The 69950-nt window shown below is 42.2% G+C and overlaps 5 protein-coding genes across 9 annotated transcripts; all 5 read right to left on the bottom strand.

Annotated features, from left to right (window-relative positions):
• Positions 1-873: 873 nt before the first annotated feature.
• Positions 874-7847, bottom strand: LOC141786761 (uncharacterized). Of its 2 annotated transcripts, none has more exons than XM_074665274.1 (3): positions 7755-7847; positions 1444-3366; positions 874-1300 (listed from the first exon to the last, which is right to left on the bottom strand). In XM_074665274.1, exons 2-3 carry the CDS (start codon positions 3326-3328, stop codon positions 1188-1190), a joined length of 1998 nt encoding a protein of 665 aa, XP_074521375.1. In that variant the 5' UTR covers positions 3329-3366; positions 7755-7847; the 3' UTR covers positions 874-1187. The 2 variants fall into 2 exon arrangements, with proteins under 2 accessions (XP_074521375.1, XP_074521376.1); XM_074665275.1 differs by lacking the exon at positions 7755-7847 and adding an exon at positions 5188-5265.
• Positions 7848-17379: 9532 nt separating this feature from the next.
• On the bottom strand, positions 17380-24353 carry LOC141786762 (uncharacterized). 2 transcript variants are annotated; one of them, XM_074665276.1, is made up of 3 exons: positions 24261-24353; positions 17950-19872; positions 17380-17806 (listed from the first exon to the last, which is right to left on the bottom strand). In XM_074665276.1, the coding sequence occupies exons 2-3, from the start codon at positions 19832-19834 to the stop codon at positions 17694-17696; spliced, it is 1998 nt and encodes a 665-aa protein (XP_074521377.1). In that variant the 5' UTR covers positions 19835-19872; positions 24261-24353; the 3' UTR covers positions 17380-17693. The 2 variants fall into 2 exon arrangements, with proteins under 2 accessions (XP_074521377.1, XP_074521378.1); XM_074665277.1 differs by lacking the exon at positions 24261-24353 and adding an exon at positions 21694-21771.
• A 9529-nt stretch (positions 24354-33882) lies between these two features.
• Positions 33883-40858, bottom strand: LOC141786759 (uncharacterized). 2 transcript variants are annotated; one of them, XM_074665270.1, is made up of 3 exons: positions 40766-40858; positions 34453-36375; positions 33883-34309 (listed from the first exon to the last, which is right to left on the bottom strand). In XM_074665270.1, exons 2-3 carry the CDS (start codon positions 36335-36337, stop codon positions 34197-34199), a joined length of 1998 nt encoding a protein of 665 aa, XP_074521371.1. In that variant the 5' UTR covers positions 36338-36375; positions 40766-40858; the 3' UTR covers positions 33883-34196. The 2 variants fall into 2 exon arrangements, with proteins under 2 accessions (XP_074521371.1, XP_074521372.1); XM_074665271.1 differs by lacking the exon at positions 40766-40858 and adding an exon at positions 38197-38274.
• A 9761-nt stretch (positions 40859-50619) lies between these two features.
• LOC141786760 (uncharacterized) lies at positions 50620-57604 on the bottom strand. Of its 2 annotated transcripts, none has more exons than XM_074665272.1 (3): positions 57512-57604; positions 51190-53112; positions 50620-51046 (listed from the first exon to the last, which is right to left on the bottom strand). In XM_074665272.1, the coding sequence occupies exons 2-3, from the start codon at positions 53072-53074 to the stop codon at positions 50934-50936; spliced, it is 1998 nt and encodes a 665-aa protein (XP_074521373.1). In that variant the 5' UTR covers positions 53075-53112; positions 57512-57604; the 3' UTR covers positions 50620-50933. The 2 variants fall into 2 exon arrangements, with proteins under 2 accessions (XP_074521373.1, XP_074521374.1); XM_074665273.1 differs by lacking the exon at positions 57512-57604 and adding an exon at positions 54934-55011.
• A 9734-nt stretch (positions 57605-67338) lies between these two features.
• Positions 67339-69365, bottom strand: LOC141786764 (uncharacterized). Its single transcript, XM_074665278.1, has 2 exons — positions 67909-69365; positions 67339-67765 (listed from the first exon to the last, which is right to left on the bottom strand). The coding sequence occupies exons 1-2, from the start codon at positions 69317-69319 to the stop codon at positions 67653-67655; spliced, it is 1524 nt and encodes a 507-aa protein (XP_074521379.1). The 5' UTR covers positions 69320-69365; the 3' UTR covers positions 67339-67652.
• Positions 69366-69950: the final 585 nt, after the last annotated feature.

Below are 69950 nucleotides of genomic sequence, written 5' to 3'. Positions count from 1 at the left end.
AAATTTAACTGCTTAAATGTTAACTTTTACCCTGCCACCACCCCCCCTCATCGGAGGACAAATAACTTTGTTCTACATTAGTTTTACTTTAAAACAAACATTCTAGCATTTGATGTTTGTTTTTGTTTCATTAATATTAAAGTATTATTATTATCATTATCAAATATCATTATTATTATTATTATTATTAATATTATAACTATTATCTTAATTATTTTGTGAAACAATTTTTTATCATCATTATTATTATTATTATTATTATTTTATTGTTACTATTTTAATGATTTTTATGAAACAATGTAACTGCTTAAATGTTTACTTTTACCCTGCCAACACCCCCCCTCACCGGAGGACAAATAACTTTGTTCTAAACTTTGAAACAATTATTCTGGGTTTTTAATGTTTTTATTATCATTATAATTATTATCATTATTATCAAATTATTTTTGTTTTTAATTGTTTTTTTTTTTTTTGTGAAAATTTAAATGATTATGTGAAACAATTTAACTGCTTAAATGTTTACTTTTACCCTGCCACCACCCCCCCTCACCGGAGGACAAATAACTTTGTTCTACATTAGTTTTACTTTAAAACAACTATTCTAGCTTTAAGTGCCGTTTTCTATTTTGTTCTTTTTTTTTTCATCATCATTATTATTAATATTATTATTTTATTGTTACTATTTTAATGATTTTTATGAAACAATGTAACTGCTTAAATGTTTACTTTTACCCTGCCACCACCCCCCCTCACCGGAGGACAAATAACTTTGTTCTAAACTTTGAAACAATTATTCTGGGTTTTTAATGTTTTTATTATCATTATTATTATTATCATTATTATCAAATTATTTTTGTCTTTAATTGTTTTTTTTTTTTTTTTTTTTGTGAAAATTTAAATGATTATGTGAAACAATTTAACTGCTTAAATGTTAACTTTTACCCTGCCACCACCCCCCCTCACAGGAGGACAAATAACTTTGTTCTACATTATATTAATTTGAAATAACTATTCTAGGTTATTTAATCTATTTATGATTTTTTTTTTGATTGATTTTTGTAAATAATTGAAGTGTTTAAATGTTGAGTGTGTTTTTTAATTGTTTGATGAAACGTGTGCGCACTAAATAATCCAAATACTTACCAAATCCTTACCTCTTCTCCTTGGCTGGGTTTCTCCTGGAACCCTTACCTGGTCTTGCCGCTGATCTTCTCCTCCAAGATTTTCTGCTTCTCCTGCAGCTCCCTCCTCTTCCTCTGCTGCCTGCCTGTGTGAAGCTCCTTGATGACAGGATCGTCCTCTGAAAGAAACACAACGTTCGAGGTCACTTTTGAGTGAAGCTGAGAGCTCGTCTGAATTTGGCAGAGTTTTGATCAAATCAAATCTTTTCCTCATCAGAGAAATGTAAAAAAAAACAACAAGGTTTGAAAGTTGCTTTCTTACCCCTGGCCTGGATCTTGGCCTCCTTCTTCTGGCTCCTGGTGATGGCCTTGAGGACCTGGTTCCTCTGGTGCTCCAGGAGGCGCAGTTTCAGTCTTGAAAACAGGCTTCTGTTTTGAGGAGGTTGCTGACTTTCCTCTTCCTCCTGTTCCCCAGAGTGTGCCTGTCCTCCACATTTCTCCTCCTCCTCCTCTTCATCCAGTCTCAGTCTCTCCTTTGCCTCCTCCAGTTTCAGGCTCTTCTTCTCCTCCTCCTCATCAAGTCTCTCCTCTTCCTCCAGTCTCAGTCTCTCCTCCTCCTTCTCCTGTCTCAGTCTTTTCTGTCTTTGTCTTCTCTCCTCCTCCTCCTCCTCCAGTCTGGGTCTGTTTCTTTCATACACCTCCTTCTCCTTTCTTAGCTCCTGTCTTAGCTTCCTGAACTCCTCCTCAGTCCGACTGACCTGTCTCAGTAATTTCTCTCTTTGTTCTCCTCTTTCCAAACTTACCTGTCTCTCTCTCTCCTCCTTCTTCAGCCCCTGTCGCTCCCTCTCCTCCTCTTTCTGTCTCAGTCTCTCCTCCTCCTCTTTCAGTCTCAGTCTCTCCTTTTTCTCCTCCAGTCTAAGTCTCCTCTTCTCCTCTCTCAGTCTCTTCTCCTCCTCTTTCTGTCTCAGTCTCACCTCCTCTTCTTTCAGTCTCAGTCTCTCCTCCTCCTCTTTCAGTCTCAGTCTCTTCTCCTCCTTCTCCAGCCTCAGTCTCTCCTCGTACTCTTTCAGTCTCCGGCTCTCCTCTTCCTTTTCCTGTCTCACTCTCTCCTCCTCCTCCTCCAGTCTCAGCCTCTCCTCCTCCTCCTCCCTCAGTCTCAGTCTGTTTCTTTCATACAGCTCCTTTTCCTTCTTCAGGTCATGTATGGCCTTTCTTAGCTCCTCCTCAGTCAGAATCACCTCCTCCACCCGTCTCAGTAATTTCTCTCTTTGTTCTCTCCCTCTTTCCAAACTTACCTGTGTCTCTCTTTCCTCCTTCTTCAGTCTCAGTCTCTCCTCCTCCTCCTTCTTCAGTCTCAGTCTCTCCTCCTCCTCCTTCTTCAGTCTCAGTCTCTCCTCCTCCTCCTGCAGTCCCAGTATTTCAGCTCTCGGTGTTCTCCTTCTTTCCAAACCTACCCATCTCTCTCTTTCTTCTCTCTTCTTCAGTTTCAACCTCTTCTTCTCCTCCTCCAGTCTCAGTCTCAGCTTCTCCCTCTCCTCTGGCTCCTGGCTCTGTCTCCTCTCCCTCCTCCTCATCCTGGCCGTACCTACCCTTCTGTCTTCCTCCTCCTCCGACTCCCATCTCTCCCTCCTCCTCATCCTGGCCATACCTACCCCTCTGACTTCCTCCTCCTCCCCCGACTCCCATCTCTCCCATCTCTCCTCCTGTCTCCTTCTCCTCTCCCTCCTCCTCATCCTGGCCAGTCTTACCCTTCCGTCTTGCTCCTCTTGTCTCAGTGTCTCCTCCAACTCCCATCTCTCCCTCTCCTCTCGCTCCTGACTCCGTCTCCTCTCCTCCCTCCTCATCCTGGCCAGTCTTACCCTTCTCTCTTCCTCCTCCTGTCTCAGTGTCTCCTCCAACTCCCATCTCTCCCTCTCCTCTCGCTCCTGGCGCTGTCTCATCTCCCTCCTCCTCATCTGGGCTATACTTACCTTTCTCTCTACCTCCATCACCTCCTGTCTCAGCGTCTCCTCCAAATCCCATCTCTCCCTCTCCTCTCGCTCCTGGCTGTGTCTCCTCTCCCTGCTCCTCAGGCCGCTCATACTTACCTTTCTCTCCACCTCCTCCTGCTCCTGTCTCAGGCTCTCCATACTTTTGATCTCTCTCCACAAGCCTCTCCCGCCTCTCTCTTCTCCTCCTCTCCTCTGCTCCTCTCTCCTCCCGGTCATGCTTTGAATCAGTTTGTTTTGCTTCTCGCGTCAGTATTCTGAAACATCAATTTATCAGAATATTTGTTTAGTTACAAAATAAAACCAAAATACCCTTTGTTTTATTTCACATCTTAAAGTCATTTATCTCTTCATGGTCATTTACTGTTTACAACTGATTGTTTGTATTGGATTGAATATTTATGGGGAAGTGACAACATGAAGGACCATGTGATTTTAGTTCTGACTAATAAACTCTGTTCAAATAGTAGTGAGGGCTATAATAACAGCAAAATCTGACATTTTGCTGCTGCTGCTGTGACTCCTGAATTTCCCCTCGGGATAATCGAAACGTGTCCTCTTCTATTCTAGTGACTTTGACACCAGTACAAAGCATGATATTCACATCTCTTTGCAAACAACAGGATCAAGTCTTGTCATATTTGTATCACAGAAACAGTCCCAAAGACACGTCAGCACATTTAAAAAATATGACCTGGACAGACATGTAAAACTGTAGTCAAGTTATCTTTGTGGCCCATAGCTGTACACTCATATGGTCTCCTCGATCAATGTTTAACTGTTTAGCGCTGTGCTGCAGCATGTTATGGCTGAAACATTAGCCGAAAACTGTGAAAACAGATGAAAAACTAGCTTGTGTTGCCATAGCAGCGGCCTTGCGACCACCGAGTTCGCACGGCAGAAATCGTCCTGTTTACACTCACTTAAACCAAATTAATTCATATGAATGCATGAAAAGAAAAATAAACCAATACCGAGGTAACTTTGGTGGTTTACAGACAAAAATCGTCTTTCTTTCAACACACGTCTGAAGCATTACCTTGGTTTTGTTCAACTTCAAAGTATACTTGTAACACAACGATGCGGACAATGTCGCAGCTGAAACTATCAAAGCTAAAAACTGGATTTTAACGTGAAATTCACACTGAGATTTACAATCGGAAAAGTAATTAAGCACCCCTTTTAGACTATTTATGAGCAAAGATCCGTTTCGCCCCAACGGATGATTTAAACTCTGTCAAACCTTTTGAGAGCGTCACAAATCTCAATAAAAGCCAGCAATCGCCATAACCTTTGGTGTTATTCGTTAAATTAGTTCAGATAACTGCTGACAGACATGTGTTCAGTGACAGTAAAGACGCAGAATATTTACGTAAATAAAAGAAAGATAATCCTTCATCCATCGTGTTATGATTAGAGCTAACAGTGTACTGTTTAATGGCTATTTAAATGATCTGTTAAAAGATAAACAGAGCTAGCATGTGCTGCGGTATTTTATGGCTAAAACATTAGCCGAAAACTGTGAAAACAGATGAAAAACTAGCTTGTGTTGCCATAGCAGCGGCCTTGCGACCACCGAGTTCGTGCGGCAGAAATCGTCCTGTTTACACTCACTAATACCAAATCAATTCATATAAATGCATGGACATAAAAGATAAACCAATACCGAGTTAACTTTGGTAGCTTCAAGACAAAAATCGTCTTTCTTTTAACGCATATCTGAAGCATTACCTTGTTTTTGTTCAACTTCCGAGTACACTTTCAACACAACGGTGCGGGCAATGTCGCAGCTGAAACTATCAAAGCTAAAAACTGTATTCTAACTTGAAATTCACACTGAGATTTACAATCGGAAATGAATTGAAGCAGCCCTTTTAGTCTTGTTGTGATCAAAGGTCCGTTTCACCCCAAGGGGTGATTTAAACTCTGTCAAACCTTTCAAAAAGTCACAGATCTCAACAAGAAATACATAAATACATGCATGAAACACACAATATGAAACCTGTTACGATTAAAAATGCATTTTATTGAGTTGTGCTTAAGCTAGCCAAGCTTTAGCAGGAAAAACTGCAACATACCTCTCCAAGTGCCTTGGTGAAAAAGGCGGAAGGAACGTCCAGCTTGATTTTATACCCCGATGAATTCACAGATTCTAGAATTCATCTGCACCAATCAAATTCAGACGCAACCCGTGCGTCCCTGACGTTTTGACAATAAACAAAATAATACAAAATATTAAAACGGGTGATAAAAGTCCAAATTATTAACCCTCCGATGCCTGCTGGAAATTTAAAAAAATTATCCTTTTTTTTTTTTTTTTCCTTGGTAAGAATTGATTATTTTCCCAAAATTTTCACACGTCGACTCCAGTGGTTTACATACGTCGACGCTTTCAGCATAAACACGACTTGATGTAAAAATGAATCAAACTTTTGATAACCATGAAATAAAATACAAACACAATTTTCATTGAGTAGAAATTGAGAGTTTTGATCCGGTAATTCAGAGGTTGAAAGTGGGATAAGCGGCTCTCTTTTATTGAACTCGGGATGAACGAAGCCCATCCCGACCGTAGGAGGGCGGTATGGGGCCGACTTTTCTTATTGGCTGTGAAATAACGCTGGGATGAAGAAGACTACGTGAACCTATCAACACTTGGAGGAGAGGGCTGACACAGGAGGAGAGGTGAGACTGCTGACATCTTTATCATTGTTTAATCAACAATGCACTGGACCAATACTTGAAAGTCTACTGTAAACACGGGTATTCCCAAGCGATAAAGCGAGGTTACGTCCTGAGCTGTTACTGTACACTACTTTGTATTGTTTTAATCTAGTTTAAACCATGTTTCCCGCCCCTAGCAATCACTTATCAAGTTCTCCACCTCAGACAGCTGGAGAGGCAGAAGGTGTGGAGGTAGGGTTAGACTCAAGTGAAAGGAAATCCACAAATTTTAGCCAGATCATTTTTTACTGCTCACATAAAATGAAGGAGCCAGTTAAGTGATGGTAGGGTCGGGAATAAACATTAACAGAGGTTTGCTTTAAAGATTCAGTGTGTATTTACCAGAACAGACTGAAGGCAGCAACTTCAGAAAATATAAACAAGTCATTTTAAAAGAGCGTAATCTCCAAATAATATGGTTCATGTGTAAACTTTGGGTGATTTTTATGTCCCCACAAACAGCAGATCCCCTTCATGTTTCTACAGTAACACAGAGCACACAAACTCCTGACATACCTACACATTTTTCTATTCAGACCAAAATGCACTGATTGAAACATTTTCTAAAGACAGAACTGTCATTTTGCACATTTGAATATCTTTAATTATTTTAACAATTAATTATTATCTATAATTAAGTTTTGACTTCAAAAAATGTCTTCACTTTGCTCAGAATTTGTTACATTTTCACACTGCGGCTGTGATGATCCCATTTCACATCTGTTCACAGGTGTTCTTCTGTCATTCATGGATTGTAGCCGTCATCCGTCCTTTGGTCGTTCTTCCTCTGTGTAGGCAACGTGGAGACCACTGAGGGGGAGAAGTAGCCAGCGTTCAGCACTCAACTGCTTGACTGTTTTGAGTTCACCAGCTGAGAAAGCAAAGTGCTCCACGTATTTCCAAACTGTCAATGTGAACACGCGTACGCTCTCCAGATAGACAGTGGAAGTAAAGAAGTGATTTGAGACGCAGTCTCTCTGCTGTTTCTCAGTGGTTTGCAAAGCACATAGAGCACAACACTGATTTGTTTTTTAGATCAGCAGAAAGTGATCCAGTTCTCTCTGGGAACCAAGCTTTGATTTTTCCAGCTTCTGTGAGAGCCAGGCCAAAGTGAGGCTGTACAGGCTGTACAGGCTGTACAGGCTGTACAGGCTGTGGACACTTTTTTTTCTTTTGACTTCTCAAAAAATGGCTTCGTCCTACCAGGGGCGCGACGTTCTTTTGGGACGAGCTAAGTGGTGTAGTTGGCGGAGGGGGGGGTTAAGTCTGGGTTCCCTGGGACCCAGTGGAGAGCAGGGCGGGGGGGGGGGGGGTTCCCTGGGACTCAGTGGAGAGCAGGGCAGGGGGTTGGGTTCCCCGGGACCTGCCGGAGAGCAAGGCCCCGAGGGAGAGCGGGGGCTAAAGGTGTGGCTGCCAGGGGCGGGAGACTTGGCCCCCGACCCGCCTAGGGTTGGGCCGGGGCCCGCGGGCTGGGGTGCATGGGTTACATTCATTCTCAGTTAGCGCACTTTACAAATCAACCAACAACTTCACACATTTTCTTTCTTCTCCACAAAAACAAGCCGCAAAGTCAAATCACTCCTGGATTAACAACGCCTTCAAATCAGCTTTGCTGCTTTCTTTAAGCTGTCGCATCCTTGTCAATGTCAGTCTGTCTATTTCTCTCAGCCATCTCACACTTGCCATCTTTTCTTAGCTGTGGACTACCCATCGTGCCCCGGAGGACATCCCCAGAGGACATCCCCAGAGGACATCCCCAGAGGACATCCCCAGAGGACATCCCCGTGTGTCTCAGTCACTCTCCAAATCACCTCCAGCTGGACCACCTGGATCTTTACCTCATACATTTCCCTCTCGCTTTAAAGCTACACTGACACATACACACAAGTGGAACAGAGCCAAACTTTCACTTTAATCTCACCTTATTATCTGCATCGACCCATGAGGAGTGCCATTCTGGAGACTGCAGGGATGCCAAACTCCTGCCATGGAGGGCCAAGAGGCTGCAGCTTTTCTTTCCAACCAACAACTCCACCAGCTGATTCCACTCATGACCTCACCTTCAAGCAGAGAGCAGGGACCAATCAGTGGAATCAGCTGCTGGAGTTCTTGCTTGGAAGGAAAAATAGTTGGCACCAGTTTGACATCCCTGCTCTCGAGCTTTCCGTTCTAACAAAAAGATCCCGTCTAGCTGCCTAAACCTTCCAAAGCAAACTAAAAACATGACAGGGGTATGAAAACTCTTTAGGCTGATACGCCCTAAGTCTCCTGATGTGTTTACCTGCAAGTTCAAAGCTTTTCTGTTGGTCTTTACTTTTTTCTCAGCTTATCTTTCAGCCTTTTCCCCTTCATTACAGATCAGGACTCCAGGGCTGGAGTAAGACATGCACCGAGTGATGTCGGGAACAGAAAATCAATTCAAGCGGCTCACATCAAATTAAACAGAGAAGATGGACCAGGACAGGGACTCAGGGGCGCTACTGGCTCAGGTGATCTGCTCTATTTCACAATAAAACAGCACACACAGACTCTGGCTGGTTAGTCAGACCAGGGAACCCTGAACTTTTCCGTCAGTGAACATCATAACAGTTGGTACCAGAGACCAGTGACCCTCTGCTGGGGGAGGACACCAGCAGACCAATCCAAAAACCATTCTGTCTGCACGCACATCAATAAACTCCTGTTCAATTCAGTTTTTACAACAATGAATAGAATCTTCATTTGTAAATAGTTTTGTATGTAGAATTCATTTTTCAGCCTATAAAACACCACTGAACTCAAATCAAACTGTCCTCTCAACTGCGAGCCTCATTTCTGCTTTTCTTTACAGGAAATGGGCCACCAGCTTTTCCCAGAGAAGGATGCAGAGTTACTGACCTGTCACATAGACTATGTAGATGTATGGAGGGTAGGGAAACTCTGTGTGTGTGTGTGTGTGTGTGTGTGTGTGTGTGTGTGTGTGTGTGTGTGTGTGTGTGTGTGTGTGTGTGTGTGTGTGTCCGGTTTCGCACTCTACTGGCAACTTTAGAGGACTGCAACAGTCAGCCTTGAGGTTTCATGTAGAGATGGAACATGGATGCGATATAGACTCCTAATCTGCATCATTTGCATCATTTGCAGCTTCAGTTCTCTGTTTATGTTTAAGCCAAAGTGTTTTAGGACAAACCAGAGTTTTGTACCTTTTTTATTTTCAGGAAGAAAACAATCAAGGCTTTATTTGCACATTTTTCTGTATTTATTCAAATCATCGATCATTTTCTGTTCTACACACACATTTACACAAGTGAGCACACACACGTTTCCTCATATGACTGTCGTGTTATGACTGTGCCTAAAAATCATCATTGAAATTGTTATTGAGTGATGAATAAAAAGTCAACCTTGTACGACTGTTCTCTGACTCTCTACGCAGGTTTTTTTTGAAGCAGCAGAATGAACACTGGGCACATACACAACATCCAAAATGACTGTTCAGACATTTCTTATCAAGGGTCCAAGTGAAAGCCGGGAAAAGCTCGTGTCAGCGCACGTCTGGGTTTTGATCAGGGTGAGTTGAGCAGCTTCCCCAGCAGAGCGGTGAGTGCATTAACGGGAATACTCACACGTGCTCTCTGGCTCTTCTAGCTGCAAACACAAGCTTTGACGCCGCCATGGTAACAGGGTCTCTGCTCGTACTCTTTGCAGGCTTTTCACTTTGCCACCGAACCCACCACCCAATGTCTGCTCATGTTGAGGAACGAGCGCTGGAAGAGAGCGTGGAGCATCCTGTATATTATGTGGACAGCGTGGCTCTGCCATTTACCATAGTTTTTGGTTATGAAGCCAAAATAGCTCAGTCACAGGCGCCTCCATTGCTAGCTGTTGTGCAGCCAGAGTCTGAGCAGTAGAGACTATGAGGGACTCGGTAGGAATCAGAGTGGAGACGGGTAAAAATAGATTTTTTTTTTCTCTTTTGACTTTAGAGTCTTATTTCTTCTTGGCTCTCCCTCCCGACATGTTTTACAATCCCCCAAAAACCCGCAGTAAGGAGCGTTAGAGTTGTTCAATTTTGCATTTTAATTCCCCCTTCTCCAGTTCCAAACTCCTTCTTCCTTCCTCTCTGTGGAGAAGCGCAAAACACAGCCCCAAAAAACAGTGTCTGGCTCCCATAAACATCTGATTTCTGAAATAAGGAACAAGTAGGGCTGTGCTATTTCTGTTACCTAGAATCCCAATTATACAACATGAAAAGTCATCCTAGAAGAGTCAGGACAAATGTTGGCATTCAGCTCAAACTCTCTTAAATGTACAGGAACAGTGGTGAACCTCCACAAACAAGAAGCACCTTATTCTGAGGTGTCTGAGAAAAACTCCATGTGTCCAAGCTTTGATGACGTTTCAATGATAATACCACTACTACTACTACTACTACTACTACTACTACTACTACTACTACTACTACTACGACTACTACTACTACTACTACTAATAATAATAATAATAATAATTGGGTCAACATAGCACTTTTCTTTTTTGTCAATTTTTGTTTGTTTGGAAAGGCACATGTGACATAACATTGCTTTGGGGAAAGGGTACAGTATGCAGTAAACATTCCACACGTTCACTGTGGTTATGAAAACAATCATTGCCAATCCTTAGTTTTAATAGATTTAACAACAAGGAGAAGAGGTGAGCGGAGGAGGGGTCTGGCTCCGTTTCTTAACTTATCTGGAATGAGACACATCAACATTTTGACCTTTGCATCAACCCAAACCCAAACCTAAACCAGGTAGGTGGATTCACAAGAAACAAAACGTGGTCAGATTACAGAGATTAGGGGTTTCACGTACTTTGTCCAAAATGACCAAGTCCTGAAAAAGGATTCCCTTTGACCCTTCAAAGAAAATGACCACCACTCAAGACTGTAAATGTCCTGTACAATAGCAAGTCACTCTTCAATTGTAGGTGCCTGGGGTTTTAACCACTTTCTGGTGATTGTCTTTTTGCTTGCTGCCAAAAGCACAGCCAGCAGCGTTTTGTCTCTCAGAGTCCAGTTTTCAAAAGAAAAATCTCCCATATACAGGGCTTCCAACTTAAGAGGAACGTCCTCAGTAAAGATATGGTTCAAATGCTTCCACAGCTGCTCCCAAAACGCTTTGATCCATTGACAACTCCAAAAAATAGGACAGTGATTTGCATCTTTTTTTTGTCCCACAGAGTCTCCAGCAGGTGTCTCCATTGTTCTGAAGTTTTTCCTGGGCTGGGGTTACCAAAAAACATCTACCAATGTTTTTCCAGCAGAATTCCCTCCATGTGTTGGAGGTTGAGCTCATCCATTGTAACTTCAAATCTTTTCCCAGCTTTCACTTGAAATGGATACGTTTCCCTCCTTCTCCCACTCATTTCCTATATAGTTTGTATCACCCTGTTTAGATAGCAAAATACCGTCATATAGTTTAGAAATGAGCTTTGTACAGTGTGAGCCTGTTTCAACACAGTTAGAAACACACTGAGGGATTCTCAATCAGATTTTCCCACTTTTCTTTCAAGTTTTGATTCAAAGAAGTTCTAACCTGTAAATATCGCTGGAAGTCATCTTTTTCTAAACCATGAGATTTTTCAAGTTCCTCAAAACTCTGAAACATCCCTTTCTGAATAAAAGTGTAACAGGTGCTCAAGCCTTTTGAGACCCAAGCCCTAAATCTGCCATCAATCCTATTTGACTCTAAGGCTCAAGTATTTGAGTCCCATTCCCTAACCCACATGTTTTGGTGATCCTTTTCCAGGAAGATAAAACTGTGAGGAACACAGTTCAATCAGATAGGGCTCCGTTACTCTTTATTTTAGCTCTTGGTTTATTGTACAAAGCAGCAATTACATCAATTAGGGCAGTGTTTCCCAATCCTGGTCCTGGGGGACCCCCCTGCCCTGCACCTTTTAGATGTTACCCCACTCCAGCACACCTGATTCAAATGAATGGCTCGTTATCAGGCTCCAGCAGAGCTCGATGACGAGCTGATCGTTTGAATCAGGTGTGTTGGAGTGGGGAACATAAAAAAAACATGCGGGGCAGGGGGGTCCACAGGACCAGGATTGGGAAACACCGCATTAGGGTCTGGTGGAATCCAAATTTAGGCATTACTTTATAACAAAAGGTCCATGAGACCCAGTCAAATGCCTTCTCTGCATCCAAACTCAGCACAAGGGTTTCTAATCTTTGTTGCATTGAACGGTCCAGAACATGTCAAGTTTTCCTGATGTTGCCCTGAGTCTGTCTCTGTCTGATAAACTCCATTCTAGTCGACTTTTTTTAGCCGCCTAAATTGACCTCTTCATTTTAGGCTACTTAATGCAGCTCTTGACTTGAAGCCTTGAAATAGCTCAAATTGACCTCCTCATTCTGGACTACTTCTGCCACATTCGTAAGATGTGCTCCACAAACAAAGACTCATTCATGTCATTGTCACATTGAGCTGGTGTATTGAGCTATTATTGTGGCAAAATGATTTGTGTGTGGGTCAGTGCATCCACACATATGTGAACTGATCCACAAATGTGTGGACTGATTCACAAATCTGTCAAATATTTACAAATGTGTGCACAAATCCACAAACGTTTGAACTGATTCACAAATAAAAATGTAGCCTGAAATGGCTGAAAAGTCTAATTTTTTTTGTTTGTTTGTTTTACAAGACCTAAAAATCCACACAAATCATCGGCTACAACTGAGGCAGTGTGGATTGCAAAGTGGCTGAGGCGTGGTGCTACAATAATTGCGCCATACCTGGCAGCCTGCGCCTGGGAGCTTGAGCTCAGGGCAAAGTGATCCGCCTCTCACAGACGGATTCCTTCTATTTTTCTCATTTGCAGATCACTGGCCCTGCAGGACTGTAGCAAACATCACGTGCACACAGACAGTCCATCGGGAGGCCCGCCTCAGTCGTAACGATGACAACAATGATAGGATTTTATAAAACACCCAGACTTTTCAGCCATTTAAGAATATCTATCTATTTGCAAAGCAGTTTAAACATTTCTGGATTTGCAAAGACATTTGTGGATATTTGACACATTTGCAAATCTGTTTACACCTTTGTGTAAACAAACATTGGGGATGCATTTACACAGGCTAATCATTTGTTACAACAATAGCTCCATACTGGTGCAAAAACTGATCATTTGATGGGTTTTTGGCAAAGTATGTTTTGGGGGTTTGTAGTGCCACTTTATGTAATAACCCCCCCCCCCCCCCCCCCCCCATTGTAATAATGTGATCAATTTTCAATTCACCATGTAATAACGCTGCATTTTGGTCTACAATTTTTGAGCTCAGTGCATAATAAACTCCTCTGCGTTACGTCGTTCATTCTGACAGCGTGCATCCATCAGTAAATACAATATGCAGGCGTTGCACTTTTCCATGAAGAAAATGTAAGAATTATGTGCATTATGTAACAAACCACCAAAATGGATGTCTTCATTAGAGGAAAAAAAAACAGATCATCAAAAAGATATTAACTTAAAGTAACCAGCATCAAGGGTGGATATAATTTCATTTGAAAAAACTAGTGACGACGCCTCATTGGTCAAATCTAAATCAAACTCCACTGACTGGCACCAAGCCCCAGGAGCGTCAGGGGGGCATCAGGTGTTGGCAGGCCATTTGGGTACCTCTCAGCCAGCCCCCCGGGCAGCCACACTTAGCCCCGGACCGCCTGGACCACCGGGACCACCCGAGGCCCTGCGTGACTTCTGCACCTCTCGGCCCTGTGCACCCACACTTAAGCATCCCCCCTCTGCTGACTACACCAAACGGCCACGGCCCTGAAAGACCTCGCGCCCTTGGTAGGAGAAATTCCTATCATTTTAGTTTTACCCGTTGGTAGGTGCCTTGCCCACCTCTCAGCCCTCCAGGCACCCACACTTACAATATATTTCTGATGGTATAACGTTTTCTTTTCTTTATTTATTTTTTTAAATTAAAATTGAGATATCTATTTGGCTGGTTTGTTGCATAATGCACCTAATTCTTACATTTTCTTGATTTAAAAAAAATAAAACACCTGCATTTTGTAATGACTGATGCAATATGTCTGAATGTGTTACATGATGCAGCAAAGTTGATCACATACATTTAAAACACTATAAAACAGAATGTGTCAGATTATTACAAAATGCTGTTTTTTACATAATGAATTGAAAATGTATGACATCATTACAGCACGGGGCGTTATTACATAATGTGGCACCACAGGTTCATTGGTAAAGAGCTTCATGGGTGTGTGGGAAAATGGGGTGTGCTTGAGGAACTGGGCAGAGTGTGTGTGCTTGAGGAACTGGGCAGTGTGTGTGTGCTTGAGGAACTGGGCAGTGTGTGTGTGCTTGAGGAACAGGGCAGTGTGTGTGTGCTTGAGGAACTGCGCAGTGTGTCTGTGCTTGAGGAACTGGGCAGTGTGTGTGTGCTTGAGGAACTGGGCAGTGTGTGTGTGCTTGAGGAACCGGGCAGTGTGTCTGTGCTTGAGGAACTGGTTCTGAGCTTTTATCCACAGTTTTTAGACTCAGTCAGTTTCTTCTGTTCAAAACTTTTTCCTCGGCCTTGGGAAAACTCTTCCACACGGCACCGAAGAGGCTGGAGTGCACAGAGAGTGTGTATCCACTTTACACAGGTCAGGGTGAACTGTTTCCCAGAGTACCAGCTGCTCAAACTGGGCGTAGCATCCCAATCTTCTGCTGCAGCAGGATCTACAGAGCCCAGACCTCTGGAGCTGAACCCTGGTTCTGTTCGCTGCTCTAGATCTGGATCACCTGAGGAGACCATGTCTCTGGAGTCACATGACACACAATATCTTGTTGACAGCACACCGTGCAAAAGAACACTCACCTATTGGGAGTGAAAGCATACTCACAGGTTTGTCTGTCAGGTGTTTGTCATATGTCACCTCACTTGGTTTCATGTCTTCACTTCCCTCCTTTGTTTCTCTGCAGATGGAAACCTTGTGACAGAAGAAAGAAAACTTTCATGGAGCATCAGCAGCACATGTACACTGATCCGGACTACACGTTGCATGTCATACCTGCATTTACTGCAGCGTTTGCATTCACTGGAACAGTTGTGGCCGTAAGCTCAAGTGGTTTGTGGTAACGCTGCACCGAAGTCTGCTCTGGTCCCAGCTCAGGACCGTACATTTCACCCACTTGATGAGCTTGAAAGAGCTCAACCGTTGCTGCTCAGTGTTTTTGTGCGCCGATGCTCCAGCAGTGTTTTCCACGCTGGCTGACGGCTGTTGGTGCTGATAGTTTGGGCTTTTCCTGAAGCAGGCGGTATCCTGTTGTACTGCAGGTCCATCCCTGTGTTTTTCATCCACTCAGGAGCCTTGGAGGCAGGGGACAGCCAGCGGGAGACAAGATGCCGTACTTTGATGCCTTTCCTCACAACATTTGATTTTCTTCAAATGAGAACTTACCTCAAATAGGCGCTGAACAGTGTTTCCTACATTGCGCTTTGCAGAGCGCCTGTGCTCGGGTTGTTCTTCCGTCTCTGTGTCGGGAACATCTGCTCTCACAAGTTTGACGTCTTCAGGTTGTTTGACTTTGTATCTTTGTCATTTTCAAATTGGCTGTGAATCTATCGCTACACTATGTCATATTGGAGTGTTAAATCACACACTTCTTCTGTTTGATGTGTTTGATGCTTCTTGCTTTTTGTTGCTTTGCCTAATTTTAGCCCGCCACCACCCCCCCTCATCGGAGGACAAATAACTTTATTCCATGCTACGCTTTCAGACCGTCTCTTTTCCTCATTGAATCATTAAGTCCTGTTTTGAATGTATTTGTTTCCAGACTCATATTTGTTAAGATGGAAATTTATCAGGTCAGATCATGACAGACATTATTTATTTAGAACTATTTTTAAGACTAATATCAAAGAGAAAAGTGGTTGAATTAAAACTGTGGAAGACAGAAAGTCATCACAGCTGCACCAGCGTGGAATGTAACAATAATAATAGTAATAAAAAGGACAATCAGCATTTTGTAGTGTAACTCATAAATGAAGGTCAGATCAAACTGGGTTATCAAGTTCAATATGAGCTGAATTCATCTTTCCCTACCTATGATCATGTGTCCTATGATCTTTGATTATTTGATCATTTTTTACATTGTTTTTCAATTTATTGACATGTTATTTGATTGTGTGTGTCTCACAGCACACACTGCAGCTTTCTTCCTTTGTTGTTGTTTTTGTGGTTGTTGTTTTTTTTTTATTTTTGGCCCGCCACCACCCCCCCTCTTCGGAGGACAAATAACTTTATTCTACATTAAAAGAACTATTTAGACTTTATCCTTTTTTTTGTGTTCTAAGATGATTATTGTGATTTTTGGAAAAAAATGTATTCAATAAATTGAACACCTTTTGTGGACAACACATTAGCCACTAACTTATCTAATCAAATAAAGGTTCAAAAAATGCTTTGATTTAAAAGATATACATAAATAATTTTATGTGTTTTGTCCAACGTTTAACTTTTACCCTGCCACCACCCCCCCTCATCGGAGGACAAATAACTTTGTTCTAAACTTTGTAATAACTATTCTAGGTTTTTAATGTTTTTTTTTTAATTATCATAATCAAATTATTTTTTTCTTTAATTGTTTTTTCTTTTTTTTTTTGTGAAAATTTAAATGATTATTTGAAAAAATTTAACTGCTTAAATGTTAACTTTTACCCTGCCACCACCCCCCCTCATCGGAGGACAAATAACTTTGTTCTACATTAGTTTTACTTTAAAACAAACATTCTAGCATTTGATGTTTGTTTTTGTTTCATTAATATTAAAGTATTATTATTATCATTATCAAATATCATTATTATTATTATTATTATTAATATTATAACTATTATCTTAATTATTTTGTGAAACAATTTTTTATCATCATTATTATTATTATTATTATTATTTTATTGTTACTATTTTAATGATTTTTATGAAACAATGTAACTGCTTAAATGTTTACTTTTACCCTGCCAACACCCCCCCTCACCGGAGGACAAATAACTTTGTTCTAAACTTTGAAACAATTATTCTGGGTTTTTAATGTTTTTATTATCATTATAATTATTATCATTATTATCAAATTATTTTTGTTTTTAATTGTTTTTTTTTTTTTTGTGAAAATTTAAATGATTATGTGAAACAATTTAACTGCTTAAATGTTTACTTTTACCCTGCCACCACCCCCCCTCACCGGAGGACAAATAACTTTGTTCTACATTAGTTTTACTTTAAAACAACTATTCTAGCTTTAAGTGCCGTTTTCTATTTTGTTCTTTTTTTTTTCATCATCATTATTATTAATATTATTATTTTATTGTTACTATTTTAATGATTTTTATGAAACAATGTAACTGCTTAAATGTTTACTTTTACCCTGCCACCACCCCCCCTCACCGGAGGACAAATAACTTTGTTCTAAACTTTGAAACAATTATTCTGGGTTTTTAATGTTTTTATTATCATTATTATTATTATCATTATTATCAAATTATTTTTGTCTTTAATTGTTTTTTTTTTTTTTTTTTTTGTGAAAATTTAAATGATTATGTGAAACAATTTAACTGCTTAAATGTTAACTTTTACCCTGCCACCACCCCCCCTCACAGGAGGACAAATAACTTTGTTCTACATTATATTAATTTGAAATAACTATTCTAGGTTATTTAATCTATTTATGATTTTTTTTTTGATTGATTTTTGTAAATAATTGAAGTGTTTAAATGTTGAGTGTGTTTTTTAATTGTTTGATGAAACGTGTGCGCACTAAATAATCCAAATACTTACCAAATCCTTACCTCTTCTCCTTGGCTGGGTTTCTCCTGGAACCCTTACCTGGTCTTGCCGCTGATCTTCTCCTCCAAGATTTTCTGCTTCTCCTGCAGCTCCCTCCTCTTCCTCTGCTGCCTGCCTGTGTGAAGCTCCTTGATGACAGGATCGTCCTCTGAAAGAAACACAACGTTCGAGGTCACTTTTGAGTGAAGCTGAGAGCTCGTCTGAATTTGGCAGAGTTTTGATCAAATCAAATCTTTTCCTCATCAGAGAAATGTAAAAAAAAACAACAAGGTTTGAAAGTTGCTTTCTTACCCCTGGCCTGGATCTTGGCCTCCTTCTTCTGGCTCCTGGTGATGGCCTTGAGGACCTGGTTCCTCTGGTGCTCCAGGAGGCGCAGTTTCAGTCTTGAAAACAGGCTTCTGTTTTGAGGAGGTTGCTGACTTTCCTCTTCCTCCTGTTCCCCAGAGTGTGCCTGTCCTCCACATTTCTCCTCCTCCTCCTCTTCATCCAGTCTCAGTCTCTCCTTTGCCTCCTCCAGTTTCAGGCTCTTCTTCTCCTCCTCCTCATCAAGTCTCTCCTCTTCCTCCAGTCTCAGTCTCTCCTCCTCCTTCTCCTGTCTCAGTCTTTTCTGTCTTTGTCTTCTCTCCTCCTCCTCCTCCTCCAGTCTGGGTCTGTTTCTTTCATACACCTCCTTCTCCTTTCTTAGCTCCTGTCTTAGCTTCCTGAACTCCTCCTCAGTCCGACTGACCTGTCTCAGTAATTTCTCTCTTTGTTCTCCTCTTTCCAAACTTACCTGTCTCTCTCTCTCCTCCTTCTTCAGCCCCTGTCGCTCCCTCTCCTCCTCTTTCTGTCTCAGTCTCTCCTCCTCCTCTTTCAGTCTCAGTCTCTCCTTTTTCTCCTCCAGTCTAAGTCTCCTCTTCTCCTCTCTCAGTCTCTTCTCCTCCTCTTTCTGTCTCAGTCTCACCTCCTCTTCTTTCAGTCTCAGTCTCTCCTCCTCCTCTTTCAGTCTCAGTCTCTTCTCCTCCTTCTCCAGCCTCAGTCTCTCCTCGTACTCTTTCAGTCTCCGGCTCTCCTCTTCCTTTTCCTGTCTCACTCTCTCCTCCTCCTCCTCCAGTCTCAGCCTCTCCTCCTCCTCCTCCCTCAGTCTCAGTCTGTTTCTTTCATACAGCTCCTTTTCCTTCTTCAGGTCATGTATGGCCTTTCTTAGCTCCTCCTCAGTCAGAATCACCTCCTCCACCCGTCTCAGTAATTTCTCTCTTTGTTCTCTCCCTCTTTCCAAACTTACCTGTGTCTCTCTTTCCTCCTTCTTCAGTCTCAGTCTCTCCTCCTCCTCCTTCTTCAGTCTCAGTCTCTCCTCCTCCTCCTTCTTCAGTCTCAGTCTCTCCTCCTCCTCCTGCAGTCCCAGTATTTCAGCTCTCGGTGTTCTCCTTCTTTCCAAACCTACCCATCTCTCTCTTTCTTCTCTCTTCTTCAGTTTCAACCTCTTCTTCTCCTCCTCCAGTCTCAGTCTCAGCTTCTCCCTCTCCTCTGGCTCCTGGCTCTGTCTCCTCTCCCTCCTCCTCATCCTGGCCGTACCTACCCTTCTGTCTTCCTCCTCCTCCGACTCCCATCTCTCCCTCCTCCTCATCCTGGCCATACCTACCCCTCTGACTTCCTCCTCCTCCCCCGACTCCCATCTCTCCCATCTCTCCTCCTGTCTCCTTCTCCTCTCCCTCCTCCTCATCCTGGCCAGTCTTACCCTTCCGTCTTGCTCCTCTTGTCTCAGTGTCTCCTCCAACTCCCATCTCTCCCTCTCCTCTCGCTCCTGACTCCGTCTCCTCTCCTCCCTCCTCATCCTGGCCAGTCTTACCCTTCTCTCTTCCTCCTCCTGTCTCAGTGTCTCCTCCAACTCCCATCTCTCCCTCTCCTCTCGCTCCTGGCGCTGTCTCATCTCCCTCCTCCTCATCTGGGCTATACTTACCTTTCTCTCTACCTCCATCACCTCCTGTCTCAGCGTCTCCTCCAAATCCCATCTCTCCCTCTCCTCTCGCTCCTGGCTGTGTCTCCTCTCCCTGCTCCTCAGGCCGCTCATACTTACCTTTCTCTCCACCTCCTCCTGCTCCTGTCTCAGGCTCTCCATACTTTTGATCTCTCTCCACAAGCCTCTCCCGCCTCTCTCTTCTCCTCCTCTCCTCTGCTCCTCTCTCCTCCCGGTCATGCTTTGAATCAGTTTGTTTTGCTTCTCGCGTCAGTATTCTGAAACATCAATTTATCAGAATATTTGTTTAGTTACAAAATAAAACCAAAATACCCTTTGTTTTATTTCACATCTTAAAGTCATTTATCTCTTCATGGTCATTTACTGTTTACAACTGATTGTTTGTATTGGATTGAATATTTATGGGGAAGTGACAACATGAAGGACCATGTGATTTTAGTTCTGACTAATAAACTCTGTTCAAATAGTAGTGAGGGCTATAATAACAGCAAAATCTGACATTTTGCTGCTGCTGCTGTGACTCCTGAATTTCCCCTCGGGATAATCGAAACGTGTCCTCTTCTATTCTAGTGACTTTGACACCAGTACAAAGCATGATATTCACATCTCTTTGCAAACAACAGGATCAAGTCTTGTCATATTTGTATCACAGAAACAGTCCCAAAGACACGTCAGCACATTTAAAAAATATGACCTGGACAGACATGTAAAACTGTAGTCAAGTTATCTTTGTGGCCCATAGCTGTACACTCATATGGTCTCCTCGATCAATGTTTAACTGTTTAGCGCTGTGCTGCAGCATGTTATGGCTGAAACATTAGCCGAAAACTGTGAAAACAGATGAAAAACTAGCTTGTGTTGCCATAGCAGCGGCCTTGCGACCACCGAGTTCGCACGGCAGAAATCGTCCTGTTTACACTCACTTAAACCAAATTAATTCATATGAATGCATGAAAAGAAAAATAAACCAATACCGAGGTAACTTTGGTGGTTTACAGACAAAAATCGTCTTTCTTTCAACACACGTCTGAAGCATTACCTTGGTTTTGTTCAACTTCAAAGTATACTTGTAACACAACGATGCGGACAATGTCGCAGCTGAAACTATCAAAGCTAAAAACTGGATTTTAACGTGAAATTCACACTGAGATTTACAATCGGAAAAGTAATTAAGCACCCCTTTTAGACTATTTATGAGCAAAGATCCGTTTCGCCCCAACGGATGATTTAAACTCTGTCAAACCTTTTGAGAGCGTCACAAATCTCAATAAAAGCCAGCAATCGCCATAACCTTTGGTGTTATTCGTTAAATTAGTTCAGATAACTGCTGACAGACATGTGTTCAGTGACAGTAAAGACGCAGAATATTTACGTAAATAAAAGAAAGATAATCCTTCATCCATCGTGTTATGATTAGAGCTAACAGTGTACTGTTTAATGGCTATTTAAATGATCTGTTAAAAGATAAACAGAGCTAGCATGTGCTGCGGTATTTTATGGCTAAAACATTAGCCGAAAACTGTGAAAACAGATGAAAAACTAGCTTGTGTTGCCATAGCAGCGGCCTTGCGACCACCGAGTTCGTGCGGCAGAAATCGTCCTGTTTACACTCACTAATACCAAATCAATTCATATAAATGCATGGACATAAAAGATAAACCAATACCGAGTTAACTTTGGTAGCTTCAAGACAAAAATCGTCTTTCTTTTAACGCATATCTGAAGCATTACCTTGTTTTTGTTCAACTTCCGAGTACACTTTCAACACAACGGTGCGGGCAATGTCGCAGCTGAAACTATCAAAGCTAAAAACTGTATTCTAACTTGAAATTCACACTGAGATTTACAATCGGAAATGAATTGAAGCAGCCCTTTTAGTCTTGTTGTGATCAAAGGTCCGTTTCACCCCAAGGGGTGATTTAAACTCTGTCAAACCTTTCAAAAAGTCACAGATCTCAACAAGAAATACATAAATACATGCATGAAACACACAATATGAAACCTGTTACGATTAAAAATGCATTTTATTGAGTTGTGCTTAAGCTAGCCAAGCTTTAGCAGGAAAAACTGCAACATACCTCTCCAAGTGCCTTGGTGAAAAAGGCGGAAGGAACGTCCAGCTTGATTTTATACCCCGATGAATTCACAGATTCTAGAATTCATCTGCACCAATCAAATTCAGACGCAACCCGTGCGTCCCTGACGTTTTGACAATAAACAAAATAATACAAAATATTAAAACGGGTGATAAAAGTCCAAATTATTAACCCTCCGATGCCTGCTGGAAATTTAAAAAAATTATCCTTTTTTTTTTTTTTTTCCTTGGTAAGAATTGATTATTTTCCCAAAATTTTCACACGTCGACTCCAGTGGTTTACATACGTCGACGCTTTCAGCATAAACACGACTTGATGTAAAAATGAATCAAACTTTTGATAACCATGAAATAAAATACAAACACAATTTTCATTGAGTAGAAATTGAGAGTTTTGATCCGGTAATTCAGAGGTTGAAAGTGGGATAAGCGGCTCTCTTTTATTGAACTCGGGATGAACGAAGCCCATCCCGACCGTAGGAGGGCGGTATGGGGCCGACTTTTCTTATTGGCTGTGAAATAACGCTGGGATGAAGAAGACTACGTGAACCTATCAACACTTGGAGGAGAGGGCTGACACAGGAGGAGAGGTGAGACTGCTGACATCTTTATCATTGTTTAATCAACAATGCACTGGACCAATACTTGAAAGTCTACTGTAAACACGGGTATTCCCAAGCGATAAAGCGAGGTTACGTCCTGAGCTGTTACTGTACACTACTTTGTATTGTTTTAATCTAGTTTAAACCATGTTTCCCGCCCCTAGCAATCACTTATCAAGTTCTCCACCTCAGACAGCTGGAGAGGCAGAAGGTGTGGAGGTAGGGTTAGACTCAAGTGAAAGGAAATCCACAAATTTTAGCCAGATCATTTTTTACTGCTCACATAAAATGAAGGAGCCAGTTAAGTGATGGTAGGGTCGGGAATAAACATTAACAGAGGTTTGCTTTAAAGATTCAGTGTGTATTTACCAGAACAGACTGAAGGCAGCAACTTCAGAAAATATAAACAAGTCATTTTAAAAGAGCGTAATCTCCAAATAATATGGTTCATGTGTAAACTTTGGGTGATTTTTATGTCCCCACAAACAGCAGATCCCCTTCATGTTTCTACAGTAACACAGAGCACACAAACTCCTGACATACCTACACATTTTTCTATTCAGACCAAAATGCACTGATTGAAACATTTTCTAAAGACAGAACTGTCATTTTGCACATTTGAATATCTTTAATTATTTTAACAATTAATTATTATCTATAATTAAGTTTTGACTTCAAAAAATGTCTTCACTTTGCTCAGAATTTGTTACATTTTCACACTGCGGCTGTGATGATCCCATTTCACATCTGTTCACAGGTGTTCTTCTGTCATTCATGGATTGTAGCCGTCATCCGTCCTTTGGTCGTTCTTCCTCTGTGTAGGCAACGTGGAGACCACTGAGGGGGAGAAGTAGCCAGCGTTCAGCACTCAACTGCTTGACTGTTTTGAGTTCACCAGCTGAGAAAGCAAAGTGCTCCACGTATTTCCAAACTGTCAATGTGAACACGCGTACGCTCTCCAGATAGACAGTGGAAGTAAAGAAGTGATTTGAGACGCAGTCTCTCTGCTGTTTCTCAGTGGTTTGCAAAGCACATAGAGCACAACACTGATTTGTTTTTTAGATCAGCAGAAAGTGATCCAGTTCTCTCTGGGAACCAAGCTTTGATTTTTCCAGCTTCTGTGAGAGCCAGGCCAAAGTGAGGCTGTACAGGCTGTACAGGCTGTACAGGCTGTACAGGCTGTGGACACTTTTTTTTCTTTTGACTTCTCAAAAAATGGCTTCGTCCTACCAGGGGCGCGACGTTCTTTTGGGACGAGCTAAGTGGTGTAGTTGGCGGAGGGGGGGGTTAAGTCTGGGTTCCCTGGGACCCAGTGGAGAGCAGGGCGGGGGGGGGGGGGGTTCCCTGGGACTCAGTGGAGAGCAGGGCAGGGGGTTGGGTTCCCCGGGACCTGCCGGAGAGCAAGGCCCCGAGGGAGAGCGGGGGCTAAAGGTGTGGCTGCCAGGGGCGGGAGACTTGGCCCCCGACCCGCCTAGGGTTGGGCCGGGGCCCGCGGGCTGGGGTGCATGGGTTACATTCATTCTCAGTTAGCGCACTTTACAAATCAACCAACAACTTCACACATTTTCTTTCTTCTCCACAAAAACAAGCCGCAAAGTCAAATCACTCCTGGATTAACAACGCCTTCAAATCAGCTTTGCTGCTTTCTTTAAGCTGTCGCATCCTTGTCAATGTCAGTCTGTCTATTTCTCTCAGCCATCTCACACTTGCCATCTTTTCTTAGCTGTGGACTACCCATCGTGCCCCGGAGGACATCCCCAGAGGACATCCCCAGAGGACATCCCCAGAGGACATCCCCAGAGGACATCCCCGTGTGTCTCAGTCACTCTCCAAATCACCTCCAGCTGGACCACCTGGATCTTTACCTCATACATTTCCCTCTCGCTTTAAAGCTACACTGACACATACACACAAGTGGAACAGAGCCAAACTTTCACTTTAATCTCACCTTATTATCTGCATCGACCCATGAGGAGTGCCATTCTGGAGACTGCAGGGATGCCAAACTCCTGCCATGGAGGGCCAAGAGGCTGCAGCTTTTCTTTCCAACCAACAACTCCACCAGCTGATTCCACTCATGACCTCACCTTCAAGCAGAGAGCAGGGACCAATCAGTGGAATCAGCTGCTGGAGTTCTTGCTTGGAAGGAAAAATAGTTGGCACCAGTTTGACATCCCTGCTCTCGAGCTTTCCGTTCTAACAAAAAGATCCCGTCTAGCTGCCTAAACCTTCCAAAGCAAACTAAAAACATGACAGGGGTATGAAAACTCTTTAGGCTGATACGCCCTAAGTCTCCTGATGTGTTTACCTGCAAGTTCAAAGCTTTTCTGTTGGTCTTTACTTTTTTCTCAGCTTATCTTTCAGCCTTTTCCCCTTCATTACAGATCAGGACTCCAGGGCTGGAGTAAGACATGCACCGAGTGATGTCGGGAACAGAAAATCAATTCAAGCGGCTCACATCAAATTAAACAGAGAAGATGGACCAGGACAGGGACTCAGGGGCGCTACTGGCTCAGGTGATCTGCTCTATTTCACAATAAAACAGCACACACAGACTCTGGCTGGTTAGTCAGACCAGGGAACCCTGAACTTTTCCGTCAGTGAACATCATAACAGTTGGTACCAGAGACCAGTGACCCTCTGCTGGGGGAGGACACCAGCAGACCAATCCAAAAACCATTCTGTCTGCACGCACATCAATAAACTCCTGTTCAATTCAGTTTTTACAACAATGAATAGAATCTTCATTTGTAAATAGTTTTGTATGTAGAATTCATTTTTCAGCCTATAAAACACCACTGAACTCAAATCAAACTGTCCTCTCAACTGCGAGCCTCATTTCTGCTTTTCTTTACAGGAAATGGGCCACCAGCTTTTCCCAGAGAAGGATGCAGAGTTACTGACCTGTCACATAGACTATGTAGATGTATGGAGGGTAGGGAAACTCTGTGTGTGTGTGTGTGTGTGTGTGTGTGTGTGTGTGTGTGTGTGTGTGTGTGTGTGTGTGTGTGTGTGTGTGTGTGTGTCCGGTTTCGCACTCTACTGGCAACTTTAGAGGACTGCAACAGTCAGCCTTGAGGTTTCATGTAGAGATGGAACATGGATGCGATATAGACTCCTAATCTGCATCATTTGCATCATTTGCAGCTTCAGTTCTCTGTTTATGTTTAAGCCAAAGTGTTTTAGGACAAACCAGAGTTTTGTACCTTTTTTATTTTCAGGAAGAAAACAATCAAGGCTTTATTTGCACATTTTTCTGTATTTATTCAAATCATCGATCATTTTCTGTTCTACACACACATTTACACAAGTGAGCACACACACGTTTCCTCATATGACTGTCGTGTTATGACTGTGCCTAAAAATCATCATTGAAATTGTTATTGAGTGATGAATAAAAAGTCAACCTTGTACGACTGTTCTCTGACTCTCTACGCAGGTTTTTTTTGAAGCAGCAGAATGAACACTGGGCACATACACAACATCCAAAATGACTGTTCAGACATTTCTTATCAAGGGTCCAAGTGAAAGCCGGGAAAAGCTCGTGTCAGCGCACGTCTGGGTTTTGATCAGGGTGAGTTGAGCAGCTTCCCCAGCAGAGCGGTGAGTGCATTAACGGGAATACTCACACGTGCTCTCTGGCTCTTCTAGCTGCAAACACAAGCTTTGACGCCGCCATGGTAACAGGGTCTCTGCTCGTACTCTTTGCAGGCTTTTCACTTTGCCACCGAACCCACCACCCAATGTCTGCTCATGTTGAGGAACGAGCGCTGGAAGAGAGCGTGGAGCATCCTGTATATTATGTGGACAGCGTGGCTCTGCCATTTACCATAGTTTTTGGTTATGAAGCCAAAATAGCTCAGTCACAGGCGCCTCCATTGCTAGCTGTTGTGCAGCCAGAGTCTGAGCAGTAGAGACTATGAGGGACTCGGTAGGAATCAGAGTGGAGACGGGTAAAAATAGATTTTTTTTTTCTCTTTTGACTTTAGAGTCTTATTTCTTCTTGGCTCTCCCTCCCGACATGTTTTACAATCCCCCAAAAACCCGCAGTAAGGAGCGTTAGAGTTGTTCAATTTTGCATTTTAATTCCCCCTTCTCCAGTTCCAAACTCCTTCTTCCTTCCTCTCTGTGGAGAAGCGCAAAACACAGCCCCAAAAAACAGTGTCTGGCTCCCATAAACATCTGATTTCTGAAATAAGGAACAAGTAGGGCTGTGCTATTTCTGTTACCTAGAATCCCAATTATACAACATGAAAAGTCATCCTAGAAGAGTCAGGACAAATGTTGGCATTCAGCTCAAACTCTCTTAAATGTACAGGAACAGTGGTGAACCTCCACAAACAAGAAGCACCTTATTCTGAGGTGTCTGAGAAAAACTCCATGTGTCCAAGCTTTGATGACGTTTCAATGATAATACCACTACTACTACTACTACTACTACTACTACTACTACTACTACTACTACTACTACGACTACTACTACTACTACTACTAATAATAATAATAATAATAATTGGGTCAACATAGCACTTTTCTTTTTTGTCAATTTTTGTTTGTTTGGAAAGGCACATGTGACATAACATTGCTTTGGGGAAAGGGTACAGTATGCAGTAAACATTCCACACGTTCACTGTGGTTATGAAAACAATCATTGCCAATCCTTAGTTTTAATAGATTTAACAACAAGGAGAAGAGGTGAGCGGAGGAGGGGTCTGGCTCCGTTTCTTAACTTATCTGGAATGAGACACATCAACATTTTGACCTTTGCATCAACCCAAACCCAAACCTAAACCAGGTAGGTGGATTCACAAGAAACAAAACGTGGTCAGATTACAGAGATTAGGGGTTTCACGTACTTTGTCCAAAATGACCAAGTCCTGAAAAAGGATTCCCTTTGACCCTTCAAAGAAAATGACCACCACTCAAGACTGTAAATGTCCTGTACAATAGCAAGTCACTCTTCAATTGTAGGTGCCTGGGGTTTTAACCACTTTCTGGTGATTGTCTTTTTGCTTGCTGCCAAAAGCACAGCCAGCAGCGTTTTGTCTCTCAGAGTCCAGTTTTCAAAAGAAAAATCTCCCATATACAGGGCTTCCAACTTAAGAGGAACGTCCTCAGTAAAGATATGGTTCAAATGCTTCCACAGCTGCTCCCAAAACGCTTTGATCCATTGACAACTCCAAAAAATAGGACAGTGATTTGCATCTTTTTTTTGTCCCACAGAGTCTCCAGCAGGTGTCTCCATTGTTCTGAAGTTTTTCCTGGGCTGGGGTTACCAAAAAACATCTACCAATGTTTTTCCAGCAGAATTCCCTCCATGTGTTGGAGGTTGAGCTCATCCATTGTAACTTCAAATCTTTTCCCAGCTTTCACTTGAAATGGATACGTTTCCCTCCTTCTCCCACTCATTTCCTATATAGTTTGTATCACCCTGTTTAGATAGCAAAATACCGTCATATAGTTTAGAAATGAGCTTTGTACAGTGTGAGCCTGTTTCAACACAGTTAGAAACACACTGAGGGATTCTCAATCAGATTTTCCCACTTTTCTTTCAAGTTTTGATTCAAAGAAGTTCTAACCTGTAAATATCGCTGGAAGTCATCTTTTTCTAAACCATGAGATTTTTCAAGTTCCTCAAAACTCTGAAACATCCCTTTCTGAATAAAAGTGTAACAGGTGCTCAAGCCTTTTGAGACCCAAGCCCTAAATCTGCCATCAATCCTATTTGACTCTAAGGCTCAAGTATTTGAGTCCCATTCCCTAACCCACATGTTTTGGTGATCCTTTTCCAGGAAGATAAAACTGTGAGGAACACAGTTCAATCAGATAGGGCTCCGTTACTCTTTATTTTAGCTCTTGGTTTATTGTACAAAGCAGCAATTACATCAATTAGGGCAGTGTTTCCCAATCCTGGTCCTGGGGGACCCCCCTGCCCTGCACCTTTTAGATGTTACCCCACTCCAGCACACCTGATTCAAATGAATGGCTCGTTATCAGGCTCCAGCAGAGCTCGATGACGAGCTGATCGTTTGAATCAGGTGTGTTGGAGTGGGGAACATAAAAAAAACATGCGGGGCAGGGGGGTCCACAGGACCAGGATTGGGAAACACCGCATTAGGGTCTGGTGGAATCCAAATTTAGGCATTACTTTATAACAAAAGGTCCATGAGACCCAGTCAAATGCCTTCTCTGCATCCAAACTCAGCACAAGGGTTTCTAATCTTTGTTGCATTGAACGGTCCAGAACATGTCAAGTTTTCCTGATGTTGCCCTGAGTCTGTCTCTGTCTGATAAACTCCATTCTAGTCGACTTTTTTTAGCCGCCTAAATTGACCTCTTCATTTTAGGCTACTTAATGCAGCTCTTGACTTGAAGCCTTGAAATAGCTCAAATTGACCTCCTCATTCTGGACTACTTCTGCCACATTCGTAAGATGTGCTCCACAAACAAAGACTCATTCATGTCATTGTCACATTGAGCTGGTGTATTGAGCTATTATTGTGGCAAAATGATTTGTGTGTGGGTCAGTGCATCCACACATATGTGAACTGATCCACAAATGTGTGGACTGATTCACAAATCTGTCAAATATTTACAAATGTGTGCACAAATCCACAAACGTTTGAACTGATTCACAAATAAAAATGTAGCCTGAAATGGCTGAAAAGTCTAATTTTTTTTGTTTGTTTGTTTTACAAGACCTAAAAATCCACACAAATCATCGGCTACAACTGAGGCAGTGTGGATTGCAAAGTGGCTGAGGCGTGGTGCTACAATAATTGCGCCATACCTGGCAGCCTGCGCCTGGGAGCTTGAGCTCAGGGCAAAGTGATCCGCCTCTCACAGACGGATTCCTTCTATTTTTCTCATTTGCAGATCACTGGCCCTGCAGGACTGTAGCAAACATCACGTGCACACAGACAGTCCATCGGGAGGCCCGCCTCAGTCGTAACGATGACAACAATGATAGGATTTTATAAAACACCCAGACTTTTCAGCCATTTAAGAATATCTATCTATTTGCAAAGCAGTTTAAACATTTCTGGATTTGCAAAGACATTTGTGGATATTTGACACATTTGCAAATCTGTTTACACCTTTGTGTAAACAAACATTGGGGATGCATTTACACAGGCTAATCATTTGTTACAACAATAGCTCCATACTGGTGCAAAAACTGATCATTTGATGGGTTTTTGGCAAAGTATGTTTTGGGGGTTTGTAGTGCCACTTTATGTAATAACCCCCCCCCCCCCCCCCCATTGTAATAATGTGATCAATTTTCAATTCACCATGTAATAACGCTGCATTTTGGTCTACAATTTTTGAGCTCAGTGCATAATAAACTCCTCTGCGTTACGTCGTTCATTCTGACAGCGTGCATCCATCAGTAAATACAATATGCAGGCGTTGCACTTTTCCATGAAGAAAATGTAAGAATTATGTGCATTATGTAACAAACCACCAAAATGGATGTCTTCATTAGAGGAAAAAAAAACAGATCATCAAAAAGATATTAACTTAAAGTAACCAGCATCAAGGGTGGATATAATTTCATTTGAAAAAACTAGTGACGACGCCTCATTGGTCAAATCTAAATCAAACTCCACTGACTGGCACCAAGCCCCAGGAGCGTCAGGGGGGCATCAGGTGTTGGCAGGCCATTTGGGTACCTCTCAGCCAGCCCCCCGGGCAGCCACACTTAGCCCCGGACCGCCTGGACCACCGGGACCACCCGAGGCCCTGCGTGACTTCTGCACCTCTCGGCCCTGTGCACCCACACTTAAGCATCCCCCCTCTGCTGACTACACCAAATGGCCACGGCCCTGAAAGACCTCGCGCCCTTGGTAGGAGAAATTCCTATCATTTTAGTTTTACCCGTTGGTAGGTGCCTTGCCCACCTCTCAGCCCTCCAGGCACCCACACTTACAATATATTTCTGATGGTATAACGTTTTCTTTTCTTTATTTATTTTTTTAAATTAAAATTGAGATATCTATTTGGCTGGTTTGTTGCATAATGCACCTAATTCTTACATTTTCTTGATTTAAAAAAAATAAAACACCTGCATTTTGTAATGACTGATGCAATATGTCTGAATGTGTTACATGATGCAGCAAAGTTGATCACATACATTTAAAACACTATAAAACAGAATGTGTCAGATTATTACAAAATGCTGTTTTTTACATAATGAATTGAAAATGTATGACATCATTACAGCACGGGGCGTTATTACATAATGTGGCACCACAGGTTCATTGGTAAAGAGCTTCATGGGTGTGTGGGAAAATGGGGTGTGCTTGAGGAACTGGGCAGAGTGTGTGTGCTTGAGGAACTGGGCAGTGTGTGTGTGCTTGAGGAACTGGGCAGTGTGTGTGTGCTTGAGGAACAGGGCAGTGTGTGTGTGCTTGAGGAACTGCGCAGTGTGTCTGTGCTTGAGGAACTGGGCAGTGTGTGTGTGCTTGAGGAACTGGGCAGTGTGTGTGTGCTTGAGGAACCGGGCAGTGTGTCTGTGCTTGAGGAACTGGTTCTGAGCTTTTATCCACAGTTTTTAGACTCAGTCAGTTTCTTCTGTTCAAAACTTTTTCCTCGGCCTTGGGAAAACTCTTCCACACGGCACCGAAGAGGCTGGAGTGCACAGAGAGTGTGTATCCACTTTACACAGGTCAGGGTGAACTGTTTCCCAGAGTACCAGCTGCTCAAACTGGGCGTAGCATCCCAATCTTCTGCTGCAGCAGGATCTACAGAGCCCAGACCTCTGGAGCTGAACCCTGGTTCTGTTCGCTGCTCTAGATCTGGATCACCTGAGGAGACCATGTCTCTGGAGTCACATGACACACAATATCTTGTTGACAGCACACCGTGCAAAAGAACACTCACCTATTGGGAGTGAAAGCATACTCACAGGTTTGTCTGTCAGGTGTTTGTCATATGTCACCTCACTTGGTTTCATGTCTTCACTTCCCTCCTTTGTTTCTCTGCAGATGGAAACCTTGTGACAGAAGAAAGAAAACTTTCATGGAGCATCAGCAGCACATGTACACTGATCCGGACTACACGTTGCATGTCATACCTGCATTTACTGCAGCGTTTGCATTCACTGGAACAGTTGTGGCCGTAAGCTCAAGTGGTTTGTGGTAACGCTGCACCGAAGTCTGCTCTGGTCCCAGCTCAGGACCGTACATTTCACCCACTTGATGAGCTTGAAAGAGCTCAACCGTTGCTGCTCAGTGTTTTTGTGCGCCGATGCTCCAGCAGTGTTTTCCACGCTGGCTGACGGCTGTTGGTGCTGATAGTTTGGGCTTTTCCTGAAGCAGGCGGTATCCTGTTGTACTGCAGGTCCATCCCTGTGTTTTTCATCCACTCAGGAGCCTTGGAGGCAGGGGACAGCCAGCGGGAGACAAGATGCCGTACTTTGATGCCTTTCCTCACAACATTTGATTTTCTTCAAATGAGAACTTACCTCAAATAGGCGCTGAACAGTGTTTCCTACATTGCGCTTTGCAGAGCGCCTGTGCTCGGGTTGTTCTTCCGTCTCTGTGTCGGGAACATCTGCTCTCACAAGTTTGACGTCTTCAGGTTGTTTGACTTTGTATCTTTGTCATTTTCAAATTGGCTGTGAATCTATCGCTACACTATGTCATATTGGAGTGTTAAATCACACACTTCTTCTGTTTGATGTGTTTGATGCTTCTTGCTTTTTGTTGCTTTGCCTAATTTTAGCCCGCCACCACCCCCCCTCATCGGAGGACAAATAACTTTATTCCATGCTACGCTTTCAGACCGTCTCTTTTCCTCATTGAATCATTAAGTCCTGTTTTGAATGTATTTGTTTCCAGACTCATATTTGTTAAGATGGAAATTTATCAGGTCAGATCATGACAGACATTATTTATTTAGAACTATTTTTAAGACTAATATCAAAGAGAAAAGTGGTTGAATTAAAACTGTGGAAGACAGAAAGTCATCACAGCTGCACCAGCGTGGAATGTAACAATAATAATAGTAATAAAAAGGACAATCAGCATTTTGTAGTGTAACTCATAAATGAAGGTCAGATCAAACTGGGTTATCAAGTTCAATATGAGCTGAATTCATCTTTCCCTACCTATGATCATGTGTCCTATGATCTTTGATTATTTGATCATTTTTTACATTGTTTTTCAATTTATTGACATGTTATTTGATTGTGTGTGTCTCACAGCACACACTGCAGCTTTCTTCCTTTGTTGTTGTTTTTGTGGTTGTTGTTTTTTTTTTATTTTTGGCCCGCCACCACCCCCCCTCTTCGGAGGACAAATAACTTTATTCTACATTAAAAGAACTATTTAGACTTTATCCTTTTTTTGTGTTCTAAGATGATTATTGTGATTTTTGGAAAAAAATGTATTCAATAAATTGAACACCTTTTGTGGACAACACATTAGCCACTAACTTATCTAATCAAATAAAGGTTCAAAAAATGCTTTGATTTAAAAGATATACATAAATAATTTTATGTGTTTTGTCCAACGTTTAACTTTTACCCTGCCACCACCCCCCCTCATCGGAGGACAAATAACTTTGTTCTAAACTTTGTAATAACTATTCTAGGTTTTTAATGTTTTTTTTTTAATTATCATAATCAAATTATTTTTTTCTTTAATTGTTTTTTCTTTTTTTTTTTTGTGAAAATTTAAATGATTATTTGAAAAAATTTAACTGCTTAAATGTTAACTTTTACCCTGCCACCACCCCCCCTCATCGGAGGACAAATAACTTTGTTCTACATTAGTTTTACTTTAAAACAAACATTCTAGCATTTGATGTTTGTTTTTGTTTCATTAATATTAAAGTATTATTATTATCATTATCAAATATCATTATTATTATTATTATTATTAATATTATAACTATTATTTTAATTATTTTGTGAAACAATTTTTTATCATCATTATTATTATTATTATTATTATTTTATTGTTACTATTTTAATGATTTTTATGAAACAATGTAACTGCTTAAATGTTTACTTTTACCCTGCCAACACCCCCCCTCACCGGAGGACAAATAACTTTGTTCTAAACTTTGAAACAATTATTCTGGGTTTTTAATGTTTTTATTATCATTATAATTATTATCATTATTATCAAATTATTTTTGTTTTTAATTGTTTTTTTTTTTTTTTGTGAAAATTTAAATGATTATGTGAAACAATTTAACTGCTTAAATGTTTACTTTTACCCTGCCACCACCCCCCCTCACCGGAGGACAAATAACTTTGTTCTACATTAGTTTTACTTTAAAACAACTATTCTAGCTTTAAGTGCCGTTTTCTATTTTGTTCTTTTTTTTTTCATCATCATTATTATTAATATTATTATTTTATTGTTACTATTTTAATGATTTTTATGAAACAATGTAACTGCTTAAATGTTTACTTTTACCCTGCCACCACCCCCCCTCACCGGAGGACAAATAACTTTGTTCTAAACTTTGAAACAATTATTCTGGGTTTTTAATGTTTTTATTATCATTATTATTATTATCATTATTATCAAATTATTTTTGTCTTTAATTGTTTTTTTTTTTTTTTTTTTTGTGAAAATTTAAATGATTATGTGAAACAATTTAACTGCTTAAATGTTAACTTTTACCCTGCCACCACCCCCCCTCACAGGAGGACAAATAACTTTGTTCTACATTATATTAATTTGAAATAACTATTCTAGGTTATTTAATCTATTTATGATTTTTTTTTTGATTGATTTTTGTAAATAATTGAAGTGTTTAAATGTTGAGTGTGTTTTTTAATTGTTTGATGAAACGTGTGCGCACTAAATAATCCAAATACTTACCAAATCCTTACCTCTTCTCCTTGGCTGGGTTTCTCCTGGAACCCTTACCTGGTCTTGCCGCTGATCTTCTCCTCCAAGATTTTCTGCTTCTCCTGCAGCTCCCTCCTCTTCCTCTGCTGCCTGCCTGTGTGAAGCTCCTTGATGACAGGATCGTCCTCTGAAAGAAACACAACGTTCGAGGTCACTTTTGAGTGAAGCTGAGAGCTCGTCTGAATTTGGCAGAGTTTTGATCAAATCAAATCTTTTCCTCATCAGAGAAATGTAAAAAAAAACAACAAGGTTTGAAAGTTGCTTTCTTACCCCTGGCCTGGATCTTGGCCTCCTTCTTCTGGCTCCTGGTGATGGCCTTGAGGACCTGGTTCCTCTGGTGCTCCAGGAGGCGCAGTTTCAGTCTTGAAAACAGGCTTCTGTTTTGAGGAGGTTGCTGACTTTCCTCTTCCTCCTGTTCCCCAGAGTGTGCCTGTCCTCCACATTTCTCCTCCTCCTCCTCTTCATCCAGTCTCAGTCTCTCCTTTGCCTCCTCCAGTTTCAGGCTCTTCTTCTCCTCCTCCTCATCAAGTCTCTCCTCTTCCTCCAGTCTCAGTCTCTCCTCCTCCTTCTCCTGTCTCAGTCTTTTCTGTCTTTGTCTTCTCTCCTCCTCCTCCTCCTCCAGTCTGGGTCTGTTTCTTTCATACACCTCCTTCTCCTTTCTTAGCTCCTGTCTTAGCTTCCTGAACTCCTCCTCAGTCCGACTGACCTGTCTCAGTAATTTCTCTCTTTGTTCTCCTCTTTCCAAACTTACCTGTCTCTCTCTCTCCTCCTTCTTCAGCCCCTGTCGCTCCCTCTCCTCCTCTTTCTGTCTCAGTCTCTCCTCCTCCTCTTTCAGTCTCAGTCTCTCCTTTTTCTCCTCCAGTCTAAGTCTCCTCTTCTCCTCTCTCAGTCTCTTCTCCTCCTCTTTCTGTCTCAGTCTCACCTCCTCTTCTTTCAGTCTCAGTCTCTCCTCCTCCTCTTTCAGTCTCAGTCTCTTCTCCTCCTTCTCCAGCCTCAGTCTCTCCTCGTACTCTTTCAGTCTCCGGCTCTCCTCTTCCTTTTCCTGTCTCACTCTCTCCTCCTCCTCCTCCAGTCTCAGCCTCTCCTCCTCCTCCTCCCTCAGTCTCAGTCTGTTTCTTTCATACAGCTCCTTTTCCTTCTTCAGGTCATGTATGGCCTTTCTTAGCTCCTCCTCAGTCAGAATCACCTCCTCCACCCGTCTCAGTAATTTCTCTCTTTGTTCTCTCCCTCTTTCCAAACTTACCTGTGTCTCTCTTTCCTCCTTCTTCAGTCTCAGTCTCTCCTCCTCCTCCTTCTTCAGTCTCAGTCTCTCCTCCTCCTCCTTCTTCAGTCTCAGTCTCTCCTCCTCCTCCTGCAGTCCCAGTATTTCAGCTCTCGGTGTTCTCCTTCTTTCCAAACTTACCCATCTCTCTCTTTCTTCTCTCTTCTTCAGTTTCAACCTCTTCTTCTCCTCCTCCAGTCTCAGTCTCAGCTTCTCCCTCTCCTCTGGCTCCTGGCTCTGTCTCCTCTCCCTCCTCCTCATCCTGGCCGTACCTACCCTTCTGTCTTCCTCCTCCTCCGACTCCCATCTCTCCCTCCTCCTCATCCTGGCCATACCTACCCCTCTGACTTCCTCCTCCTCCCCCGACTCCCATCTCTCCCATCTCTCCTCCTGTCTCCTTCTCCTCTCCCTCCTCCTCATCCTGGCCAGTCTTACCCTTCCGTCTTGCTCCTCTTGTCTCAGTGTCTCCTCCAACTCCCATCTCTCCCTCTCCTCTCGCTCCTGACTCCGTCTCCTCTCCTCCCTCCTCATCCTGGCCAGTCTTACCCTTCTCTCTTCCTCCTCCTGTCTCAGTGTCTCCTCCAACTCCCATCTCTCCCTCTCCTCTCGCTCCTGGCGCTGTCTCATCTCCCTCCTCCTCATCTGGGCTATACTTACCTTTCTCTCTACCTCCATCACCTCCTGTCTCAGCGTCTCCTCCAAATCCCATCTCTCCCTCTCCTCTCGCTCCTGGCTGTGTCTCCTCTCCCTGCTCCTCAGGCCGCTCATACTTACCTTTCTCTCCACCTCCTCCTGCTCCTGTCTCAGGCTCTCCATACTTTTGATCTCTCTCCACAAGCCTCTCCCGCCTCTCTCTTCTCCTCCTCTCCTCTGCTCCTCTCTCCTCCCGGTCATGCTTTGAATCAGTTTGTTTTGCTTCTCGCGTCAGTATTCTGAAACATCAATTTATCAGAACATTTGTTTAGTTACAAAATAAAACCAAAATACCCTTTGTTTTATTTCACATCTTAAAGTCATTTATCTCTTCATGGTCATTTACTGTTTACAACTGATTGTTTGTATTGGATTGAATATTTATGGGGAAGTGACAACATGAAGGACCATGTGATTTTAGTTCTGACTAATAAACTCTGTTCAAATAGTAGTGAGGGCTATAATAACAGCAAAATCTGACATTTTGCTGCTGCTGCTGTGACTCCTGAATTTCCCCTCGGGATAATCGAAACGTGTCCTCTTCTATTCTAGTGACTTTGACACCAGTACAAAGCATGATATTCACATCTCTTTGCAAACAACAGGATCAAGTCTTGTCATATTTGTATCACAGAAACAGTCCCAAAGACACGTCAGCACATTTAAAAAATATGACCTGGACAGACATGTAAAACTGTAGTCAAGTTATCTTTGTGGCCCATAGCTGTACACTCATATGGTCTCCTCGATCAATGTTTAACTGTTTAGCGCTGTGCTGCAGCATGTTATGGCTGAAACATTAGCCGAAAACTGTGAAAACAGATGAAAAACTAGCTTGTGTTGCCATAGCAGCGGCCTTGCGACCACCGAGTTCGCACGGCAGAAATCGTCCTGTTTACACTCACTTAAACCAAATTAATTCATATGAATGCATGAAAAGAAAAATAAACCAATACCGAGGTAACTTTGGTGGTTTACAGACAAAAATCGTCTTTCTTTCAACACACGTCTGAAGCATTACCTTGGTTTTGTTCAACTTCAAAGTATACTTGTAACACAACGATGCGGACAATGTCGCAGCTGAAACTATCAAAGCTAAAAACTGGATTTTAACGTGAAATTCACACTGAGATTTACAATCGGAAAAGTAATTAAGCACCCCTTTTAGACTATTTATGAGCAAAGATCCGTTTCGCCCCAACGGATGATTTAAACTCTGTCAAACCTTTTGAGAGCGTCACAAATCTCAATAAAAGCCAGCAATCGCCATAACCTTTGGTGTTATTCGTTAAATTAGTTCAGATAACTGCTGACAGACATGTGTTCAGTGACAGTAAAGACGCAGAATATTTACGTAAATAAAAGAAAGATAATCCTTCATCCATCGTGTTATGATTAGAGCTAACAGTGTACTGTTTAATGGCTATTTAAATGATCTGTTAAAAGATAAACAGAGCTAGCATGTGCTGCGGTATTTTATGGCTAAAACATTAGCCGAAAACTGTGAAAACAGATGAAAAACTAGCTTGTGTTGCCATAGCAGCGGCCTTGCGACCACCGAGTTCGTGCGGCAGAAATCGTCCTGTTTACACTCACTAATACCAAATCAATTCATATAAATGCATGGACATAAAAGATAAACCAATACCGAGTTAACTTTGGTAGCTTCAAGACAAAAATCGTCTTTCTTTTAACGCATATCTGAAGCATTACCTTGTTTTTGTTCAACTTCCGAGTACACTTTCAACACAACGGTGCGGGCAATGTCGCAGCTGAAACTATCAAAGCTAAAAACTGTATTCTAACTTGAAATTCACACTGAGATTTACAATCGGAAATGAATTGAAGCAGCCCTTTTAGTCTTGTTGTGATCAAAGGTCCGTTTCACCCCAAGGGGTGATTTAAACTCTGTCAAACCTTTCAAAAAGTCACAGATCTCAACAAGAAATACATAAATACATGCATGAAACACACAATATGAAACCTGTTACGATTAAAAATGCATTTTATTGAGTTGTGCTTAAGCTAGCCAAGCTTTAGCAGGAAAAACTGCAACATACCTCTCCAAGTGCCTTGGTGAAAAAGGCGGAAGGAACGTCCAGCTTGATTTTATACCCCGATGAATTCACAGATTCTAGAATTCATCTGCACCAATCAAATTCAGACGCAACCCGTGCGTCCCTGACGTTTTGACAATAAACAAAATAATACAAAATATTAAAACGGGTGATAAAAGTCCAAATTATTAACCCTCCGATGCCTGCTGGAAATTTAAAAAAATTATCCTTTTTTTTTTTTTTTTCCTTGGTAAGAATTGATTATTTTCCCAAAATTTTCACACGTCGACTCCAGTGGTTTACATACGTCGACGCTTTCAGCATAAACACGACTTGATGTAAAAATGAATCAAACTTTTGATAACCATGAAATAAAATACAAACACAATTTTCATTGAGTAGAAATTGAGAGTTTTGATCCGGTAATTCAGAGGTTGAAAGTGGGATAAGCGGCTCTCTTTTATTGAACTCGGGATGAACGAAGCCCATCCCGACCGTAGGAGGGCGGTATGGGGCCGACTTTTCTTATTGGCTGTGAAATAACGCTGGGATGAAGAAGACTACGTGAACCTATCAACACTTGGAGGAGAGGGCTGACACAGGAGGAGAGGTGAGACTGCTGACATCTTTATCATTGTTTAATCAACAATGCACTGGACCAATACTTGAAAGTCTACTGTAAACACGGGTATTCCCAAGCGATAAAGCGAGGTTACGTCCTGAGCTGTTACTGTACACTACTTTGTATTGTTTTAATCTAGTTTAAACCATGTTTCCCGCCCCTAGCAATCACTTATCAAGTTCTCCACCTCAGACAGCTGGAGAGGCAGAAGGTGTGGAGGTAGGGTTAGACTCAAGTGAAAGGAAATCCACAAATTTTAGCCAGATCATTTTTTACTGCTCACATAAAATGAAGGAGCCAGTTAAGTGATGGTAGGGTCGGGAATAAACATTAACAGAGGTTTGCTTTAAAGATTCAGTGTGTATTTACCAGAACAGACTGAAGGCAGCAACTTCAGAAAATATAAACAAGTCATTTTAAAAGAGCGTAATCTCCAAATAATATGGTTCATGTGTAAACTTTGGGTGATTTTTATGTCCCCACAAACAGCAGATCCCCTTCATGTTTCTACAGTAACACAGAGCACACAAACTCCTGACATACCTACACATTTTTCTATTCAGACCAAAATGCACTGATTGAAACATTTTCTAAAGACAGAACTGTCATTTTGCACATTTGAATATCTTTAATTATTTTAACAATTAATTATTATCTATAATTAAGTTTTGACTTCAAAAAATGTCTTCACTTTGCTCAGAATTTGTTACATTTTCACACTGCGGCTGTGATGATCCCATTTCACATCTGTTCACAGGTGTTCTTCTGTCATTCATGGATTGTAGCCGTCATCCGTCCTTTGGTCGTTCTTCCTCTGTGTAGGCAACGTGGAGACCACTGAGGGGGAGAAGTAGCCAGCGTTCAGCACTCAACTGCTTGACTGTTTTGAGTTCACCAGCTGAGAAAGCAAAGTGCTCCACGTATTTCCAAACTGTCAATGTGAACACGCGTACGCTCTCCAGATAGACAGTGGAAGTAAAGAAGTGATTTGAGACGCAGTCTCTCTGCTGTTTCTCAGTGGTTTGCAAAGCACATAGAGCACAACACTGATTTGTTTTTTAGATCAGCAGAAAGTGATCCAGTTCTCTCTGGGAACCAAGCTTTGATTTTTCCAGCTTCTGTGAGAGCCAGGCCAAAGTGAGGCTGTACAGGCTGTACAGGCTGTACAGGCTGTACAGGCTGTGGACACTTTTTTTTCTTTTGACTTCTCAAAAAATGGCTTCGTCCTACCAGGGGCGCGACGTTCTTTTGGGACGAGCTAAGTGGTGTAGTTGGCGGAGGGGGGGGTTAAGTCTGGGTTCCCTGGGACCCAGTGGAGAGCAGGGCGGGGGGGGGGGGGGGGTTCCCTGGGACTCAGTGGAGAGCAGGGCAGGGGGTTGGGTTCCCCGGGACCTGCCGGAGAGCAAGGCCCCGAGGGAGAGCGGGGGCTAAAGGTGTGGCTGCCAGGGGCGGGAGACTTGGCCCCCGACCCGCCTAGGGTTGGGCCGGGGCCCGCGGGCTGGGGTGCATGGGTTACATTCATTCTCAGTTAGCGCACTTTACAAATCAACCAACAACTTCACACATTTTCTTTCTTCTCCACAAAAACAAGCCGCAAAGTCAAATCACTCCTGGATTAACAACGCCTTCAAATCAGCTTTGCTGCTTTCTTTAAGCTGTCGCATCCTTGTCAATGTCAGTCTGTCTATTTCTCTCAGCCATCTCACACTTGCCATCTTTTCTTAGCTGTGGACTACCCATCGTGCCCCGGAGGACATCCCCAGAGGACATCCCCAGAGGACATCCCCAGAGGACATCCCCAGAGGACATCCCCGTGTGTCTCAGTCACTCTCCAAATCACCTCCAGCTGGACCACCTGGATCTTTACCTCATACATTTCCCTCTCGCTTTAAAGCTACACTGACACATACACACAAGTGGAACAGAGCCAAACTTTCACTTTAATCTCACCTTATTATCTGCATCGACCCATGAGGAGTGCCATTCTGGAGACTGCAGGGATGCCAAACTCCTGCCATGGAGGGCCAAGAGGCTGCAGCTTTTCTTTCCAACCAACAACTCCACCAGCTGATTCCACTCATGACCTCACCTTCAAGCAGAGAGCAGGGACCAATCAGTGGAATCAGCTGCTGGAGTTCTTGCTTGGAAGGAAAAATAGTTGGCACCAGTTTGACATCCCTGCTCTCGAGCTTTCCGTTCTAACAAAAAGATCCCGTCTAGCTGCCTAAACCTTCCAAAGCAAACTAAAAACATGACAGGGGTATGAAAACTCTTTAGGCTGATACGCCCTAAGTCTCCTGATGTGTTTACCTGCAAGTTCAAAGCTTTTCTGTTGGTCTTTACTTTTTTCTCAGCTTATCTTTCAGCCTTTTCCCCTTCATTACAGATCAGGACTCCAGGGCTGGAGTAAGACATGCACCGAGTGATGTCGGGAACAGAAAATCAATTCAAGCGGCTCACATCAAATTAAACAGAGAAGATGGACCAGGACAGGGACTCAGGGGCGCTACTGGCTCAGGTGATCTGCTCTATTTCACAATAAAACAGCACACACAGACTCTGGCTGGTTAGTCAGACCAGGGAACCCTGAACTTTTCCGTCAGTGAACATCATAACAGTTGGTACCAGAGACCAGTGACCCTCTGCTGGGGGAGGACACCAGCAGACCAATCCAAAAACCATTCTGTCTGCACGCACATCAATAAACTCCTGTTCAATTCAGTTTTTACAACAATGAATAGAATCTTCATTTGTAAATAGTTTTGTATGTAGAATTCATTTTTCAGCCTATAAAACACCACTGAACTCAAATCAAACTGTCCTCTCAACTGCGAGCCTCATTTCTGCTTTTCTTTACAGGAAATGGGCCACCAGCTTTTCCCAGAGAAGGATGCAGAGTTACTGACCTGTCACATAGACTATGTAGATGTATGGAGGGTAGGGAAACTCTGTGTGTGTGTGTGTGTGTGTGTGTGTGTGTGTGTGTGTGTGTGTGTGTGTGTGTGTGTGTGTGTGTGTGTGTGTGTGTCCGGTTTCGCACTCTACTGGCAACTTTAGAGGACTGCAACAGTCAGCCTTGAGGTTTCATGTAGAGATGGAACATGGATGCGATATAGACTCCTAATCTGCATCATTTGCATCATTTGCAGCTTCAGTTCTCTGTTTATGTTTAAGCCAAAGTGTTTTAGGACAAACCAGAGTTTTGTACCTTTTTTATTTTCAGGAAGAAAACAATCAAGGCTTTATTTGCACATTTTTCTGTATTTATTCAAATCATCGATCATTTTCTGTTCTACACACACATTTACACAAGTGAGCACACACACGTTTCCTCATATGACTGTCGTGTTATGACTGTGCCTAAAAATCATCATTGAAATTGTTATTGAGTGATGAATAAAAAGTCAACCTTGTACGACTGTTCTCTGACTCTCTACGCAGGTTTTTTTTGAAGCAGCAGAATGAACACTGGGCACATACACAACATCCAAAATGACTGTTCAGACATTTCTTATCAAGGGTCCAAGTGAAAGCCGGGAAAAGCTCGTGTCAGCGCACGTCTGGGTTTTGATCAGGGTGAGTTGAGCAGCTTCCCCAGCAGAGCGGTGAGTGCATTAACGGGAATACTCACACGTGCTCTCTGGCTCTTCTAGCTGCAAACACAAGCTTTGACGCCGCCATGGTAACAGGGTCTCTGCTCGTACTCTTTGCAGGCTTTTCACTTTGCCACCGAACCCACCACCCAATGTCTGCTCATGTTGAGGAACGAGCGCTGGAAGAGAGCGTGGAGCATCCTGTATATTATGTGGACAGCGTGGCTCTGCCATTTACCATAGTTTTTGGTTATGAAGCCAAAATAGCTCAGTCACAGGCGCCTCCATTGCTAGCTGTTGTGCAGCCAGAGTCTGAGCAGTAGAGACTATGAGGGACTCGGTAGGAATCAGAGTGGAGACGGGTAAAAATAGATTTTTTTTTTCTCTTTTGACTTTAGAGTCTTATTTCTTCTTGGCTCTCCCTCCCGACATGTTTTACAATCCCCCAAAAACCCGCAGTAAGGAGCGTTAGAGTTGTTCAATTTTGCATTTTAATTCCCCCTTCTCCAGTTCCAAACTCCTTCTTCCTTCCTCTCTGTGGAGAAGCGCAAAACACAGCCCCAAAAAACAGTGTCTGGCTCCCATAAACATCTGATTTCTGAAATAAGGAACAAGTAGGGCTGTGCTATTTCTGTTACCTAGAATCCCAATTATACAACATGAAAAGTCATCCTAGAAGAGTCAGGACAAATGTTGGCATTCAGCTCAAACTCTCTTAAATGTACAGGAACAGTGGTGAACCTCCACAAATAAGAAGCACCTTATTCTGAGGTGTCTGAGAAAAACTCCATGTGTCCAAGCTTTGATGACGTTTCAATGATAATACCACTACTACTACTACTACTACTACTACTACTACTACTACTACTACTACTACTACTACTACTACTACTACTACTACTACTACGACTACTACTACTACTACTACTAATAATAATAATAATAATAATTGGGTCAACATAGCACTTTTCTTTTTTGTCAATTTTTGTTTGTTTGGAAAGGCACATGTGACATAACATTGCTTTGGGGAAAGGGTACAGTATGCAGTAAACATTCCACACGTTCACTGTGGTTATGAAAACAATCATTGCCAATCCTTAGTTTTAATAGATTTAACAACAAGGAGAAGAGGTGAGCGGAGGAGGGGTCTGGCTCCGTTTCTTAACTTATCTGGAATGAGACACATCAACATTTTGACCTTTGCATCAACCCAAACCCAAACCTAAACCAGGTAGGTGGATTCACAAGAAACAAAACGTGGTCAGATTACAGAGATTAGGGGTTTCACGTACTTTGTCCAAAATGACCAAGTCCTGAAAAAGGATTCCCTTTGACCCTTCAAAGAAAATGACCACCACTCAAGACTGTAAATGTCCTGTACAATAGCAAGTCACTCTTCAATTGTAGGTGCCTGGGGTTTTAACCACTTTCTGGTGATTGTCTTTTTGCTTGCTGCCAAAAGCACAGCCAGCAGCGTTTTGTCTCTCAGAGTCCAGTTTTCAAAAGAAAAATCTCCCATATACAGGGCTTCCAACTTAAGAGGAACGTCCTCAGTAAAGATATGGTTCAAATGCTTCCACAGCTGCTCCCAAAACGCTTTGATCCATTGACAACTCCAAAAAATAGGACAGTGATTTGCATCTTTTTTTTGTCCCACAGAGTCTCCAGCAGGTGTCTCCATTGTTCTGAAGTTTTTCCTGGGCTGGGGTTACCAAAAAACATCTACCAATGTTTTTCCAGCAGAATTCCCTCCATGTGTTGGAGGTTGAGCTCATCCATTGTAACTTCAAATCTTTTCCCAGCTTTCACTTGAAATGGATACGTTTCCCTCCTTCTCCCACTCATTTCCTATATAGTTTGTATCACCCTGTTTAGATAGCAAAATACCGTCATATAGTTTAGAAATGAGCTTTGTACAGTGTGAGCCTGTTTCAACACAGTTAGAAACACACTGAGGGATTCTCAATCAGATTTTCCCACTTTTCTTTCAAGTTTTGATTCAAAGAAGTTCTAACCTGTAAATATCGCTGGAAGTCATCTTTTTCTAAACCATGAGATTTTTCAAGTTCCTCAAAACTCTGAAACATCCCTTTCTGAATAAAAGTGTAACAGGTGCTCAAGCCTTTTGAGACCCAAGCCCTAAATCTGCCATCAATCCTATTTGACTCTAAGGCTCAAGTATTTGAGTCCCATTCCCTAACCCACATGTTTTGGTGATCCTTTTCCAGGAAGATAAAACTGTGAGGAACACAGTTCAATCAGATAGGGCTCCGTTACTCTTTATTTTAGCTCTTGGTTTATTGTACAAAGCAGCAATTACATCAATTAGGGCAGTGTTTCCCAATCCTGGTCCTGGGGGACCCCCCTGCCCTGCACCTTTTAGATGTTACCCCACTCCAGCACACCTGATTCAAATGAATGGCTCGTTATCAGGCTCCAGCAGAGCTCGATGACGAGCTGATCGTTTGAATCAGGTGTGTTGGAGTGGGGAACATAAAAAAAACATGCGGGGCAGGGGGGTCCACAGGACCAGGATTGGGAAACACCGCATTAGGGTCTGGTGGAATCCAAATTTAGGCATTACTTTATAACAAAAGGTCCATGAGACCCAGTCAAATGCCTTCTCTGCATCCAAACTCAGCACAAGGGTTTCTAATCTTTGTTGCATTGAACGGTCCAGAACATGTCAAGTTTTCCTGATGTTGCCCTGAGTCTGTCTCTGTCTGATAAACTCCATTCTAGTCGACTTTTTTTAGCCGCCTAAATTGACCTCTTCATTTTAGGCTACTTAATGCAGCTCTTGACTTGAAGCCTTGAAATAGCTCAAATTGACCTCCTCATTCTGGACTACTTCTGCCACATTCGTAAGATGTGCTCCACAAACAAAGACTCATTCATGTCATTGTCACATTGAGCTGGTGTATTGAGCTATTATTGTGGCAAAATGATTTGTGTGTGGGTCAGTGCATCCACACATATGTGAACTGATCCACAAATGTGTGGACTGATTCACAAATCTGTCAAATATTTACAAATGTGTGCACAAATCCACAAACGTTTGAACTGATTCACAAATAAAAATGTAGCCTGAAATGGCTGAAAAGTCTAATTTTTTTTGTTTGTTTGTTTTACAAGACCTAAAAATCCACACAAATCATCGGCTACAACTGAGGCAGTGTGGATTGCAAAGTGGCTGAGGCGTGGTGCTACAATAATTGCGCCATACCTGGCAGCCTGCGCCTGGGAGCTTGAGCTCAGGGCAAAGTGATCCGCCTCTCACAGACGGATTCCTTCTATTTTTCTCATTTGCAGATCACTGGCCCTGCAGGACTGTAGCAAACATCACGTGCACACAGACAGTCCATCGGGAGGCCCGCCTCAGTCGTAACGATGACAACAATGATAGGATTTTATAAAACACCCAGACTTTTCAGCCATTTAAGAATATCTATCTATTTGCAAAGCAGTTTAAACATTTCTGGATTTGCAAAGACATTTGTGGATATTTGACACATTTGCAAATCTGTTTACACCTTTGTGTAAACAAACATTGGGGATGCATTTACACAGGCTAATCATTTGTTACAACAATAGCTCCATACTGGTGCAAAAACTGATCATTTGATGGGTTTTTGGCAAAGTATGTTTTGGGGGTTTGTAGTGCCACTTTATGTAATAACCCCCCCCCCCCCCCCCATTGTAATAATGTGATCAATTTTCAATTCACCATGTAATAACGCTGCATTTTGGTCTACAATTTTTGAGCTCAGTGCATAATAAACTCCTCTGCGTTACGTCGTTCATTCTGACAGCGTGCATCCATCAGTAAATACAATATGCAGGCGTTGCACTTTTCCATGAAGAAAATGTAAGAATTATGTGCATTATGTAACAAACCACCAAAATGGATGTCTTCATTAGAGGAAAAAAAAACAGATCATCAAAAAGATATTAACTTAAAGTAACCAGCATCAAGGGTGGATATAATTTCATTTGAAAAAACTAGTGACGACGCCTCATTGGTCAAATCTAAATCAAACTCCACTGACTGGCACCAAGCCCCAGGAGCGTCAGGGGGGCATCAGGTGTTGGCAGGCCATTTGGGTACCTCTCAGCCAGCCCCCCGGGCAGCCACACTTAGCCCCGGACCGCCTGGACCACCGGGACCACCCGAGGCCCTGCGTGACTTCTGCACCTCTCGGCCCTGTGCACCCACACTTAAGCATCCCCCCTCTGCTGACTACACCAAATGGCCACGGCCCTGAAAGACCTCGCGCCCTTGGTAGGAGAAATTCCTATCATTTTAGTTTTACCCGTTGGTAGGTGCCTTGCCCACCTCTCAGCCCTCCAGGCACCCACACTTACAATATATTTCTGATGGTATAACGTTTTCTTTTCTTTATTTATTTTTTTAAATTAAAATTGAGATATCTATTTGGCTGGTTTGTTGCATAATGCACCTAATTCTTACATTTTCTTGATTTAAAAAAAATAAAACACCTGCATTTTGTAATGACTGATGCAATATGTCTGAATGTGTTACATGATGCAGCAAAGTTGATCACATACATTTAAAACACTATAAAACAGAATGTGTCAGATTATTACAAAATGCTGTTTTTTACATAATGAATTGAAAATGTATGACATCATTACAGCACGGGGCGTTATTACATAATGTGGCACCACAGGTTCATTGGTAAAGAGCTTCATGGGTGTGTGGGAAAATGGGGTGTGCTTGAGGAACTGGGCAGAGTGTGTGTGCTTGAGGAACTGGGCAGTGTGTGTGTGCTTGAGGAACTGGGCAGTGTGTGTGTGCTTGAGGAACAGGGCAGTGTGTGTGTGCTTGAGGAACTGCGCAGTGTGTCTGTGCTTGAGGAACTGGGCAGTGTGTGTGTGCTTGAGGAACTGGGCAGTGTGTGTGTGCTTGAGGAACCGGGCAGTGTGTCTGTGCTTGAGGAACTGGTTCTGAGCTTTTATCCACAGTTTTTAGACTCAGTCAGTTTCTTCTGTTCAAAACTTTTTCCTCGGCCTTGGGAAAACTCTTCCACACGGCACCGAAGAGGCTGGAGTGCACAGAGAGTGTGTATCCACTTTACACAGGTCAGGGTGAACTGTTTCCCAGAGTACCAGCTGCTCAAACTGGGCGTAGCATCCCAATCTTCTGCTGCAGCAGGATCTACAGAGCCCAGACCTCTGGAGCTGAACCCTGGTTCTGTTCGCTGCTCTAGATCTGGATCACCTGAGGAGACCATGTCTCTGGAGTCACATGACACACAATATCTTGTTGACAGCACACCGTGCAAAAGAACACTCACCTATTGGGAGTGAAAGCATACTCACAGGTTTGTCTGTCAGGTGTTTGTCATATGTCACCTCACTTGGTTTCATGTCTTCACTTCCCTCCTTTGTTTCTCTGCAGATGGAAACCTTGTGACAGAAGAAAGAAAACTTTCATGGAGCATCAGCAGCACATGTACACTGATCCGGACTACACGTTGCATGTCATACCTGCATTTACTGCAGCGTTTGCATTCACTGGAACAGTTGTGGCCGTAAGCTCAAGTGGTTTGTGGTAACGCTGCACCGAAGTCTGCTCTGGTCCCAGCTCAGGACCGTACATTTCACCCACTTGATGAGCTTGAAAGAGCTCAACCGTTGCTGCTCAGTGTTTTTGTGCGCCGATGCTCCAGCAGTGTTTTCCACGCTGGCTGACGGCTGTTGGTGCTGATAGTTTGGGCTTTTCCTGAAGCAGGCGGTATCCTGTTGTACTGCAGGTCCATCCCTGTGTTTTTCATCCACTCAGGAGCCTTGGAGGCAGGGGACAGCCAGCGGGAGACAAGATGCCGTACTTTGATGCCTTTCCTCACAACATTTGATTTTCTTCAAATGAGAACTTACCTCAAATAGGCGCTGAACAGTGTTTCCTACATTGCGCTTTGCAGAGCGCCTGTGCTCGGGTTGTTCTTCCGTCTCTGTGTCGGGAACATCTGCTCTCACAAGTTTGACGTCTTCAGGTTGTTTGACTTTGTATCTTTGTCATTTTCAAATTGGCTGTGAATCTATCGCTACACTATGTCATATTGGAGTGTTAAATCACACACTTCTTCTGTTTGATGTGTTTGATGCTTCTTGCTTTTTGTTGCTTTGCCTAATTTTAGCCCGCCACCACCCCCCCTCATCGGAGGACAAATAACTTTATTCCATGCTACGCTTTCAGACCGTCTCTTTTCCTCATTGAATCATTAAGTCCTGTTTTGAATGTATTTGTTTCCAGACTCATATTTGTTAAGATGGAAATTTATCAGGTCAGATCATGACAGACATTATTTATTTAGAACTATTTTTAAGACTAATATCAAAGAGAAAAGTGGTTGAATTAAAACTGTGGAAGACAGAAAGTCATCACAGCTGCACCAGCGTGGAATGTAACAATAATAATAGTAATAAAAAGGACAATCAGCATTTTGTAGTGTAACTCATAAATGAAGGTCAGATCAAACTGGGTTATCAAGTTCAATATGAGCTGAATTCATCTTTCCCTACCTATGATCATGTGTCCTATGATCTTTGATTATTTGATCATTTTTTACATTGTTTTTCAATTTATTGACATGTTATTTGATTGTGTGTGTCTCACAGCACACACTGCAGCTTTCTTCCTTTGTTGTTGTTTTTGTGGTTGTTGTTTTTTTTTTATTTTTGGCCCGCCACCACCCCCCCTCTTCGGAGGACAAATAACTTTATTCTACATTAAAAGAACTATTTAGACTTTATCCTTTTTTTTGTGTTCTAAGATGATTATTGTGATTTTTGGAAAAAAATGTATTCAATAAATTGAACACCTTTTGTGGACAACACATTAGCCACTAACTTATCTAATCAAATAAAGGTTCAAAAAATGCTTTGATTTAAAAGATATACATAAATAATTTTATGTGTTTTGTCCAACGTTTAACTTTTACCCTGCCACCACCCCCCCTCATCGGAGGACAAATAACTTTGTTCTAAACTTTGTAATAACTATTCTAGGTTTTTAATGTTTTTTTTTTAATTATCATAATCAAATTATTTTTTTCTTTAATTGTTTTTTCTTTTTTTTTTTGTTAAAATTTAAATGATTATTTGAAAAAATTTAACTGCTTAAATGTTAACTTTTACCCTGCCACCACCCCCCCTCATCGGAGGACAAATAACTTTGTTCTAAACTCTGTAATAACTATTCTAGGTTTTTTATGTTTTTTTTTTTTTTATTATCATTATCAAATTATTTTTTTCTTTAATTGTTTTTTTATTTATTTTTTTTTTTTTGTGAAAATTTAAATGATTATTTGAAAAAATTTAACTGCTTAAATGTTAACTTTTACCCTGCCACCACCCCCCCTCATCGGAGGACAAATAACTTTGTTCTACATTAGTTTTACTTTAAAACAAACATTCTAGCATTTGATGTTTGTTTTTGTTTCATTAATATTAAAGTATTATTATTATCATTATCAAATATCATTATTATTATTATTATTATTAATATTATAACTATTATCTTAATTATTTTGTGAAACAATTTTTTATCATCATTATTATTATTATTATTATTATTTTATTGTTACTATTTTAATGATTTTTATGAAACAATGTAACTGCTTAAATGTTTACTTTTACCCTGCCAACACCCCCCCTCACCGGAGGACAAATAACTTTGTTCTAAACTTTGAAACAATTATTCTGGGTTTTTAATGTTTTTATTATCATTATAATTATTATCATTATTATCAAATTATTTTTGTTTTTAATTGTTTTTTTTTTTTTTTGTGAAAATTTAAATGATTATGTGAAACAATTTAACTGCTTAAATGTTTACTTTTACCCTGCCACCACCCCCCCTCACCGGAGGACAAATAACTTTGTTCTACATTAGTTTTACTTTAAAACAACTATTCTAGCTTTAAGTGCCGTTTTCTATTTTGTTCTTTTTTTTTTCATCATCATTATTATTAATATTATTATTTTATTGTTACTATTTTAATGATTTTTATGAAACAATGTAACTGCTTAAATGTTTACTTTTACCCTGCCACCACCCCCCCTCACCGGAGGACAAATAACTTTGTTCTAAACTTTGAAACAATTATTCTGGGTTTTTAATGTTTTTATTATCATTATTATTATTATCATTATTATCAAATTATTTTTGTCTTTAATTGTTTTTTTTTTTTTTTTTTTTGTGAAAATTTAAATGATTATGTGAAACAATTTAACTGCTTAAATGTTAACTTTTACCCTGCCACCACCCCCCCTCACAGGAGGACAAATAACTTTGTTCTACATTATATTAATTTGAAATAACTATTCTAGGTTATTTAATCTATTTATGATTTTTTTTTTGATTGATTTTTGTAAATAATTGAAGTGTTTAAATGTTGAGTGTGTTTTTTAATTGTTTGATGAAACGTGTGCGCACTAAATAATCCAAATACTTACCAAATCCTTACCTCTTCTCCTTGGCTGGGTTTCTCCTGGAACCCTTACCTGGTCTTGCCGCTGATCTTCTCCTCCAAGATTTTCTGCTTCTCCTGCAGCTCCCTCCTCTTCCTCTGCTGCCTGCCTGTGTGAAGCTCCTTGATGACAGGATCGTCCTCTGAAAGAAACACAACGTTCGAGGTCACTTTTGAGTGAAGCTGAGAGCTCGTCTGAATTTGGCAGAGTTTTGATCAAATCAAATCTTTTCCTCATCAGAGAAATGTAAAAAAAAACAACAAGGTTTGAAAGTTGCTTTCTTACCCCTGGCCTGGATCTTGGCCTCCTTCTTCTGGCTCCTGGTGATGGCCTTGAGGACCTGGTTCCTCTGGTGCTCCAGGAGGCGCAGTTTCAGTCTTGAAAACAGGCTTCTGTTTTGAGGAGGTTGCTGACTTTCCTCTTCCTCCTGTTCCCCAGAGTGTGCCTGTCCTCCACATTTCTCCTCCTCCTCCTCTTCATCCAGTCTCAGTCTCTCCTTTGCCTCCTCCAGTTTCAGGCTCTTCTTCTCCTCCTCCTCATCAAGTCTCTCCTCTTCCTCCAGTCTCAGTCTCTCCTCCTCCTTCTCCTGTCTCAGTCTTTTCTGTCTTTGTCTTCTCTCCTCCTCCTCCTCCTCCAGTCTGGGTCTGTTTCTTTCATACACCTCCTTCTCCTTTCTTAGCTCCTGTCTTAGCTTCCTGAACTCCTCCTCAGTCCGACTGACCTGTCTCAGTAATTTCTCTCTTTGTTCTCCTCTTTCCAAACTTACCTGTCTCTCTCTCTCCTCCTTCTTCAGCCCCTGTCGCTCCCTCTCCTCCTCTTTCTGTCTCAGTCTCTCCTCCTCCTCTTTCAGTCTCAGTCTCTCCTTTTTCTCCTCCAGTCTAAGTCTCCTCTTCTCCTCTCTCAGTCTCTTCTCCTCCTCTTTCTGTCTCAGTCTCACCTCCTCTTCTTTCAGTCTCAGTCTCTCCTCCTCCTCTTTCAGTCTCAGTCTCTTCTCCTCCTTCTCCAGCCTCAGTCTCTCCTCGTACTCTTTCAGTCTCCGGCTCTCCTCTTCCTTTTCCTGTCTCACTCTCTCCTCCTCCTCCTCCAGTCTCAGCCTCTCCTCCTCCTCCTCCCTCAGTCTCAGTCTGTTTCTTTCATACAGCTCCTTTTCCTTCTTCAGGTCATGTATGGCCTTTCTTAGCTCCTCCTCAGTCAGAATCACCTCCTCCACCCGTCTCAGTAATTTCTCTCTTTGTTCTCTCCCTCTTTCCAAACTTACCTGTGTCTCTCTTTCCTCCTTCTTCAGTCTCAGTCTCTCCTCCTCCTCCTTCTTCAGTCTCAGTCTCTCCTCCTCCTCCTTCTTCAGTCTCAGTCTCTCCTCCTCCTCCTGCAGTCCCAGTATTTCAGCTCTCGGTGTTCTCCTTCTTTCCAAACCTACCCATCTCTCTCTTTCTTCTCTCTTCTTCAGTTTCAACCTCTTCTTCTCCTCCTCCAGTCTCAGTCTCAGCTTCTCCCTCTCCTCTGGCTCCTGGCTCTGTCTCCTCTCCCTCCTCCTCATCCTGGCCGTACCTACCCTTCTGTCTTCCTCCTCCTCCGACTCCCATCTCTCCCTCCTCCTCATCCTGGCCATACCTACCCCTCTGACTTCCTCCTCCTCCCCCGACTCCCATCTCTCCCATCTCTCCTCCTGTCTCCTTCTCCTCTCCCTCCTCCTCATCCTGGCCAGTCTTACCCTTCCGTCTTGCTCCTCTTGTCTCAGTGTCTCCTCCAACTCCCATCTCTCCCTCTCCTCTCGCTCCTGACTCCGTCTCCTCTCCTCCCTCCTCATCCTGGCCAGTCTTACCCTTCTCTCTTCCTCCTCCTGTCTCAGTGTCTCCTCCAACTCCCATCTCTCCCTCTCCTCTCGCTCCTGGCGCTGTCTCATCTCCCTCCTCCTCATCTGGGCTATACTTACCTTTCTCTCTACCTCCATCACCTCCTGTCTCAGCGTCTCCTCCAAATCCCATCTCTCCCTCTCCTCTCGCTCCTGGCTGTGTCTCCTCTCCCTGCTCCTCAGGCCGCTCATACTTACCTTTCTCTCCACCTCCTCCTGCTCCTGTCTCAGGCTCTCCATACTTTTGATCTCTCTCCACAAGCCTCTCCCGCCTCTCTCTTCTCCTCCTCTCCTCTGCTCCTCTCTCCTCCCGGTCATGCTTTGAATCAGTTTGTTTTGCTTCTCGCGTCAGTATTCTGAAACATCAATTTATCAGAACATTTGTTTAGTTACAAAATAAAACCAAAATACCCTTTGTTTTATTTCACATCTTAAAGTCATTTATCTCTTCATGGTCATTTACTGTTTACAACTGATTGTTTGTATTGGATTGAATATTTATGGGGAAGTGACAACATGAAGGACCATGTGATTTTAGTTCTGACTAATAAACTCTGTTCAAATAGTAGTGAGGGCTATAATAACAGCAAAATCTGACATTTTGCTGCTGCTGCTGTGACTCCTGAATTTCCCCTCGGGATAATCGAAACGTGTCCTCTTCTATTCTAGTGACTTTGACACCAGTACAAAGCATGATATTCACATCTCTTTGCAAACAACAGGATCAAGTCTTGTCATATTTGTATCACAGAAACAGTCCCAAAGACACGTCAGCACATTTAAAAAATATGACCTGGACAGACATGTAAAACTGTAGTCAAGTTATCTTTGTGGCCCATAGCTGTACACTCATATGGTCTCCTCGATCAATGTTTAACTGTTTAGCGCTGTGCTGCAGCATGTTATGGCTGAAACATTAGCCGAAAACTGTGAAAACAGATGAAAAACTAGCTTGTGTTGCCATAGCAGCGGCCTTGCGACCACCGAGTTCGCACGGCAGAAATCGTCCTGTTTACACTCACTTAAACCAAATTAATTCATATGAATGCATGAAAAGAAAAATAAACCAATACCGAGGTAACTTTGGTGGTTTACAGACAAAAATCGTCTTTCTTTCAACACACGTCTGAAGCATTACCTTGGTTTTGTTCAACTTCAAAGTATACTTGTAACACAACGATGCGGACAATGTCGCAGCTGAAACTATCAAAGCTAAAAACTGGATTTTAACGTGAAATTCACACTGAGATTTACAATCGGAAAAGTAATTAAGCACCCCTTTTAGACTATTTATGAGCAAAGATCCGTTTCGCCCCAACGGATGATTTAAACTCTGTCAAACCTTTTGAGAGCGTCACAAATCTCAATAAAAGCCAGCAATCGCCATAACCTTTGGTGTTATTCGTTAAATTAGTTCAGATAACTGCTGACAGACATGTGTTCAGTGACAGTAAAGACGCAGAATATTTACGTAAATAAAAGAAAGATAATCCTTCATCCATCGTGTTATGATTAGAGCTAACAGTGTACTGTTTAATGGCTATTTAAATGATCTGTTAAAAGATAAACAGAGCTAGCATGTGCTGCGGTATTTTATGGCTAAAACATTAGCCGAAAACTGTGAAAACAGATGAAAAACTAGCTTGTGTTGCCATAGCAGCGGCCTTGCGACCACCGAGTTCGTGCGGCAGAAATCGTCCTGTTTACACTCACTAATACCAAATCAATTCATATAAATGCATGGACATAAAAGATAAACCAATACCGAGTTAACTTTGGTAGCTTCAAGACAAAAATCGTCTTTCTTTTAACGCATATCTGAAGCATTACCTTGTTTTTGTTCAACTTCCGAGTACACTTTCAACACAACGGTGCGGGCAATGTCGCAGCTGAAACTATCAAAGCTAAAAACTGTATTCTAACTTGAAATTCACACTGAGATTTACAATCGGAAATGAATTGAAGCAGCCCTTTTAGTCTTGTTGTGATCAAAGGTCCGTTTCACCCCAAGGGGTGATTTAAACTCTGTCAAACCTTTCAAAAAGTCACAGATCTCAACAAGAAATACATAAATACATGCATGAAACACACAATATGAAACCTGTTACGATTAAAAATGCATTTTATTGAGTTGTGCTTAAGCTAGCCAAGCTTTAGCAGGAAAAACTGCAACATACCTCTCCAAGTGCCTTGGTGAAAAAGGCGGAAGGAACGTCCAGCTTGATTTTATACCCCGATGAATTCACAGATTCTAGAATTCATCTGCACCAATCAAATTCAGACGCAACCCGTGCGTCCCTGACGTTTTGACAATAAACAAAATAATACAAAATATTAAAACGGGTGATAAAAGTCCAAATTATTAACCCTCCGATGCCTGCTGGAAATTTAAAAAAATTATCCTTTTTTTTTTTTTTTTCCTTGGTAAGAATTGATTATTTTCCCAAAATTTTCACACGTCGACTCCAGTGGTTTACATACGTCGACGCTTTCAGCATAAACACGACTTGATGTAAAAATGAATCAAACTTTTGATAACCATGAAATAAAATACAAACACAATTTTCATTGAGTAGAAATTGAGAGTTTTGATCCGGTAATTCAGAGGTTGAAAGTGGGATAAGCGGCTCTCTTTTATTGAACTCGGGATGAACGAAGCCCATCCCGACCGTAGGAGGGCGGTATGGGGCCGACTTTTCTTATTGGCTGTGAAATAACGCTGGGATGAAGAAGACTACGTGAACCTATCAACACTTGGAGGAGAGGGCTGACACAGGAGGAGAGGTGAGACTGCTGACATCTTTATCATTGTTTAATCAACAATGCACTGGACCAATACTTGAAAGTCTACTGTAAACACGGGTATTCCCAAGCGATAAAGCGAGGTTACGTCCTGAGCTGTTACTGTACACTACTTTGTATTGTTTTAATCTAGTTTAAACCATGTTTCCCGCCCCTAGCAATCACTTATCAAGTTCTCCACCTCAGACAGCTGGAGAGGCAGAAGGTGTGGAGGTAGGGTTAGACTCAAGTGAAAGGAAATCCACAAATTTTAGCCAGATCATTTTTTACTGCTCACATAAAATGAAGGAGCCAGTTAAGTGATGGTAGGGTCGGGAATAAACATTAACAGAGGTTTGCTTTAAAGATTCAGTGTGTATTTACCAGAACAGACTGAAGGCAGCAACTTCAGAAAATATAAACAAGTCATTTTAAAAGAGCGTAATCTCCAAATAATATGGTTCATGTGTAAACTTTGGGTGATTTTTATGTCCCCACAAACAGCAGATCCCCTTCATGTTTCTACAGTAACACAGAGCACACAAACTCCTGACATACCTACACATTTTTCTATTCAGACCAAAATGCACTGATTGAAACATTTTCTAAAGACAGAACTGTCATTTTGCACATTTGAATATCTTTAATTATTTTAACAATTAATTATTATCTATAATTAAGTTTTGACTTCAAAAAATGTCTTCACTTTGCTCAGAATTTGTTACATTTTCACACTGCGGCTGTGATGATCCCATTTCACATCTGTTCACAGGTGTTCTTCTGTCATTCATGGATTGTAGCCGTCATCCGTCCTTTGGTCGTTCTTCCTCTGTGTAGGCAACGTGGAGACCACTGAGGGGGAGAAGTAGCCAGCGTTCAGCACTCAACTGCTTGACTGTTTTGAGTTCACCAGCTGAGAAAGCAAAGTGCTCCACGTATTTCCAAACTGTCAATGTGAACACGCGTACGCTCTCCAGATAGACAGTGGAAGTAAAGAAGTGATTTGAGACGCAGTCTCTCTGCTGTTTCTCAGTGGTTTGCAAAGCACATAGAGCACAACACTGATTTGTTTTTTAGATCAGCAGAAAGTGATCCAGTTCTCTCTGGGAACCAAGCTTTGATTTTTCCAGCTTCTGTGAGAGCCAGGCCAAAGTGAGGCTGTACAGGCTGTACAGGCTGTACAGGCTGTACAGGCTGTGGACACTTTTTTTTCTTTTGACTTCTCAAAAAATGGCTTCGTCCTACCAGGGGCGCGACGTTCTTTTGGGACGAGCTAAGTGGTGTAGTTGGCGGAGGGGGGGGTTAAGTCTGGGTTCCCTGGGACCCAGTGGAGAGCAGGGCGGGGGGGGGGGGGGGGGGGGGGGGGTTCCCTGGGACTCAGTGGAGAGCAGGGCAGGGGGTTGGGTTCCCCGGGACCTGCCGGAGAGCAAGGCCCCGAGGGAGAGCGGGGGCTAAAGGTGTGGCTGCCAGGGGCGGGAGACTTGGCCCCCGACCCGCCTAGGGTTGGGCCGGGGCCCGCGGGCTGGGGTGCATGGGTTACATTCATTCTCAGTTAGCGCACTTTACAAATCAACCAACAACTTCACACATTTTCTTTCTTCTCCACAAAAACAAGCCGCAAAGTCAAATCACTCCTGGATTAACAACGCCTTCAAATCAGCTTTGCTGCTTTCTTTAAGCTGTCGCATCCTTGTCAATGTCAGTCTGTCTATTTCTCTCAGCCATCTCACACTTGCCATCTTTTCTTAGCTGTGGACTACCCATCGTGCCCCGGAGGACATCCCCAGAGGACATCCCCAGAGGACATCCCCAGAGGACATCCCCAGAGGACATCCCCGTGTGTCTCAGTCACTCTCCAAATCACCTCCAGCTGGACCACCTGGATCTTTACCTCATACATTTCCCTCTCGCTTTAAAGCTACACTGACACATACACACAAGTGGAACAGAGCCAAACTTTCACTTTAATCTCACCTTATTATCTGCATCGACCCATGAGGAGTGCCATTCTGGAGACTGCAGGGATGCCAAACTCCTGCCATGGAGGGCCAAGAGGCTGCAGCTTTTCTTTCCAACCAACAACTCCACCAGCTGATTCCACTCATGACCTCACCTTCAAGCAGAGAGCAGGGACCAATCAGTGGAATCAGCTGCTGGAGTTCTTGCTTGGAAGGAAAAATAGTTGGCACCAGTTTGACATCCCTGCTCTCGAGCTTTCCGTTCTAACAAAAAGATCCCGTCTAGCTGCCTAAACCTTCCAAAGCAAACTAAAAACATGACAGGGGTATGAAAACTCTTTAGGCTGATACGCCCTAAGTCTCCTGATGTGTTTACCTGCAAGTTCAAAGCTTTTCTGTTGGTCTTTACTTTTTTCTCAGCTTATCTTTCAGCCTTTTCCCCTTCATTACAGATCAGGACTCCAGGGCTGGAGTAAGACATGCACCGAGTGATGTCGGGAACAGAAAATCAATTCAAGCGGCTCACATCAAATTAAACAGAGAAGATGGACCAGGACAGGGACTCAGGGGCGCTACTGGCTCAGGTGATCTGCTCTATTTCACAATAAAACAGCACACACAGACTCTGGCTGGTTAGTCAGACCAGGGAACCCTGAACTTTTCCGTCAGTGAACATCATAACAGTTGGTACCAGAGACCAGTGACCCTCTGCTGGGGGAGGACACCAGCAGACCAATCCAAAAACCATTCTGTCTGCACGCACATCAATAAACTCCTGTTCAATTCAGTTTTTACAACAATGAATAGAATCTTCATTTGTAAATAGTTTTGTATGTAGAATTCATTTTTCAGCCTATAAAACACCACTGAACTCAAATCAAACTGTCCTCTCAACTGCGAGCCTCATTTCTGCTTTTCTTTACAGGAAATGGGCCACCAGCTTTTCCCAGAGAAGGATGCAGAGTTACTGACCTGTCACATAGACTATGTAGATGTATGGAGGGTAGGGAAACTCTGTGTGTGTGTGTGTGTGTGTGTGTGTGTGTGTGTGTGTGTGTGTGTGTGTGTGTGTGTGTGTGTGTGTGTGTGTGTGTCCGGTTTCGCACTCTACTGGCAACTTTAGAGGACTGCAACAGTCAGCCTTGAGGTTTCATGTAGAGATGGAACATGGATGCGATATAGACTCCTAATCTGCATCATTTGCATCATTTGCAGCTTCAGTTCTCTGTTTATGTTTAAGCCAAAGTGTTTTAGGACAAACCAGAGTTTTGTACCTTTTTTATTTTCAGGAAGAAAACAATCAAGGCTTTATTTGCACATTTTTCTGTATTTATTCAAATCATCGATCATTTTCTGTTCTACACACACATTTACACAAGTGAGCACACACACGTTTCCTCATATGACTGTCGTGTTATGACTGTGCCTAAAAATCATCATTGAAATTGTTATTGAGTGATGAATAAAAAGTCAACCTTGTACGACTGTTCTCTGACTCTCTACGCAGGTTTTTTTTGAAGCAGCAGAATGAACACTGGGCACATACACAACATCCAAAATGACTGTTCAGACATTTCTTATCAAGGGTCCAAGTGAAAGCCGGGAAAAGCTCGTGTCAGCGCACGTCTGGGTTTTGATCAGGGTGAGTTGAGCAGCTTCCCCAGCAGAGCGGTGAGTGCATTAACGGGAATACTCACACGTGCTCTCTGGCTCTTCTAGCTGCAAACACAAGCTTTGACGCCGCCATGGTAACAGGGTCTCTGCTCGTACTCTTTGCAGGCTTTTCACTTTGCCACCGAACCCACCACCCAATGTCTGCTCATGTTGAGGAACGAGCGCTGGAAGAGAGCGTGGAGCATCCTGTATATTATGTGGACAGCGTGGCTCTGCCATTTACCATAGTTTTTGGTTATGAAGCCAAAATAGCTCAGTCACAGGCGCCTCCATTGCTAGCTGTTGTGCAGCCAGAGTCTGAGCAGTAGAGACTATGAGGGACTCGGTAGGAATCAGAGTGGAGACGGGTAAAAATAGATTTTTTTTTTCTCTTTTGACTTTAGAGTCTTATTTCTTCTTGGCTCTCCCTCCCGACATGTTTTACAATCCCCCAAAAACCCGCAGTAAGGAGCGTTAGAGTTGTTCAATTTTGCATTTTAATTCCCCCTTCTCCAGTTCCAAACTCCTTCTTCCTTCCTCTCTGTGGAGAAGCGCAAAACACAGCCCCAAAAAACAGTGTCTGGCTCCCATAAACATCTGATTTCTGAAATAAGGAACAAGTAGGGCTGTGCTATTTCTGTTACCTAGAATCCCAATTATACAACATGAAAAGTCATCCTAGAAGAGTCAGGACAAATGTTGGCATTCAGCTCAAACTCTCTTAAATGTACAGGAACAGTGGTGAACCTCCACAAATAAGAAGCACCTTATTCTGAGGTGTCTGAGAAAAACTCCATGTGTCCAAGCTTTGATGACGTTTCAATGATAATACCACTACTACTACTACTACTACTACTACTACTACTACTACTACTACTACTACTACGACTACTACTACTACTACTACTAATAATAATAATAATAATAATTGGGTCAACATAGCACTTTTCTTTTTTGTCAATTTTTGTTTGTTTGGAAAGGCACATGTGACATAACATTGCTTTGGGGAAAGGGTACAGTATGCAGTAAACATTCCACACGTTCACTGTGGTTATGAAAACAATCATTGCCAATCCTTAGTTTTAATAGATTTAACAACAAGGAGAAGAGGTGAGCGGAGGAGGGGTCTGGCTCCGTTTCTTAACTTATCTGGAATGAGACACATCAACATTTTGACCTTTGCATCAACCCAAACCCAAACCTAAACCAGGTAGGTGGATTCACAAGAAACAAAACGTGGTCAGATTACAGAGATTAGGGGTTTCACGTACTTTGTCCAAAATGACCAAGTCCTGAAAAAGGATTCCCTTTGACCCTTCAAAGAAAATGACCACCACTCAAGACTGTAAATGTCCTGTACAATAGCAAGTCACTCTTCAATTGTAGGTGCCTGGGGTTTTAACCACTTTCTGGTGATTGTCTTTTTGCTTGCTGCCAAAAGCACAGCCAGCAGCGTTTTGTCTCTCAGAGTCCAGTTTTCAAAAGAAAAATCTCCCATATACAGGGCTTCCAACTTAAGAGGAACGTCCTCAGTAAAGATATGGTTCAAATGCTTCCACAGCTGCTCCCAAAACGCTTTGATCCATTGACAACTCCAAAAAATAGGACAGTGATTTGCATCTTTTTTTTGTCCCACAGAGTCTCCAGCAGGTGTCTCCATTGTTCTGAAGTTTTTCCTGGGCTGGGGTTACCAAAAAACATCTACCAATGTTTTTCCAGCAGAATTCCCTCCATGTGTTGGAGGTTGAGCTCATCCATTGTAACTTCAAATCTTTTCCCAGCTTTCACTTGAAATGGATACGTTTCCCTCCTTCTCCCACTCATTTCCTATATAGTTTGTATCACCCTGTTTAGATAGCAAAATACCGTCATATAGTTTAGAAATGAGCTTTGTACAGTGTGAGCCTGTTTCAACACAGTTAGAAACACACTGAGGGATTCTCAATCAGATTTTCCCACTTTTCTTTCAAGTTTTGATTCAAAGAAGTTCTAACCTGTAAATATCGCTGGAAGTCATCTTTTTCTAAACCATGAGATTTTTCAAGTTCCTCAAAACTCTGAAACATCCCTTTCTGAATAAAAGTGTAACAGGTGCTCAAGCCTTTTGAGACCCAAGCCCTAAATCTGCCATCAATCCTATTTGACTCTAAGGCTCAAGTATTTGAGTCCCATTCCCTAACCCACATGTTTTGGTGATCCTTTTCCAGGAAGATAAAACTGTGAGGAACACAGTTCAATCAGATAGGGCTCCGTTACTCTTTATTTTAGCTCTTGGTTTATTGTACAAAGCAGCAATTACATCAATTAGGGCAGTGTTTCCCAATCCTGGTCCTGGGGGACCCCCCTGCCCTGCACCTTTTAGATGTTACCCCACTCCAGCACACCTGATTCAAATGAATGGCTCGTTATCAGGCTCCAGCAGAGCTCGATGACGAGCTGATCGTTTGAATCAGGTGTGTTGGAGTGGGGAACATAAAAAAAACATGCGGGGCAGGGGGGTCCACAGGACCAGGATTGGGAAACACCGCATTAGGGTCTGGTGGAATCCAAATTTAGGCATTACTTTATAACAAAAGGTCCATGAGACCCAGTCAAATGCCTTCTCTGCATCCAAACTCAGCACAAGGGTTTCTAATCTTTGTTGCATTGAACGGTCCAGAACATGTCAAGTTTTCCTGATGTTGCCCTGAGTCTGTCTCTGTCTGATAAACTCCATTCTAGTCGACTTTTTTTAGCCGCCTAAATTGACCTCTTCATTTTAGGCTACTTAATGCAGCTCTTGACTTGAAGCCTTGAAATAGCTCAAATTGACCTCCTCATTCTGGACTACTTCTGCCACATTCGTAAGATGTGCTCCACAAACAAAGACTCATTCATGTCATTGTCACATTGAGCTGGTGTATTGAGCTATTATTGTGGCAAAATGATTTGTGTGTGGGTCAGTGCATCCACACATATGTGAACTGATCCACAAATGTGTGGACTGATTCACAAATCTGTCAAATATTTACAAATGTGTGCACAAATCCACAAACGTTTGAACTGATTCACAAATAAAAATGTAGCCTGAAATGGCTGAAAAGTCTAATTTTTTTTGTTTGTTTGTTTTACAAGACCTAAAAATCCACACAAATCATCGGCTACAACTGAGGCAGTGTGGATTGCAAAGTGGCTGAGGCGTGGTGCTACAATAATTGCGCCATACCTGGCAGCCTGCGCCTGGGAGCTTGAGCTCAGGGCAAAGTGATCCGCCTCTCACAGACGGATTCCTTCTATTTTTCTCATTTGCAGATCACTGGCCCTGCAGGACTGTAGCAAACATCACGTGCACACAGACAGTCCATCGGGAGGCCCGCCTCAGTCGTAACGATGACAACAATGATAGGATTTTATAAAACACCCAGACTTTTCAGCCATTTAAGAATATCTATCTATTTGCAAAGCAGTTTAAACATTTCTGGATTTGCAAAGACATTTGTGGATATTTGACACATTTGCAAATCTGTTTACACCTTTGTGTAAACAAACATTGGGGATGCATTTACACAGGCTAATCATTTGTTACAACAATAGCTCCATACTGGTGCAAAAACTGATCATTTGATGGGTTTTTGGCAAAGTATGTTTTGGGGGTTTGTAGTGCCACTTTATGTAATAACCCCCCCCCCCCCCCCCATTGTAATAATGTGATCAATTTTCAATTCACCATGTAATAACGCTGCATTTTGGTCTACAATTTTTGAGCTCAGTGCATAATAAACTCCTCTGCGTTACGTCGTTCATTCTGACAGCGTGCATCCATCAGTAAATACAATATGCAGGCGTTGCACTTTTCCATGAAGAAAATGTAAGAATTATGTGCATTATGTAACAAACCACCAAAATGGATGTCTTCATTAGAGGAAAAAAAAACAGATCATCAAAAAGATATTAACTTAAAGTAACCAGCATCAAGGGTGGATATAATTTCATTTGAAAAAACTAGTGACGACGCCTCATTGGTCAAATCTAAATCAAACTCCACTGACTGGCACCAAGCCCCAGGAGCGTCAGGGGGGCATCAGGTGTTGGCAGGCCATTTGGGTACCTCTCAGCCAGCCCCCCGGGCAGCCACACTTAGCCCCGGACCGCCTGGACCACCGGGACCACCCGAGGCCCTGCGTGACTTCTGCACCTCTCGGCCCTGTGCACCCACACTTAAGCATCCCCCCTCTGCTGACTACACCAAATGGCCACGGCCCTGAAAGACCTCGCGCCCTTGGTAGGAGAAATTCCTATCATTTTAGTTTTACCCGTTGGTAGGTGCCTTGCCCACCTCTCAGCCCTCCAGGCACCCACACTTACAATATATTTCTGATGGTATAACGTTTTCTTTTCTTTATTTATTTTTTTAAATTAAAATTGAGATATCTATTTGGCTGGTTTGTTGCATAATGCACCTAATTCTTACATTTTCTTGATTTAAAAAAAATAAAACACCTGCATTTTGTAATGACTGATGCAATATGTCTGAATGTGTTACATGATGCAGCAAAGTTGATCACATACATTTAAAACACTATAAAACAGAATGTGTCAGATTATTACAAAATGCTGTTTTTTACATAATGAATTGAAAATGTATGACATCATTACAGCACGGGGCGTTATTACATAATGTGGCACCACAGGTTCATTGGTAAAGAGCTTCATGGGTGTGTGGGAAAATGGGGTGTGCTTGAGGAACTGGGCAGAGTGTGTGTGCTTGAGGAACTGGGCAGTGTGTGTGTGCTTGAGGAACTGGGCAGTGTGTGTGTGCTTGAGGAACAGGGCAGTGTGTGTGTGCTTGAGGAACTGCGCAGTGTGTCTGTGCTTGAGGAACTGGGCAGTGTGTGTGTGCTTGAGGAACTGGGCAGTGTGTGTGTGCTTGAGGAACCGGGCAGTGTGTCTGTGCTTGAGGAACTGGTTCTGAGCTTTTATCCACAGTTTTTAGACTCAGTCAGTTTCTTCTGTTCAAAACTTTTTCCTCGGCCTTGGGAAAACTCTTCCACACGGCACCGAAGAGGCTGGAGTGCACAGAGAGTGTGTATCCACTTTACACAGGTCAGGGTGAACTGTTTCCCAGAGTACCAGCTGCTCAAACTGGGCGTAGCATCCCAATCTTCTGCTGCAGCAGGATCTACAGAGCCCAGACCTCTGGAGCTGAACCCTGGTTCTGTTCGCTGCTCTAGATCTGGATCACCTGAGGAGACCATGTCTCTGGAGTCACATGACACACAATATCTTGTTGACAGCACACCGTGCAAAAGAACACTCACCTATTGGGAGTGAAAGCATACTCACAGGTTTGTCTGTCAGGTGTTTGTCATATGTCACCTCACTTGGTTTCATGTCTTCACTTCCCTCCTTTGTTTCTCTGCAGATGGAAACCTTGTGACAGAAGAAAGAAAACTTTCATGGAGCATCAGCAGCACATGTACACTGATCCGGACTACACGTTGCATGTCATACCTGCATTTACTGCAGCGTTTGCATTCACTGGAACAGTTGTGGCCGTAAGCTCAAGTGGTTTGTGGTAACGCTGCACCGAAGTCTGCTCTGGTCCCAGCTCAGGACCGTACATTTCACCCACTTGATGAGCTTGAAAGAGCTCAACCGTTGCTGCTCAGTGTTTTTGTGCGCCGATGCTCCAGCAGTGTTTTCCACGCTGGCTGACGGCTGTTGGTGCTGATAGTTTGGGCTTTTCCTGAAGCAGGCGGTATCCTGTTGTACTGCAGGTCCATCCCTGTGTTTTTCATCCACTCAGGAGCCTTGGAGGCAGGGGACAGCCAGCGGGAGACAAGATGCCGTACTTTGATGCCTTTCCTCACAACATTTGATTTTCTTCAAATGAGAACTTACCTCAAATAGGCGCTGAACAGTGTTTCCTACATTGCGCTTTGCAGAGCGCCTGTGCTCGGGTTGTTCTTCCGTCTCTGTGTCGGGAACATCTGCTCTCACAAGTTTGACGTCTTCAGGTTGTTTGACTTTGTATCTTTGTCATTTTCAAATTGGCTGTGAATCTATCGCTACACTATGTCATATTGGAGTGTTAAATCACACACTTCTTCTGTTTGATGTGTTTGATGCTTCTTGCTTTTTGTTGCTTTGCCTAATTTTAGCCCGCCACCACCCCCCCTCATCGGAGGACAAATAACTTTATTCCATGCTACGCTTTCAGACCGTCTCTTTTCCTCATTGAATCATTAAGTCCTGTTTTGAATGTATTTGTTTCCAGACTCATATTTGTTAAGATGGAAATTTATCAGGTCAGATCATGACAGACATTATTTATTTAGAACTATTTTTAAGACTAATATCAAAGAGAAAAGTGGTTGAATTAAAACTGTGGAAGACAGAAAGTCATCACAGCTGCACCAGCGTGGAATGTAACAATAATAATAGTAATAAAAAGGACAATCAGCATTTTGTAGTGTAACTCATAAATGAAGGTCAGATCAAACTGGGTTATCAAGTTCAATATGAGCTGAATTCATCTTTCCCTACCTATGATCATGTGTCCTATGATCTTTGATTATTTGATCATTTTTTACATTGTTTTTCAATTTATTGACATGTTATTTGATTGTGTGTGTCTCACAGCACACACTGCAGCTTTCTTCCTTTGTTGTTGTTTTTGTGGTTGTTGTTTTTTTTTTATTTTTGGCCCGCCACCACCCCCCCTCTTCGGAGGACAAATAACTTTATTCTACATTAAAAGAACTATTTAGACTTTATCCTTTTTTTTGTGTTCTAAGATGATTATTGTGATTTTTGGAAAAAAATGTATTCAATAAATTGAACACCTTTTGTGGACAACACATTAGCCACTAACTTATCTAATCAAATAAAGGTTCAAAAAATGCTTTGATTTAAAAGATATACATAAATAATTTTATGTGTTTTGTCCAACGTTTAACTTTTACCCTGCCACCACCCCCCCTCATCGGAGGACAAATAACTTTGTTCTAAACTTTGTAATAACTATTCTAGGTTTTTAATGTTTTTTTTTTAATTATCATAATCAAATTATTTTTTTCTTTAATTGTTTTTTCTTTTTTTTTTTGTTAAAATTTAAATGATTATTTGAAAAAATTTAACTGCTTAAATGTTAACTTTTACCCTGCCACCACCCCCCCTCATCGGAGGACAAATAACTTTGTTCTAAACTCTGTAATAACTATTCTAGGTTTTTTATGTTTTTTTTTTTTTTATTATCATTATCAAATTATTTTTTTCTTTAATTGTTTTTTTATTTATTTTTTTTTTTTTGTGAAAATTTAAATGATTATTTGAAAAAATTTAACTGCTTAAATGTTAACTTTTACCCTGCCACCACCCCCCCTCATCGGAGGACAAATAACTTTGTTCTACATTAGTTTTACTTTAAAACAAACATTCTAGCATTTGATGTTTGTTTTTGTTTCATTAATATTAAAGTATTATTATTATCATTATCAAATATCATTATTATTATTATTATTATTAATATTATAACTATTATCTTAATTATTTTGTGAAACAATTTTTTATCATCATTATTATTATTATTATTATTATTTTATTGTTACTATTTTAATGATTTTTATGAAACAATGTAACTGCTTAAATGTTTACTTTTACCCTGCCAACACCCCCCCTCACCGGAGGACAAATAACTTTGTTCTAAACTTTGAAACAATTATTCTGGGTTTTTAATGTTTTTATTATCATTATAATTATTATCATTATTATCAAATTATTTTTGTTTTTAATTGTTTTTTTTTTTTTTTGTGAAAATTTAAATGATTATGTGAAACAATTTAACTGCTTAAATGTTTACTTTTACCCTGCCACCACCCCCCCTCACCGGAGGACAAATAACTTTGTTCTACATTAGTTTTACTTTAAAACAACTATTCTAGCTTTAAGTGCCGTTTTCTATTTTGTTCTTTTTTTTTTCATCATCATTATTATTAATATTATTATTTTATTGTTACTATTTTAATGATTTTTATGAAACAATGTAACTGCTTAAATGTTTACTTTTACCCTGCCACCACCCCCCCTCACCGGAGGACAAATAACTTTGTTCTAAACTTTGAAACAATTATTCTGGGTTTTTAATGTTTTTATTATCATTATTATTATTATCATTATTATCAAATTATTTTTGTCTTTAATTGTTTTTTTTTTTTTTTTTTTTGTGAAAATTTAAATGATTATGTGAAACAATTTAACTGCTTAAATGTTAACTTTTACCCTGCCACCACCCCCCCTCACAGGAGGACAAATAACTTTGTTCTACATTATATTAATTTGAAATAACTATTCTAGGTTATTTAATCTATTTATGATTTTTTTTTTGATTGATTTTTGTAAATAATTGAAGTGTTTAAATGTTGAGTGTGTTTTTTAATTGTTTGATGAAACGTGTGCGCACTAAATAATCCAAATACTTACCAAATCCTTACCTCTTCTCCTTGGCTGGGTTTCTCCTGGAACCCTTACCTGGTCTTGCCGCTGATCTTCTCCTCCAAGATTTTCTGCTTCTCCTGCAGCTCCCTCCTCTTCCTCTGCTGCCTGCCTGTGTGAAGCTCCTTGATGACAGGATCGTCCTCTGAAAGAAACACAACGTTCGAGGTCACTTTTGAGTGAAGCTGAGAGCTCGTCTGAATTTGGCAGAGTTTTGATCAAATCAAATCTTTTCCTCATCAGAGAAATGTAAAAAAAAACAACAAGGTTTGAAAGTTGCTTTCTTACCCCTGGCCTGGATCTTGGCCTCCTTCTTCTGGCTCCTGGTGATGGCCTTGAGGACCTGGTTCCTCTGGTGCTCCAGGAGGCGCAGTTTCAGTCTTGAAAACAGGCTTCTGTTTTGAGGAGGTTGCTGACTTTCCTCTTCCTCCTGTTCCCCAGAGTGTGCCTGTCCTCCACATTTCTCCTCCTCCTCCTCTTCATCCAGTCTCAGTCTCTCCTTTGCCTCCTCCAGTTTCAGGCTCTTCTTCTCCTCCTCCTCATCAAGTCTCTCCTCTTCCTCCAGTCTCAGTCTCTCCTCCTCCTTCTCCTGTCTCAGTCTTTTCTGTCTTTGTCTTCTCTCCTCCTCCTCCTCCTCCAGTCTGGGTCTGTTTCTTTCATACACCTCCTTCTCCTTTCTTAGCTCCTGTCTTAGCTTCCTGAACTCCTCCTCAGTCCGACTGACCTGTCTCAGTAATTTCTCTCTTTGTTCTCCTCTTTCCAAACTTACCTGTCTCTCTCTCTCCTCCTTCTTCAGCCCCTGTCGCTCCCTCTCCTCCTCTTTCTGTCTCAGTCTCTCCTCCTCCTCTTTCAGTCTCAGTCTCTCCTTTTTCTCCTCCAGTCTAAGTCTCCTCTTCTCCTCTCTCAGTCTCTTCTCCTCCTCTTTCTGTCTCAGTCTCACCTCCTCTTCTTTCAGTCTCAGTCTCTCCTCCTCCTCTTTCAGTCTCAGTCTCTTCTCCTCCTTCTCCAGCCTCAGTCTCTCCTCGTACTCTTTCAGTCTCCGGCTCTCCTCTTCCTTTTCCTGTCTCACTCTCTCCTCCTCCTCCTCCAGTCTCAGCCTCTCCTCCTCCTCCTCCCTCAGTCTCAGTCTGTTTCTTTCATACAGCTCCTTTTCCTTCTTCAGGTCATGTATGGCCTTTCTTAGCTCCTCCTCAGTCAGAATCACCTCCTCCACCCGTCTCAGTAATTTCTCTCTTTGTTCTCTCCCTCTTTCCAAACTTACCTGTGTCTCTCTTTCCTCCTTCTTCAGTCTCAGTCTCTCCTCCTCCTCCTTCTTCAGTCTCAGTCTCTCCTCCTCCTCCTTCTTCAGTCTCAGTCTCTCCTCCTCCTCCTGCAGTCCCAGTATTTCAGCTCTCGGTGTTCTCCTTCTTTCCAAACCTACCCATCTCTCTCTTTCTTCTCTCTTCTTCAGTTTCAACCTCTTCTTCTCCTCCTCCAGTCTCAGTCTCAGCTTCTCCCTCTCCTCTGGCTCCTGGCTCTGTCTCCTCTCCCTCCTCCTCATCCTGGCCGTACCTACCCTTCTGTCTTCCTCCTCCTCCGACTCCCATCTCTCCCTCCTCCTCATCCTGGCCATACCTACCCCTCTGACTTCCTCCTCCTCCCCCGACTCCCATCTCTCCCATCTCTCCTCCTGTCTCCTTCTCCTCTCCCTCCTCCTCATCCTGGCCAGTCTTACCCTTCCGTCTTGCTCCTCTTGTCTCAGTGCTTGCTCCTCTTGTCTCAGTGTCTCCTCCAACTCCCATCTCTCCCTCTCCTCTCGCTCCTGACTCCGTCTCCTCTCCTCCCTCCTCATCCTGGCCAGTCTTACCCTTCTCTCTTCCTCCTCCTGTCTCAGTGTCTCCTCCAACTCCCATCTCTCCCTCTCCTCTCGCTCCTGGCGCTGTCTCATCTCCCTCCTCCTCATCTGGGCTATACTTACCTTTCTCTCTACCTCCATCACCTCCTGTCTCAGCGTCTCCTCCAAATCCCATCTCTCCCTCTCCTCTCGCTCCTGGCTGTGTCTCCTCTCCCTGCTCCTCAGGCCGCTCATACTTACCTTTCTCTCCACCTCCTCCTGCTCCTGTCTCAGGCTCTCCATACTTTTGATCTCTCTCCACAAGCCTCTCCCGCCTCTCTCTTCTCCTCCTCTCCTCTGCTCCTCTCTCCTCCCGGTCATGCTTTGAATCAGTTTGTTTTGCTTCTCGCGTCAGTATTCTGAAACATCAATTTATCAGAACATTTGTTTAGTTACAAAATAAAACCAAAATACCCTTTGTTTTATTTCACATCTTAAAGTCATTTATCTCTTCATG

Source organism: Halichoeres trimaculatus, unplaced genomic scaffold (genome assembly GCF_033239565.1).
Source record: "Halichoeres trimaculatus isolate MK-OKI-2021-1 unplaced genomic scaffold, fHalTri1.1 fHalTri1_scaffold_87, whole genome shotgun sequence".
NCBI lineage: Eukaryota > Metazoa > Chordata > Actinopteri > Labriformes > Labridae > Halichoeres > Halichoeres trimaculatus.
The sequence above is the reverse complement of the archived record's forward strand: the minus strand, read 5'-3'. Positions and strand labels throughout refer to the sequence as shown.

Coding starts and splice junctions, on each gene's coding strand:
- LOC141786761 (XM_074665274.1), bottom strand. CDS start 3,328: ATGACCGGGAGGAGAGAGGAGCAGAGGAGAGGAGGAGAAGAGAGAGGC. Junction 1,301..1,443: donor GGCCAAGATCCAGGCCAGGG/GTAAGAAAGCAA, acceptor TGTTTCTTTCAG/AGGACGATCCTGTCATCAAG.
- LOC141786762 (XM_074665276.1), bottom strand. CDS start 19,834: ATGACCGGGAGGAGAGAGGAGCAGAGGAGAGGAGGAGAAGAGAGAGGC. Junction 17,807..17,949: donor GGCCAAGATCCAGGCCAGGG/GTAAGAAAGCAA, acceptor TGTTTCTTTCAG/AGGACGATCCTGTCATCAAG.
- LOC141786759 (XM_074665270.1), bottom strand. CDS start 36,337: ATGACCGGGAGGAGAGAGGAGCAGAGGAGAGGAGGAGAAGAGAGAGGC. Junction 34,310..34,452: donor GGCCAAGATCCAGGCCAGGG/GTAAGAAAGCAA, acceptor TGTTTCTTTCAG/AGGACGATCCTGTCATCAAG.
- LOC141786760 (XM_074665272.1), bottom strand. CDS start 53,074: ATGACCGGGAGGAGAGAGGAGCAGAGGAGAGGAGGAGAAGAGAGAGGC. Junction 51,047..51,189: donor GGCCAAGATCCAGGCCAGGG/GTAAGAAAGCAA, acceptor TGTTTCTTTCAG/AGGACGATCCTGTCATCAAG.
- LOC141786764 (XM_074665278.1), bottom strand. CDS start 69,319: ATGAGGAGGAGGGAGAGGAGAAGGAGACAGGAGGAGAGATGGGAGAGA. Junction 67,766..67,908: donor GGCCAAGATCCAGGCCAGGG/GTAAGAAAGCAA, acceptor TGTTTCTTTCAG/AGGACGATCCTGTCATCAAG.